This window comes from Ictidomys tridecemlineatus, chromosome 6 (genome assembly GCF_052094955.1).
Source record: "Ictidomys tridecemlineatus isolate mIctTri1 chromosome 6, mIctTri1.hap1, whole genome shotgun sequence".
NCBI lineage: Eukaryota > Metazoa > Chordata > Mammalia > Rodentia > Sciuridae > Ictidomys > Ictidomys tridecemlineatus.
In genome coordinates, this window is record NC_135482.1 from 94211351 (window position 1) to 94283439 (window position 72089).

The 72089-nt window shown below is 41.2% G+C and overlaps 2 protein-coding genes across 13 annotated transcripts; one reads left to right on the forward strand and one right to left on the reverse strand.

Annotated features, from left to right (window-relative positions):
• The first annotated feature begins 11080 nt into the window (after positions 1-11080).
• Gsg1 (germ cell associated 1) lies at positions 11081-18767 on the forward strand. 11 transcript variants are annotated; one of them, XM_078015207.1, is made up of 6 exons: positions 11081-11273; positions 12851-13169; positions 14614-14784; positions 15508-15660; positions 16437-16587; positions 18350-18767. In XM_078015207.1, the coding sequence occupies exons 1-6, from the start codon at positions 11256-11258 to the stop codon at positions 18687-18689; spliced, it is 1152 nt and encodes a 383-aa protein (XP_077871333.1). In that variant the 5' UTR covers positions 11081-11255; the 3' UTR covers positions 18690-18767. The 11 variants fall into 11 exon arrangements, with proteins under 11 accessions (XP_077871333.1, XP_077871337.1, XP_077871336.1 ...); XM_078015211.1 differs by lacking the exon at positions 11081-11273 and adding an exon at positions 11293-11594; XM_078015210.1 differs by lacking the exon at positions 11081-11273 and adding an exon at positions 11606-11922.
• A 726-nt stretch (positions 18768-19493) lies between these two features.
• On the reverse strand, positions 19494-53869 carry Fam234b (family with sequence similarity 234 member B). Of its 2 annotated transcripts, XM_021730757.3 has the most exons (14): positions 53713-53739; positions 52990-53060; positions 41625-42023; positions 39489-39587; positions 37426-37614; positions 36233-36363; positions 32706-32853; positions 32211-32352; positions 30763-30906; positions 29855-29936; positions 26499-26654; positions 24193-24310; positions 22500-22720; positions 19494-21902 (listed from the first exon to the last, which is right to left on the reverse strand). In XM_021730757.3, exons 2-14 carry the CDS (start codon positions 53000-53002, stop codon positions 21897-21899), a joined length of 1848 nt encoding a protein of 615 aa, XP_021586432.1. In that variant the 5' UTR covers positions 53003-53060; positions 53713-53739; the 3' UTR covers positions 19494-21896. The 2 variants fall into 2 exon arrangements, with proteins under 2 accessions (XP_021586432.1, XP_005331977.2); XM_005331920.5 differs by lacking the exon at positions 52990-53060 and having other exon boundaries at positions 53713-53869.
• Between the last annotated feature and the right edge of the window lie 18220 nt (positions 53870-72089).

The window sequence follows — 72089 nt, forward strand, 5'->3', positions numbered from 1 at the left end:
TTGGCTGTTTATGGGATGAGCCCCCAAATAAACTCTTCCTCCCCTAAAATTGTTCTGGCCAAGTCTTTTAGTCACAATAGTAAAAACAGCTGACTGAAACAGACTGTGATGGTGTTTCCAGAGACGATGGGCATGTGGATCAGCAAACTGATAGGGGAAGATCTGCCCTGAATATTGTGGCAACATTTAATAGGCTGGGAGCCCAGAGGGAACAAAAAGTGGAAGAAGAATAAGAAGTCGGGGGAATGGGGAGGAGGAGGAAGAGGAAGCCTGTCTACAGTCCAGCTCAATTCTTGAACAGGGCATTTTGGCTGCTACTATTCCCCATAGACATGAGAATCTAGCTTCTTCAGCCTAGGAACAGGGACTCACACCAGCAATTCTCCAGGGAGCTTCCTGACCTTCAGCCTCAAATTGAGGCTGTATCATTGTTCCCTCTTGTCCTGAGGCTTTCAGATTCCTGGGCTTAGTAGTCACTGGTTTCTCCAACTCTTCAGCTTGCAGACTACTATTGTGGGACTATCCAACCCCCATTCATGTAAAGCCAATCTAATAAACCCCTCTTTATAATTGTGTGTGTGTGTGTGTGTGTGTGCATATGCACACTACTGGTTCTGTTCCTCTAGAAAACCCTGACACATATTTATACAGAAAAGAAATCATGGACTGATGCCTCTAGTTCCAATTAATCCCACAGGATTCCTTTTTGCTTTCCTCTGTTCCAATATTTTTGATGGAATGAGAACTCTATAATGAGAACTTGTTCCCAACAGGATTAACAAACATGTTTCCTCATATGCCCAAATTCTAGATACATTTAGGACAGCTTCACAATTGCTTCATGCATCAGCATAGCTAGCACTGGAATGTCCCTCCAAGGCTCATGTGTTGAAGATTGGGTCCCCAAAGCAACAATGTTCAGAAGTGGGGCTTTTGGAAAATGATTGGCTCATGAGGATGCTAACTTCATCAGTAAATTAATCCATTGATGAATCCATAATCTGAATAGACTGGTAGAAACTGAGGGAGGTGAAATCTAATTGAAGGGAACAGTTCTTGGGGGTGTGCCTTTGGGAACTATATTTGTTCCTGGCCCCTTCCTGTCTTTCAGATTCTTTGCTGCAGCTAGTTGAACAGCTTTTCTCCACCAGGCCCTTCTGCCAGGATGCTCTGCCTCGACTCACTACACAAAGCAATGGAGCAGCAGGCTGACCTTGTGCTGAAATTCTGAAGTTGTTGATAAAAATAAATCTTTCCTCCTTTTAAGTCATTTTACTCAGGTATTTGTCAGAGTGACAAAAAGCTAAATAATACACACATCTACCACAAAATGAATTAGGTATTTACATTAAAAGGAGTTTTGGAGTTGGTTGCAATTCTCCCCTTCAACCTCACTAAACTGAACACTGTGTTCCTGAGTTCCCTGGATTTTTGCTCATCCCCCTTTGGTGTGGTTATAGTATTCATGTGAAATACAATTGAATTCATTTGTTTCAGTTTGTTTACAGTTTTAGGTTTTTCTTTTCCTTCCCATCTTGTTTTAATTTTATTTTCAAATATGTAAAACACCAGCACGCTTCTAAAAGTCAAAACTATACCAAAAAAAAAAAATCTTAGAGAATGTCACTCCCTCTAAAATTATTTCCATTCCCTCCCTGCAGTAAATAATCAACTCCATTATTTTCTGGCTTATCCTTCCTGTGTTTCTTTGGGTAACAATAAGCAGACATGTTTTGTTTCCCCTTATTTCTTTCACAAAAGATGGTATACTATATCCTTTTCTGCCTTGGAATTTTTTTTTTATTTAACATTTCCTGGAAATCATTCCATATCAATTCATAGAAATCCCACCCACCCATCCCCACCCCACCCCCAGCGGCCACCTCCTCTCTCCCCGCCCCGCCTCTCTCTCTGTTGTTGATTAGTGTTTTAGTGTTTTGTTGCTTTGATATTTAGGTAGTTTTAAATGTTATACAATTTTATATACTGTTGTAATGAATGATTTCATGCACACCATTCTAATATTATGGGAGGTATACTTTCAGGATAAATCCCTAAAACTGTGACTTCTGGGTCAAGAGATAAATACACATGCAGTTTTGTTAGTGCCAAATTCTTCTCCACAGGGCTGTGCCATTTTTCATTCTCTCCAAAAGCGTGAGAGCAATTGATTCCCCACAGTCTCATCAGCAGAGCATGTTGCCAAGCTGTTTAATTTTGCCAATCTGACAGATAAGTGATGGTAGTTTAACTCTGCATTACACTTATTGTAATTGAAATCAAATAGCTTTCACATGTTTAAATGTGATGTCTCTTTTTTTTTTCTGATGTCTCTTTTTACAAATTGTCTGTTCCTGAATTTTTCCCATTTTTATAAGAAGTTTTATCTTTATTTCTTTTTAATTTTTTAAAGTTCTTTATATAATAGGAATATTCTTAATTTTTTAAAGTTCTTCATATAATAGGGATATTAGCCTTTTATCTATGATATAGATTATAAATATCTCCTTCAAGCTTGTCATTTTTAATTTTATTTATGGTGATTTTGTTATTCAAATGTTTGGTTGGGTTTGTTTTTGTTTTATGGAATCAAATTCATCAAATCTTTTCTTATCAAGTACTCGGATTTTTAACTATGATTAAAAAGCCTTTCTTTACAATTTATCTTGTAGAGAAATTTACCTATGCTTTCTTGGAGTACTTGTATAATGTCATTTTTAAGTTCGGCTGTCTAATCCATTTGGAGTTTTCTTATATCTGATATAAAAAAAAATGAACTCTTTAAATTTTCCCAAATGGCTATTCAGTTTGACCCAATAATGTTTGTTTAAAAGATCATTATTACCCCAAGGATTACAGGAATCACCTTCATCTTATACTGGAGGTCCATACATGGCTGTGTTTATTTCTTCTATTCCTCTTCTATTCCTTTGGTCTGTCTAGTTATGCTCTAAGGTCACATGGTTTAATCCTATAGGCTTTACAGTATATCAGTGAGGGTTAGTCCTACCTTAGAGCTCTTCCTTTTTGTCGTTTTCCTGGCTAATATAAAGGATTTTTCCAAAAAAAATAAAAATAACTTAAACATCAACTAATCATAGTCTTTAAAACAAATGCTCTTGGGAGGCACAGTGGCTCACACCTATATTCCCAGCAGCTCTGAAGGCTGAGGCAGGAGGATCACAAGTTCAAAGCCAGCCTCAACAACTGAGTAAGGTCCCAAGCAACTTAATGAGACCCTTTCTCAAAATAAAAAAGGGCTGGGAATATGGCTCAGTGGTTAAGTCCTCTGGGTTCAATCTCTAGTTAAAAAAAAATGTTCTTTGGTATTCATATTAGGATTACATTAAATTTATAAATGAATTTATGGAGAACTGACATCTTGATCAAGTTGAGATTTTCCAAGAAGAGGACTCATTATTCCTTTTATTCAAGTTATCAACACTTTAAATCTGATGTTCTCAGACATTTACTTAGGTATCTTAGGTAATTTAATAAAACAATCAATATTTATTAAGCAAGTATTATCCTCTCCACACTGTACTACACACCATAGAAGTGAAGTAGGCTCTGTCCTCAAGCAGCTTAGAATTTAAGAGTAACATACCCAAAGCAAACAAAGAGTTCAAGACCCCACTTAAAGAAGCTCCCATTGTACAGCCAGCCCAGACATGCCCATGGGAGCTCAGAGTAAAGAGACAGTGATAGGGCTAGGATAACAGGATATTGAGACTGGAGTCATATGCCCTGAAGGTTGTGTAGGATTTAGATGTGATGGCAAAGAAAAGGAAGAAACCCAAATGGGGGTTTGGGAAAGGGAGTGCCCAATAAAGGTTCAGAGGTAGACTGAGTGTGAAATGTTTCACAGGGCAGAAGACACCCATTCAGACTCTGATAGAATAGTAGAGACATCAAAAATCCTCTCTTGAAATATCAGAAAGTTATGCATTCATCAAAATTATGCTAATGAATGTCTCCTATGTTCTCACATCCAAGTATATAAAATCCTTTCAAAGGGCAAACTCTGTACATCATTATCTGCACAGCAAATGATCCAGAGTCCTGCTGTTGAATAGAGTAGCTACTAGCCCCACGTGGCCACTGAGTCCTTATGATGAGGATAGTGTGACTTAGGAACTGAATTTCTAATTTTATTTAACTAGAATTTGTTTAAATTTAAATTTTAAAAAGGAAATCATGTATTTTTTTCCATTGAACCCTACTTTATTGTTTAGGGAGGGATCTATCCTACTTGAACCATAGCATTGTGTAAGATTTCATTGTTGTAGTGCAGTATATTTGTCCATTTTATTTTTTTAATGTGGCTATAAGAAAACTAAATGGCATATGTGGTTCACAATGTATTTCTCTTTTGACAGCACTAGTCTAAAGCCCTACAAATCAGTGTGGCCTGATGTTATCAACTGGGAGACTTCCCAACCCTTTGGCATCTACACTTGAACAAGCTCCCCAGGCGATCCTTATGCACAGTGAAAGAAGTACTGATCTAGCAATTTCAGAAGGCTTTCAGAGACCTTTGATATAGGTACCTAGTATCCCTCCACATCATGGTCCTTCTGGGGGTGAGGGGAGGGGGAGTGGGGGCAGCAGGGAGGTTCCTGCCTGCCACTATGACATCATAGAATATACCATAGGTCACACCGCCCCACCCAAGCTAGTAACTCACCTTCAGGACATCCTTCCCATGCTCTCAAACCCACCACACACACCATCTCACCCCTCTGCTGGCAAGAGGGGATCTGATTCATCCTCTCACTCAACACTCATTCTACTCAACTGATTAAGACCCCTCAGAAGAGAAACTGAAACTTCTCTGCCTTTGAACTACAACAGTGAATGAACAGTCCCTCTCAATTGATTCAAAATGTTTGTCTCACCCAGGAGGTAAGTACATTGCTTTCTGAAATTTCAAAAAGATAGAGATATTCTTAATGTTGGACTCATAATACAGTGTATACCAACTTATCAATTTAATTTATTTTTACAAGTTCCCAAGTAGGAGCTTACAAACACATTGTAGGATTATAAAAATTAGAATGAAAATTTGGTAGTCAAACTAATTTCTATTGATAATACTAGTATATTCATACCTTTGTCTCTTGGTTTTCCATTTCCTTTTATTCTTCCTTTGCCTCTTCATCTTCCTTTTACTCTCTGTTCCCAGGGGTTCCTTAGTTCTTAGCTATACCTTTTTTCTTTTCCTTCCATCTATGATTTGTATTGCCAAAATCTGGTCTTGGCTCAGTGGTGGAGCGCTTGCCTCATGTATGAGGCACTGGGTTGGATTCTCAATACCACATATAAATAAATGAATAAAATAAAGGTCCATCAACAACTAAAAAATATATATATTTAAAAAAATCTGGTCCCCAGTGATGGCTTAGTGGTGGTGGCAATAATGGAGATGTGTGTATATCACTCTAGGGAATTGAAAGAGGAGGCATGAATTTCTGTGCTAAATGGCGAGGATCCCCAAGCCAGTTGGGATTTGGAAATGGGGAGGGAAGCATAGCTCCGGTTCTTTCTGGGCTTGAATCTGGAGAGTCATCAACCATTCTTCCAGACCTAGGAAGACCCTCACAACAGATAGATCTTGCCCTGTTTGGGGTTGGAGCCACATGGTGGAAACGACTAGCTTCCCTTCAAACCTGGGATAGCCAGCTTTCAGCTCAAAGTGTTACTAAAAAAGCAAAGGGTGTTCATTCTTTAATATCTGACCTTTCTCATGAAAGAAAAAATGAAGCTTCTGATTAGTCAAGAAACTAAAACACACACACACAGGAAAAAAATGTATCTTACTGGAAATGCTCAGAAAGAAAGGAAAACCTAGTAAGAGTCGCTTCTGGGTCTCTGGGATGGCCAGGAAGAGACACAGTAGTTCTGAAATGCCATCAGAGAGCAGGCTTTGGACAGCTTCCCCAATTCAAAAGCAGCCCAAAGTAAATAGACCATAAATAGGAGCACCCTCAAGTAGATGTGAATATGAAAGCCAGTAAGGGCTTGACTTTATGGTTTTTCAGCATCAGTTTTCTAGGAGAGACGGAGGGAGTAAGGGAGAGTCTGTTTGCTAACATACACCTCAGAAGTATAAAGTATAGTACACTTAACCTGCAGCCTCATTCTGTAGGAGTTCCCACAATCTGGCCCGGCAATCTGTGAATTTTGTTAAAGGTGACTAAGCGGGTGATGAGTCAAGAACACGGTGTTAAGAGGTTCTGAATACTGACTCCACCATTTATAAGCTTTGGGGCCTTGAGCAAGTCAAACGCCCTGAATCTGAGCCCTCGCTTGTAGGAGCTTGTAGTAGGGAGGTGCCACCTCTCTTGGCGACTGGGTGGGAGGATTGAAGAGGCTCTTGAAGAGGCTCGTGAAGAGCCTAGGTGCCAGCTAACTTCCCAGGGCTCCGTTTCCCTCCACCTCTCCCTCTCCAGGGTAGAACTGCGGAGGAGGCCTGGGGGCTAGGGGTGGGCCAAAATCCCCAGTACAGCCCTGGGGCGGGGAGTAGGGACTAGAACTCGGATCCGCTCAGGGGCTGGGGGGTCCCCAATCTCCCCGCTAGGATCTACCTAAGGAGGCCAACCGGGCGGGGACCTGCATTGTTAGGGGCGAGGAAGGTCGGGGGCCGGGAAATGCCCCACGGTGAGGAGCGCTCCTCACTAGTGGCCCACAGGTGCGAGGACTTTATGTCACGAGCCAGGCTCTTCCCTCGCTCCAGGAGCCCGAGCCAGGCAGCCACTAGGCCGCCCCGCCGCCCTTCCCGGCCCCAGGCCTGAGGAGGCCCCGCTCCCCGCCCCTCCCCCCAGCCCTGAAGCCGAAACGGTCGGAAGCCGCTGGGGCGGGGCCGGGACGAACAATTCAAAACACGTCGCCTGGCAACGCGCGCCCGCTGCTAGGCAACCGGGGCGCCGTCGTAAACGCTCGGAGCGGCGCTCGGGCTCGGGCGGGGCGGAGGGAACGGGTTGGGACGCGGGCTGAGCTCGGGACCGCGACAGACTGACGGGGGAGGGAGCGGGGAGAGAACAGGAAAAGGCGGGACGAGGGGGGCGCACGCGGAAATGGAAACGGGGCCGCCCAGCTCGGCCTGTGGGCAGCCGCGCCCTGAGCACCCCTCTGGCTTATCCCCACCCCGCGGTCCCCAAGAGTCCCCAGACGGCCCTGCTGGCGCCGTCACCCGCGCGTGAGCGATTGCCCCACAGGATGTGCAGATGTGGCTGCCCCCTCTGATTCACTCCAGCTGCTAGGGTATGGAAGAAAGGCGGCTTCCTCTCCTGGAAATGACTGCATTAGCAAAAGCCCTCAAACAATTCCATTAAAAAGCGGAAAGGGAAAGGCCAAAGAGAGGGCCTGCAAAGCCTTCCTTTGGTCCTCCCCGCTGAACGGGAGTGGAGGTGTTCCCAGCCCTGGGCACCCCGTTCGGAAGGCTAGGGAGACATTTGTTGTTGGAACACTTGGAGTTCTGGTGGGCCTTTACACTAGGGCACCGTGGAGAATCATTAGTCTGAAGTTGAGAAGCCAGAGCTGAATCCTGTCCTGAACATTTGGAGAGTCCTCAGCAAGGGCATTTTGGTGGCCCTTCTTCCCTTCCCTTCTGGAAAGTATCCCATATGAAGACCTTAATATCATCAGTAAATTAGTCAAATGTAGGGCTGGGGTTGTGGCTCAGCGGTAGAGCGCTCACCTAGCGCGTGCGAGACCCTGGGTTCAATCCTCAGCACCACATAAAAATAAAATAAAGGCATTGTGTCCAACTACAAAAAAATAAATATTGGAAAAAAAGTCAAATGTCCCACACTGAAGTAAAAATTGTAATTAAAGCAGCAAAATCTCAGAACGTTCTAGATGTCTCATCCAGAGGGGTCTAATCAGTAGGGAATCACCCAGTTTGGAAACGGTTTTTTTTTTGTTTGTTTTTTTTTTTTTTTTTTGATCACCGACTTTTGAACACTCTGATCTCTGTGAACTAAAGATAATACTAGTTCATGAGATCATTGCTGTTTTCTGAGCTCTGCTCATAGAAAAGAGGAATGTTCCCACAGGTGGGAGGAAATGTATTGGCAGAGAATCAGTTTGATGAAACTCTTGGTACATCTGTGTAGAAAGGCTTAGGGTGTGTCTGTGGACCTATAGACCTTTTTTAACTTCCCCTTAACTCTTTTGCACGTGAATCAGCTGAATCCTGTCTGCTTTAGCAACAGAAGGATATCTGGACATGCTTCTTCATTCACCCATAGGCTTCCTAATTATTTATAATACCTTGGCATTATAAACCTCATTCATTTATTCCAGAGTGTTAAAACAGTGCTAAGCTCTGCGGAACAACAATGAATAAAACATGACTGCTACTGTATCAAGCAATTTTAAAGTCAAATGAGGGTAACAGACAAAACCATGTGATAAATTACAGGAGAGCCCTGTGCATCAGAACATACAGGAGCCGAGAACAAGGCCATGTCCATCAGAGCCAGTAACAGCAGAATCACTTAAATTCCACTCCAAAATTCCACTTTTGTCTATTGAATAACAAAAAAGAGTCCATGGGGTCAGAAATATGAATCCTGGGAAAGGGACAGAGAAACCACTATCAGGAAAGGCAAACAAGATGATACCAGTAAGGATAATTGGATTAAGGATAAGACTGGATCTCTTAGCCCCAGCTTGGGCATTAGAGAAGGAGTGTAGTATACAACCTGCTCTGGCCCAGCATTTTACCCCTCATTTCATCCACCTGTAATCTACAGCACATTCACAAAACAATGAATTTCTGCCTACAACTTAGGTGTGCCAAGACCATGGCTTCTCTTTATATCTAATTAATGTGGTTTTATGCAGTAGAGAGAACAACAAGAATCTTAACACATGCAAATTAGCCAGACCTTGGTTTTGTGATGTCATAAATGGTGAGATGCGTACATGTCTCTGTGGCAGTCATCCTGAAGTAGTAACAGTCCAACACACTAAAGTTAAATACTGTTTTCAAATGTAGAATCTTTGTGCTGAGTCATGAGCTTCTGAGCCTGGCCTAATTATATTTGTTACATTGACTAGCAATTACTTTTTCTGTTCTAAGAAAGGAAATGGAAGAAAAAAAATATCAACATGCCCAAATTACAATGAAAGGAAGTGAAGAGTATGCTGGGCTCAGAATTGTCTGTCCAGGCAGAGAAACTTCGCATTTTGTTAAAAAGAGGAAATTAGATGCTATGGCCCACAGCTCTTAGGGAGAGGGAGGCCAAGACTGGTCACATCCAAGAGCCAGTGCATCCAAGCATCCACCCAAAAGGCATAGCCTCAGAAGGGGTGGATCCAGGCTTGCTTTGTGGAAACCTAAAATATCATTTTGGAGGCCCTCTTTAAGAAAAATAATACAAAATTACAAGTTTGAATTAGGTAACAAAGTCTTGGAAGCAGCCCAAGTAAGCAGAGGACCACAGAGCTGAAGTTTCATTAGCTTCAGTCTGAATCCGCGCTGGGCCTCCTCAAGTAACACACTTAAGACTCTGACACTCCCATCCCCTTTTCCCTGGAGAAGACAAACTTCAGGCTATTAAGGCATAGGGGGTGCGGTTTATGAGCAAAAGCAATAAAAACTGAAGACATAAGGCTGTGCCAAACAGTGACTCAAGCTGGATATGAGAAGTGTCTGCAAGTATTTGAAAGGGTGTAAGCACAGAAAGAGGAAAAGAATTGTTCACTGTTCTGGGGTGGAGAAAATGAGGATACAATTAAGTAGAGAAAAATGTGCACAAAACTCATCAGGAAATATTGGCTAGTTGTATTTTCTGATACCGTGGAGTTGTATTTCCCATGGAAAGTATTTGAGGATCCATTGAGTCACTGAAAATTAGAACTGACCACAATAAAATGTGCCTTAGGAAATAATCATAAAAAAGAGGTCCTCCAGGGTATGACTGGATGCCCCCCAAAGTTCACCCGGAGCCCTGAATTCCATCAGGCTGACACATGGCATTCTGTAGATTCGTGTACGGGGAGGAGGCCAAATGAAGAATGCAGTCCTATAGGGAGGAACAGTCAACCTCCACCCACGTTTTTCCTGACTGGTGGAGAAAGCTCTGGACAGAAGAGGAAAAAAATGTGAGGGGATAGCGCCACCCAGCGTTGTGAGGAAGCCATGTCTTCAGGAAAGAAGCAGCTGCAAATGTGACCACAAATTCCCTTGTCCCAGAGGCAAGCAAGTTCTGTCACAAGAAGTAAAGGACTGTTTGGGTGATAACATAAAATATGGCTGGACATAAGCACCTTTGTATAAAATTTGCTTGTTACCATCAATCTGGGAAGAGGAGAGAGAATATATTGGGTGATGAAAACAGGATCCAAAGAGACTCATTTGCCTAGAACATGGAAAAATTCCAATGCTTAAGGTTAACTTAAAGTTAATTTGTCTTTGATTCCCTATGAAGACAAATATAGAATGGGAAAAATGTAACTTAGTGGCTAGTCCAGAAGAGATAGGGAAGGAAGGACATTCTATAAAGAGCTTTGTTAAATTGATGCCCAAAATGAGCTGAACAATTGTCATTTTATATTAGTTCCCCAAATATATTAAGATCTTTCTAAATTACTGGACCTTCCCCCAAAAGAACTATGGAATCTCATCCTTACTGCCATTGTGACCTAACACACTCTTCCTTTCTCTGAGGGTTCCATATGGACACAGGTACTTAATGCTTACTAATGACACTACCTTACCTAAAAGAGACCACCCATGGAAGAGGAAACTATTCCATGTCCATATCTCCCCAAAGACATTGCAGATAATAGAGCTCCTTCAAAGGAATAGAAAGCTCCACTCAAGGAAATAGGAACCTGGGTAGTAACGGTGGCCCTATAATATTTTCTGTGGATTTCATAAAATCAAGCCCAGCCCATTCACACCAGTTATCTAGGGGAATAGCAAGTAGATAGAAACTAAATCATTTACTTAAAATAAATAAATAAGTTCCCTCTGCAAACACAGATCTTTTCCTCTTTGTGCTTAATCCCAGGTCCCCACTGGCAAGCTATCTGGCATAATCGCCCAGAACAGCTGGGCTGTGACTACATTGTCAATTATTAAATGCCCATGTTCACTGTAAGTCAGCATTTAATCAAGAAGCACTTGAAAACCTATGGGATAGGAAGGGAGGGGTGGGAAGGCATTTTCATTCTTGGAACACTAAACCAAAAGGCATTGCAACTCAGATGGCATCCTTCCATCCATCCAGACCGGCTGCAAGATGCTGACCATGGCCAAGGTAACCATCTTTATTCTACAGCTGTACCGCATTTGTTCTTTTAAAAGGTGTGATCGTCTCATCCATTTGTTGTCCTTTCTAGCCTGTATTAATGCTGTTTTTCTGTTAATATATGTTGATAGAGGAATTGCTGACATATCCTAGTGATCTAAGCCTGAGTGTTAAGAGAAGCCACTCTATTCCTTGGCCTGGGTTCTGTTGTCAGCATATGGAAAAGATACAGCTTTTCTTATGGCAGAATTTCTCCAGGATAACTTTAAGGAACCCACTGTAAAATGAGATTTGCTCTTTCAAGAGGTATCTGGATCCTAGAGAGAGAAGGTATGTGACAAAGAGTGTGGCAGCATAATATTGAAGAGAATTCTTGAGAAGCATCAAGTGAGATGATCACTCGGTTATCAAGCATCAAAAATCACCTTATCAGATTGCTTTCCAAAAGCTGTTTTATCTCATTTTGTATTTTGGTTTTTATATACATGTTCATAAATAATGTGCGCTTTGTCTGTGGTGTATGCTGCTTCTTGAAGGGGGTTCCTTGCATCTAACCACGGGCACTTGTTCTGGAAGGGGGAAGCCTCTTTGAGCTAATTCAAGCTCTTTATCTTTTCTCAAATTGCCTCTTAACTTGGTGTCACCTTAGTGTCTCAAGGTAGGTACACCTCTATTTCTTATTTCTGAATAACCTAGAGAATAATTTACAAATATGTGTAACTCAAAATGGATTGAGGCTAGAGTTAAAAATCTGATGTGATAGTAGACAAATTTCCAAACCAAATATGACTAAAAATAGCTATTGAAAACAAACCCTGAGGTTACGAATTTACAAATTCTTAGTTCAGTCTTTACACAGAATGATCCATGAAAATATTTTAGCTAGAAGTCCATTTCCTATTTGAGCAATGGGTATAAGGATAATTAGAAAGTATAATTCATAGTTACCAGAACAATGACAAAAGACTTATGTATTTTTTTACTGCCATAAATAATACACACTTTGTCTATGGTGTATACTGTATTAGTCCCTGGAAATTCTAAAGAGCAAGCTATTATCGTTCTTGATCAAAGTTCTCTGTTAAGCTGGGGGTGAAGAGACAAGCAGGTTTTGGGACCTGTCCATTTAACTGTGGTTTTATTTACATCTCTTCAGCTAAGAAGATCTAGGTCTGATTAATTCTGATATGAAAGATCCCCTGAAAAGCTCAAGGTTTACTTTAAGGAGCATCTGTCGGCAACTAAGCGCATGCAGGCTTTCTTCCTGTTCAGTGTGCATCGATGTAACAGCACACGTTGCTGCATAACACAAAGCACAAGAATTGTTGTTAATTTTTTCTTAAAATCCAGCTTCAAACCACTACTCAACAAGGTTGCAAGTTTAATATTGGTCATTTTTTAGATCACCCTCTTCAAAGGCTAAAAATGAGTAGGCAAGCAGGGGTTCCAGCCAGAGGCACGTGGGCCACAGAGACTGGTTCTGCCTATCAGGCTTGAAGGAGAAGGAAGCAGGTTCACATCTCAGAGGAGACTCAGACCGCAGGCTCTCCAGCTCCCCTCCCTTCTCTTGTGTTTGTGTGTTACAGATGGAACTCACGAAGGGCTTCTCTGGCCAACGGACATTCATATCTGCAGCCCTCAGCCTGCTATCACTCAGCCTCTCCACAACATCCCTGCTCAGCAGCTCCTGGTTTGTGGGCACACAGAAGGTGCCTAAGCCCCTGTGCGGAAAAAGTCTGGCAGCCAAATGCTTTGACATGCCAATGTCCCTGGAGGGCAGCTTCCCCAACGCATCAACCCCGGAGGTGGTTCAATACAGCTGGGAGACTGGGGATGACCGGTTCTCCTTCCTTACCTTCCGGAGTGGCATGTGGCTATCCTGTGAGGAAACCATGGAAGAACCAGGTAGCCTCCTCACCTTCAACTTCATTTATTTTATTTTGTATTTTATATTTTATTTTATTTGCAGGGGAGTAAGGAATCTTATGAGGCAAGGAAACCATTTAGGACAGCTTAGAACTGGGCAGCAGTGAAAAGTACTGCACTTGCCTAAACCCAGATGAGCCTCATCCCACCACCCGACCCCTGCTCTGCACCTTCTACATCCTGGGTGCTGTCCCTTTTTCATAGCCCCTTTTAATAAGTCCAAAATTCCTTCTAGATTCTCATCCCCATTCTTTAGTAAGACCTACTGTGTGATTTGTGCTTTTTGTTTTTGTTGTTGTTGTTGTTGTTGTTGTTGTTGATAGTGTTTCATTTTTTGATTGTTTGTTCATTTTGAGTTGGGATCTCACTAAGTTGCCCAGGCTGGCCTTGAAATCCAGTCCTCCTGCCTCAGACTCCCAAATAGCTGGGATTACAGGCACGCACCACCATAACTGGCTCTGTTTGCTGGTTTAACATATCATATTTAAAATAGCATTAACCTTAAGAGTTTCATTTAGTCCTTTCGTGTTAAAATTTCCATTCTAGTGAGCTAGAATTGCTGTATAGAAACAAAACAAGGAGAGAGAAATATTGTAGAAAAAGCCCAAGCTCTACCCAACTGTGATCTTATATGAGTAACTGCATTTCCGTAAGCCTTGATTTTCTCATTTGTGAGATGAAAGGATCACTGTAGATCATCTCCAAAAGCCTCTTCCTTCCCCTCTCCCCACAAGAGCGTATTTCATTCTAAGGGATTACTGTTACAATTTAAAAGACTGGGGGAACCAAGGCTCAGAGAAGGTACTGGATCTTGTAAGGACCCTCTGGAGTAGCTTTAGACAGTTGCTCCAAGGTCTCTTGCCACACTGTCAACATGCCCTAGTCAGCGTATATTCCTCAGCTGAGAGAGAATAAGATCACCTTGTGGCCTCAAAGGTCATTCAGAATCATACTCAATTTGAGATCTGCTATTTCTCCCAAACTGGGCTAAGGAGAAAAGGAAATGGAAGAGGAATAAAAATGTATGTGTTGGCATTTTATCTTTATTATTTTGCCACTTAGCACTGCTTCAACCACAGCCCTGGAAACAATTTAGAGACATTTGATCCAGTGGTATAGTAGCTTCAAAAGGCATTTGTTAACAGCAGAATCATGCACTCTTCCTGAGAGGAAATGGGAATGTTAGTCTGTGTAAGCACTCTCATCTTCATTATCAGAAGGGAGAAGAGAGAAGTTAGCTTGGGTGATTCTTGCCTGTGCCATCCATATTCATCCATGCATTCTTTCCTGCTTTCAAAATGAGACATTAAATGCCTACTATATGCAAGGCACCCTGTTGAGCAGATGGATGTGGGATGTGGGAAAGGCTTTCATCCCAACTGTCCAGGGAAGCACTCCTATGAAGTTGTGTCTTGTGTTTCAGGGGAGAGGTGCCGAAGTTTCATTGAACTCACACCACCAGCCGAGAGAGGTGAGAAAGGACTACTGGAATTTGCCACGTTGCAAGGCCCATGTCACCCCACTCTCCGATTTGGAGGGGAGTGGTTGAAGGAGAAGGCTTTCTTCCCCCACCTTCCCTTGGGGCTTGTGGCAAGTATGTGTTCGATAAGGAATTTAGTTATTGAATTTAGTTATCATTGATTGGGGCCTCTCTGGATCTAAACTACACTGTGATCTTCTGCTTTTTCTCTTCTTCTGAGCCCTACTGAGTGCCATAAATTATTCCTAAAGCTGACTTTCATTCATATGCAATTCATATGCATAAATGCAAAATGGGAACAACAGAGGGACAAGTAAAGTTCATAAACAGGAAACCAGCAGCTCGCTGTGGCCAAGAAACTGCATTGAAAAAGCTCAAGTTTTGTTTTTTTTTCCTTTATTTTCTCCCATCCCTTTTTTAAAAATTTATTTATTTATTTATAATGAAAAGGAAGTAATAGGAGGAGGGAAGAAAGGAGAAAGGAAACAAAGCTGATTATCCCAAACTTATATAAAGAAAAAGACAAAATGATATAGCAAAGTTACATCCCTAGATTTATGGAAATTAGGTGATTCTCCCCCACAAACCTCCCTAAAACTATTACTGTCCATCAAGTTTACTTGATTATATGTTGGGTGCTGCACATAGCGGGAACTAACTGCAGGGTGAGAGCAAAGACCTCAAAATGAAGTAATTGTTTCCAGCTTTGCCTCCTTCTCCCCTTCTCCTACACTGCCGGGCTTCTAACTTCTGGAGGGTGCCCTGTGATGGTTGTTGGTTCAGTTATTTAACCGTCTGGCTGAGGTTCTAACAGAGATGGTTGTTGGTTTCTAACAGAGATCCTCTGGTTATCACTGGGAGCCCAAATCACGTACATTGGCCTTGAGTTCATCAGCTTCCTCCTGCTCCTGATGGACTTGCTGCTCACGGGGAACCCTGGCTGTGGGCTTAAGCTGAGCGCCTTTGCAGCCATTGCCTCTGTTTTGTCAGGTGAGTGACCCCCACGGTGGAAGTGGGCGGCTGTCCTCCATCTGCTTTGAAGCACAAGCGGGAGGGCTTGGGTCTTGGTTCTTAAGCAGAGGGAGGAGGAGCCTAAAGGCAATATAGAGTGGAGATGAAAGATAACTTTATAGGCATCTTTCATTTAAAATGGAAATAACGATAACACATGAAATTATATATTGGATCATTAAGGGTTTTTTCTTTGCTCTCTATTTTTTATTTATTTTTTGGTCCGGTACTGGGGACTAAACCCCCAAGGGCTTTACCACTGAGCTAGCTACACCCACCCCCTTTTATTTTTTTATTTTGAGATGAGGTCTCAAGGCTGGCCTCAAACTGGCTTGGATCAATGTGTACTTTACAAAATGATTTGCTTTTAGGTTCCTTTACTTGAAAGTTTTCTCAATATGTGAAACCTCTGGTTTGGTACTCTCAGATTGTGACAATAGGCATAGCTTTTTCAAGACTGTTATATATACAGATCTACATATAAAATAAAGAACAAAGAGTGGGGTGGGAAGAAGTCAAAGGATGTGGTGGCCGTGGGTGCAGTACTGACTCAGAGGCTTTCTTCCATAGTACTCACCCTGAAATCTGGGGTGATCGTGGCCAAGTTATGCATTCAAAAAGAAGCCCCCATTGCTGCTTATAGTCTTCTGGGAAATGTGATGGCCTAAGAGTAACGGATGCCATAACATAGGCCACACCTGATTCAAAGTGAGAAGGCGGTTCCAAAATCATCTTCCTGTGGATGGCAAAGGCAGCCCTTCTCCAAGGGCTCTGCCTTCCTCTTCCCTCTGTAGGCCTTCTGGGGATGGTGGCCCATATGATGTATTCCCAAGTCTTCCAGGCAACTGTCAACGTGGGTCCAGAAGACTGGAGACCACATTCTTGGAATTATGGCTGGGCCTTCTAGTAAGTGCTGGTCATCTTTTTAGCCCCTCCTTCACTAGAGTTTCTACCCTCAGCTAGATACTCCTTCTATGTCCTCCTGCTTTCTCTTCATGCCTCATCTCACAAGTCTGCCAGCCAAACGTGGGGCTGGTTCATCAGAACCTCTACTCTTTACCTGATTCCCAGGGTGTGCAGAGAACATTCCTCTGGCTGATTTTGTGAGGATATGACCTCCTCCCATTTTCCTGATCACCATTTGTAGCAATCTCTTCTTCCTTTGAAATGTTCGTTTCCCTTGTGAAATGATTTTATGTGACTTATGGAAATGATACTGTACATTTCCTTATAGTTCATGATTCAAAGTCTCAGAAAAACAAAGGATAATTGGCTTTGAAATTTGGATTGAATTCCATCAATTCAAATGATCAAATCAATTTGATTTGATCATTTTTTCAATGGCTCATCAACCAAATTCTCTCCCCTTTCATTCTAAACTCAAGCCAAGAGTAACTTCTTGCACCTTTCTCCATTCTTATCTTTACCAAACTATGTTAGAAATAAAAACTTCTCATCCACAGTTATTCTCTTCAAAAAAAAATTAGTTTGACTCAAGTTTGCACTTCTAAGAAGGCACTGTGGAAATCTACCCATGTCTGGAATGAGAGCCTATCCACTTTTCTTGCGGTGCAATATGTGCCCTTTGATTCAGGAGTCCTTGTTCTTCCAGCCACATCATCGGCTTAGTTCACTTCCTCCACCCAGATTTCTCACCTTTTGTGTCTCTTCAAGTCATTCCTGGCATTTCAGTTGTGGAGTTTAGACTGCAAAACTCTCAGAAGCAACCCAGCCTGAATCTACTTCCCACCAGCTATGGCATGGCTTTAAGCATCACTTGGCCTCATGAAATCCCAACTAACCACGCAAAACTTCCTGTTACCTGAGCTTCCCAGAATCACAGGGAGATTCAGAGATTTAGCTTTCCAAATTTTTAGAAATGAGTTTGATGTAGTTCCCTGGTGGGTTTTTTTTCTTTTTTCCTTCTTGAATCCCTCCAGCATCCATTATAAAATACCTTAAGCCAAGACCACAGTGTTTCATAATGAGCAGACCCCCCTAGTATCACACACAAAATACCTTCAGGTTTGTAGTAAAATTTTCCTACATTATTCCATAACTTTGTGGACCTAAGACTATTAAGTTAAAAAAGTGGAAGAGGGATGATTCCTCCTGAGTGAAGAAAGGAGAAGGGGAGAAAAGGGCATTAGGTCATGTCTATCATGTCTACCATATCCAGTTGAGCTGCAGATCTGTGGTATCTCGGAGAGATAAAAGGGTAACTGCAGCTTTGGAAACAAGAGTTAAAATTACACACACACACACACACACACACACAGGCACACCATCAGGTTTAAGAGCATGGCACTGACAACTAATCAATTCAGTGAAAATAAATCCATTAAATCTCTTGTCTGATTTTAGTACATGAGTCAGTCTCATCAATTACAAAACAGTCTGTACCACCAAGACTACCAAATTGTCCTCTTGCTTATAGTTGTTTACGTGAATCATGATGAAAAGCAGCATACTCAAGCTCCTTAGTTCCCAAGAGACACCAGCCTAGTATGCCAATAGAAAAATCTGACTTTCAACAAAGTCAGATTTTATATATATATATATATATATATATATATATATATATATATATATATATATATATATAAATTTTTTTTCGGTGCTGGGGAAAGTCAGATTCTTACTGTCCCTTTTGTGTGTTTGTCCCTAGCACGGCCTGGGTTTCCTTCACCTGCTGCATGGCATCTGCTGTCACCACTTTCAACACATACACCAGGATGGTCCTGGAGTTCAAATGCAGACATAGTAAGACCTTCAAAGAAAACCCAGGTTGCCTACTCCATCACCACCGGTGCTTCCCTCAGCAGCAGTCATGTACAACCCACCCCGGAGGTCCTCCCACAAGCTACCACCAATACCACAACCAGCCCATCCACTCCATCTCCGAAAGTGCTGACTTCTACTCAGCACTACAAGACCAGAGATTTCAACAAGGGACCAGCCAGGAGCTGAAAGAAGTGGTTGGGTCATCCATAGAAGAGCAGTGCTAGTAGTTAAGTGGGTTTGGAGAGCAGGCTGAGCCCTACCTTACACGTATTTGTTCATTATAAACATCAGCTTAAGCCAAACTGTCTCTTGCGTTATTTTTTTAGAGGCTAAGAATAAGGGTATCTTAAAGTCAAAGTCCAAAGGGACACTACAACTGCCCCTCTCCTCCATAGCTCTGTCCCATGTCCTCCATCCTCCGAACGTCCTGGCTCAGAATTTCTTTCTCTCTTGCCAATTGCTTATGTGCCAGGTTCTGGACTAAGCAATGGTGATAAAAGGGAGAGTCAAATACAGCACCTGATTTTAAGGGTCTTATAAACCAGCTTATCAGTCTGAAAATTAGAGAAAAATAAAGTAAGCAAATTAACAGTAATTTGGAGTTCAATTTCCAATGAAATTTTCCCAGAAGTCAGACTGTAAGATGGAAGCACTACTGAGCATGTTGATTTGAAAGGCAGGTGTCCTCCACACTGCTTATTACAATTTCCTGCATCCACACAGTAGATCCCAATAAAGGTGTTACTAAAACAATTAGGAGGGTAGTGTGATGTGAGAAAGCTCATGCAGTCCACTTCTAGAAACAGCCTACTAAGGCTAATCAGATGGGTATGGTTCCAGAAGAGAATCACATGGGAGCTTCTCTAGTGACTGAGATGGGAGCAGAGGCTCCTCTCTAGATGCCCATCTGCTCCTCCCTTCTGAGAAACTTGCTCTGCTATTCCTCCACAAAGAATGCCATCCATCCACTCTCCCATTCTCTTTTCCATCCTTGATAGCAAGAAGAATGAGAATGGCACACAAGTGTATTCCTGTACATGGTATTTATTTGTTCAGTAACAGTTCACATTTTAAATAGTCTTTCTAGACAACAGACCAGCAGGCTTATCTTTGATGTGGGCAATAAGGATAGAAATTCACATTCATGGGGTTAGTTGGTATCACCAGACCACACATTGGAAGAGGGTGAGGATGTTGTCGAGGACAGAGGGGAGGGTTTACAAAGGGAAGGAGAAGAGGAGACTGAGAGGCAGGGAAGACCCTCGCATTGCAGAAATCATTACTTCTAAATAGTGGTCATATGGGCTTTGCCCGGCAGCCCCACGTTGGGATTGTGGAGAGAAAGGAGCACTTCCTATCTTGGATTTCTGGGTGGATGGCTGTCTTCAAGAAGAAGGAAGTTTAGGGACACATTTGACAAGAGACCAGCAACCCACATTGGTCAGTTTCCAGTCAGTACTGATATCCTTATGTACTAGCTACAAGAGGAAGTAAACGTGGAACTTTCATTGCATTTAGCAAGCAAAGATTCAAACTTGTAAGGAGAAGTTAAGTTAGCTCCAAAAACACCAAGGAGAATTCAGCAACGTTATTCTTTTATCTGTGTCTGAGACTCACACTCTACAAACACAGTCCTCTGCTGAAACAATCCCACCAAAACAAGTCCCCAGTAAACAACTTTGCATTGTTTACTATATTGGCTGGCTTCCCAGAAAGCCTCAACATGGTAGTTATGTCTAGGTGGCTCAGCAAGCCACAGGGACAACACATTTTGGGGTTCAGTCTACTAAAAATTACTTATAGGCATTTACACTCAAGTAGATTTAAATTTTGAATCTGGGATCACCTCCATACCCAGGTATCCTCTTCATTATTCCTTCAAAGAGTCAGTTGGACACACATACTTCCAAAGTATTGAAAACGAATATGCTTTCTGGGACTTAAGGCAGCGGTACCTAGAAACCTATTGAGGCCAAGCTACAGGCCAGACAGTTCACAGGTCACATGATGTGCCTGCTTGGATTTATTGCTGCCAACCTCCAGTTATGTCACAATAACTATCCCTGGGCGACTAACAGGTATCCCTTTAAACCTGGAATCCATACTTTCCTGGAGCTCCTTAATACAAACTAGAAAGATATAAGCCCAGGCAAGGAGAGAACCTGATTTTCAGGGCAGACCTATCCTAAAGTTAAGAAGAAAAACATTTTTTCCATCAGCTATCATGGAATTCTTTGCTATACAGACAATGACAATGGTCTAGAAGTTTAGGAATTTTAAATAGAGGCAACAAATTTACATAGAAGAAAGGGGAAGTAAGCACTGGAGATAATTCTAAAGAACTTAAGCATTTACAAAAGTTATAGTATTTACATAAGAATTTTCTCAAAATACAATGCTTCAAAGGCTGTACAGGAAGGAGAAGTGCAGGGCAGAGGGGTTGCACACCGGACTCAAGTAGCAAAGGAAGTCCAGAACATATCCCTGAATAAAATAGAGAGAGCCAGGGGAGGGAAGAGGAGGAGGATGTTCTAGAGAAGATTCTAAGAAAGCAGAGTGAATATGCAGCAGGACAAGGACACAGGCCTCCCAGGACCTGGCTTCCAGGTCTGAATTAAAGACAGCAGACACATATACCCTCTGACGTTACTGCAGCAACAAGAACCACAAATGGCAGAGCCATTGATACCCCCCATACAACACCACATATAGACCTCGTCAGAGGTGGGTCATTGAAACCATATTTTTCTTGCTCCCATTGTGATAGGAACATTTATTCTTATGGCCACTTTGATGTAGATGGCAAATCTAGGAAAGGCATAGATGAAAACATGACACGGCTAACAGTCCTCCACTACCAATCTGTATCACTGCTCTCTAGAGTTGGGAGGGAAGTAGCCATGGTGAAAGTGGTAAAAATGGAAGGAGAGAAAGATGAATGATCCTCAAAATCGGAGTTGGGCCATCTGGAAGTCTCAAGATGACCAGACCAGATGTATTTCAGGAGGACAGGAAATGGGATCCCTGAATCTTAGGGAATGTCTGGAAAATGACATCACCACAACATTAAAAAATACAAATAGCATAATGTGAAACAAAATATTTCCTAGCCATCATCTTCACTGGATTTCCCAGCAACAGTTTATAAATTAGACATACAAAATAATAATACATCTATAAGATTCACATTTTCAAATTCTCCACACTGACTTCCTAGAGGGGATTAATACAAGGATTGGAAAGGTGGTAAGATACCCCAGCCAAGCGAATCATGCTGTTATCAAAAAGCTCCAACAGGCCTTCCAAAGTGCAAGGATCACAAACGAGTACTAAAATGAGGCCAAAGTTGTCTTCTTTCCAAAGAACTGCTTTTATACTGTCAGAAGGGACCTGTTCTGTTTATCTCTTCTGAAACCGAAGATTTCATCAGACTAGATCTGCAGGAAAAGGTAGAAGCATCAGTGACTTTTTTTCATGGTAAGAATTCTCAAAGAAATGGAAGGTCAGAATATTCCTTCATTTCCTTTTGTTTAGTCCCAATAGTTTATAAGAATCTCTCCTCCCTCCTAAAAAGGCCCAGAGACTTTGTCCTTCTGCATGATAAGCTCTTGAGCTTTGAACTAGAGCATTTTCAGCAAGATAATTCTGTGTAGTGTGTGACTCTGGCCAGCCCTGCATAATGCCCACATCACTGGCTCCTACCCAAAAAATACCAGTAGGATCCATTCCCTTCAGTTACTGGGACCACATTCTTTCAAATGTCTCCTATGAGAGATGACACCATTTCCAGCTGAGAACAATTAACTTGAGAACCATGTCTTCATGGTTGAGGCAGGAGGATCCCAAGTTCAAAGTCAGCCTCAGCAAAAGTGAGGTGCTAAGCAACTCAGTGAGACCCTGTCTCTAAATAAAATACAAGATAGGGCTGGGGATGTGGCTCAGTGGTTGAGTGCCTCTGAGTTCAATCCCCGGCACTCTATGTACCCCCATCAAAAAAATAATAATAACAACTAAGGATCTCAGAAGCTATTCACCTGGTAGGGAGAATCAACAAATTTTATCCTAGAAAGGAATCTTCTCAGCTCCCCACGGCCAATTTTGGGGGTGGTCTCCTTCAGCTGGACCATTTGGCCCTCCATCAATGCCCACCGCAGACTAAGTTTGCTGACCACCAGGGGTGCTGGATGCCCTTCAGAGATTGGCCCTGTTGTCCTGGTGACATAAAAGGCATCTTTCCAGAGGTCGTTGATTCCAACTGAGGAAGGACAAAAATGAGAGCAGTTAACAAGGACAGACAGCTTCTAGTAACAGGAAAGTGGCTTGGCTCAACACCTTCAGTCATTATTTACTCACTACTTCATATGAAAAATTTCCTGAGCACCTAGCAAATGCCAGAAAGTGAGCCAAACAGAAAGTGTGAAGAGGTGAGTGACTGCATGCCAGCGAAGCAGCTTATTCTTCAGTGTTTGAGCCTTTACTTTTCCGACACTATCTCCAAGGAAGCCCCAACTCAGTAAATGAGAGAACACGCCCACTGCTGAGCATTCAGTAAAAAAGTGAACCCCACAGACTAGAAAGCCCAAGAATTTCCAGATTGTCAGAACATGGTCACATCTGTTACTTCCTAGCAAGGGTTGATTTTACATCATCTTGAAATAGTGTTTACAATAAAAATGGCCTTGAGATTCTTGATTGCCATTACATAATGTTCCCTGTATACAATTTTAAACTAATATTGATTTTGCAAGTGGAAGACTCTCCACCTCACCTCCACCCCCATGACCCACAACCAGTAGGCAGGCAGAACTACTGGTTCTGGGTCAGTTCTTCCCAATGCATCCCAATAAATGAGAGCCACAGCACTAATCCAATTCTAGGAATGAGTTTGTAATTACAGAGCAAGTCTACAAGTGGCAAGAGAGTATGAACAAAAAACAAAAAGCAGATATGGCCAGGAGATGTGGTCTCCCCGTCCCCTACCCATCAACAGGAAGAGCAGCTTCCAGCAGGGGTGGGATTGTGAAAGGAGAACAGCAGCCAGCCAGACTAGCAGGTGGCAGCAGCTGAATGCCTTGGGCTTCAGTTTCCTGGATTAGGGGTCTCCAATATATGAGCCCAATTTTATGATAGATATGTAAAGTAGAAGAACATTTCCAAATGTTAACCGTGGTTATGAGCAGCCAGATTCTGGGTAATTTTTCTTCTTTGATTTCTCTCTTGACTCCAATTTCTATGCAATACACATGTTCACTATTCAAAAAACCCACTCCAACTAAATCAATGCCCTGACAAATCATATTCTACTTCTATTATATTCCTCTCAGTCAATTCCAAATCCTATACTCCCAGAGGGTCAAGCAACTAGTCTTCCCCATGAAGATGTCCCGTGAGTCTTGCCAGCACCTAGCACGTTGCTGAGGCTTAGTACATTTTGCCGAGGGGCTGCATCCATCATCCCTGAAGAGCCCCTCTGCAGTGCCCATGTGTTTTCACCTCCATTTCAGCACATTCAGAGGCTCTGGGCTCTTGCCCTGCTGGCCTGGTGTTCCTAGCCAGAGGGAGCCCTCGAGCAGCACCCCTGGCCCAAGGACAGCAAGGAAAATCCTGCTGCTGTTGCCTAAAAAGCTCATATCCTTCCCTTGGTGGGGCAAGGGCATCCTCACATACACCCAGTACACATTCTCCCCCCACCAGTCTACACAGACTCCCAGTGTCACTGGAACTCACCCTCTGAGGCTGTCACTGTGCCCGAGGTGTTGGTCAGGTCCAGGAAGATGGAGGGGAAGGCTGGGTGCAGGAGGTACAGGTGGTGGAGGCTGGGTGGCTCAGCTCCCATGAGGGCATCCTAACAATAAGCCACAGAAAGAAAGAGCAAAGCTGACTACATTCCCGCACATGATGTTCCTCAAGTGAGGGGACAGAGGATAAAGTGGTGGTTTCTCATTGCTCTCAGATGCTAAATCCTAATCCCAAGTACAAGGATGTGTTTGAAAGAAATGCCCGCATACAGGAGACTGGTCACTTCAAAGAGCTCAAAACCCTGGCTCATTACTAACTTCTTCAAACCCCTATCTATAACTAGAAAATTGCTCATATAAGAAAAAGAAAAAGGACTGGAGGAGAAGAGTGCACACCCAAGAAGAATCTTCTGTAGAGAATCTTCCTTTCTTCTACTTATGGAAATCCACCTGACCAGGAGAAGCATGGGCGGGGGCCCACAAAATAGAAGAGGGCTTTTTCCACACACCCAGGTATGAGGGGACAGTGCTCTGTCTCAGTTAACGTGACCATAAAACAGCCAAGTGCCTTCCTCACTGCCTATAGGACAAAACCCAAATTTCTTAGCTTGAAAACTAAAGTCTAGCACTATTTAACCAAAAATCTATCTTTCTGAGACTTCAACTGCAATTATTTACTGCCCACCCCATACTTTAAAGAGTGTCTCATAATTCAATAAAGCCAGGCATGGTGGTGCATGCCTATAATCCCAGCAGCTCAGGAGGCTGAAGCAGGAGGATCGAAGATTCAAAACCAGCCTCAAGAAGTTAGGGAGGCACTAAGAAACTTAGTGAGAACCTATCTCAAAATAAAAAAATAAAAAATGGCTGGGAATATGGCTCAGTGATCAAGTGCCTTTGTACCAGGGTTCAATCCTGGTACTAAAAAAAAAAAAAAAAAAAATGTCTCAAAATGATTCTAAATACATGCTTCCCTTGGCTCTACCTAACGACTGCCAATCTTATTATTTCCCTGCTCAACTAACTACTCTCTGCACCCCAAATCCATACATCAGAATACTTCCCACCCCAGGTACCCAACATAAATGCCACCTTTTCATGAAAAGGTCCCTCTATCACGCCAAATAAATTACTATCTCCCTTCTTTTATATACTCATCTACACTTATTTCTAGCTCCACTGGAGCATTTGTAACATGCCTTTGTCTAGTAGGAAACTAGGAAATCAAAATGTTAGGTGAGCTGGGCATGGCAGTAACACCTGTAACTCCAAACTTGGGAGACTGAGGCAGAAGGATCACAAGTTCAAAGCTAGCCTTAGCAACTTAGTGAGGCCCTAAGAAACTTAGTGAGATCCTATCTCAAAATAAAAATCAAAAGCACTGGAGATGTGGCTCCAGTGGTTATGTGAACTTCCAGTGGTCACATGTTAGGGCATGACAGAGCTAACACTGTAATCTAGATTTTAAGTAAATCTGATCCTCAAAATGAGAAAATATATTAGCATCTTCATTAATGGGCTCAGAAAAGTTAAGTAGCTTATCAAGAGAACACATGGTTGATGAATTCAGGACTCTGTGTCCACTCATCCCTGAACCATCTGCTTCCTGCAGAGGGTCAGGGCTGCTTCCCATTATCCTTAGATGCCCACAGAGAGCGCAGGGCCTGGCACACAGTAAGTGCTAAGTTGAGATGTCAGGGCGGGCTTACTTAAGATGCCTAGGCACCTATTCTAGGTGGCACTCGGCCTCATCAACCCCACTGAAATACTGCAGTATAACAAGTAAGGCTTTATAAAATCTGTCTACTAGGTGTTAGACTTTCTGTCCCAATACTTCTCCAAATGACCTCTCAGCTTTTGCCTACTCAGTGGCTCTCTCCAATTACTCTGCCTCTTTAACATGCCTATCTGCAGCCTCAGTTCACTCACCTCAAAGACCACCCCAACCTGACTCCCATGTGAAACTCACTCTGCCCACTCCAGATCAATCATAATGATGTCTCCTCTTCAGCCACTGTGGCATATATGAGTTTAGACCTGGAATCTTGAAAGGACTTTCTATTCTTTCCCCAGCCTCTCACTGTGGGCATCGAGCAGTTATGGGCCCTGGTCAGTATTCACATTCTTGGCCGAAAGGCAAAGGCAGGAAGCATGGCTCAGGAGAACATGACTTGTTTCTACTTCTAACCCTAGGAAGGTAACCACTTGGATAACACCTTGAGATCCCAGTCAGCCCTACAGATCAGCTGCCATGTGACAAAGTGAAAAGGGACCCCTCCCCCCAGGCTCACTCACAGAATTGGGAGAGGCAGGTGACAGCCCTTCAGCCCAGAAGAGGAAGACGGACTTCTGGTCTGAAGTAACTGCTGAGGTGGTCGGTGCATCTTTCATGTGACATGGAGCACTGTAACTCCAAGCGATGGAGCCAGAGTCACCATCTATCACCATCATCTGCAAGAGAGAAAATAAAAATGAAGACAGCCAGTCCTTGGAAAATCAGCAGGCTGAGAAAGCATACCAAACAGAAACAAGGCAAACCCCACAAATATTCAAACAATACCCATCAGGCCTTCCTCCGTGTTGGTGGGGAACTGGCTCCAGGATCCCTCTCCACCATGAATACCCAAATCAGTGGATGTTCAAGAACCTTACACAGAATAGTGTAGATTCTGCATGTAACCTATGCTCATCCTCCTCTGTACTTCAAATCATCTCTAGGTTACTTTTAATACCCTACACAATGTAAATGCCATGGAAATAGTTGCTATATTATTTGTTTAGGGACTAGTGACAAGAAAAAAAAATAGTCTAAGTGTTCAGTGCACCCACATGTTTTCTTCCAAATATTTTTTAATCCACAGTTGGCTGAATATCCCAATGTAGAACCCAAAGATATGGGGAGAGCCAACTGCATTCAGAGGTTGAGCTTCTGAGAGGTAAGCAAACTGGGCGTTCAGAGAACATCAAATAATGGGATAAGGAGGGACTGGTATCCAAATTTCTGCAGTTCTTGTTCCCTTTTAATAGAGCTTAAGGAACTTTATAGTTCTTTTCAAGAGGACATTATAAATCAGCAAGTCCACCTTATTTTACAGGTGAGGACAGGATTCTCAGAAACAGAGAGTCACTGGGATTGTCCCACGTTTAAGACAGTCTCAGCAAAGCCATTCTACCATAATAGTATTGAAACTAGATGCCAACAGCAGGCCGCATTGCTGTTCTTTCCCTCCCATAACCACAGGAAGCAACTAAGTGAATACCAGGCACTGCCATTACGAGCTTTATGACTTTAACCCTAATGAGTCATGGCATGTGTACTTGAGCCCTAGGATAGTCTCAAATTTAAAGGAGCACAGACTTAACAGGCATAAACAAACCAAGAGGTATTTCCACATCTGCATTTCTCAAAGGCTAATAAGTCAAATTCACAATCCCCAGCAGCACTTATACCTCCTTTAACCCCCCAAACCTCAAACTTCATAGATCTAGAACCTGTCATTTGCCCAAATCCCCAAGAAATTCCCCCACCATCTCCCATCCAGGGTTCTTACTCCCTTTCCTCCTTGTCTCTGCTCTTCAGTAAGTGGAAGACCCAGCCCTTTCAGGACAGTCACTTCCTACTCCTGGAGACCACTGGGCAGCAGAGAGGAGAAACAGACAAGCAGTAGGGATTCCATTTTGTAGTTGTGGGGAGAAAAGAAGCCTAGAAGCACCACACTGAAAACCGTATCCAGTCACATACCTGCAGAATCGTATTGAACTGCCATGACAACCCCCTGAAGGCAGGCAATATTACTTACTGCTCCTGTTTACAGATGCAAACAGTGAGGTGAAATTATGTAATTTGCCCAACATCACCAGTAAGTAGTGGAGCCAGGATTAAAACCCAGGCCTGAAATCTTCTGTATCTCAGTGCATAAACAACCTTCTCCCTTAATCCTCCTGGGAATGTCAATAAAATAAGCCAAACCTATTTGAAATTCTTTCAGAGTACAATCAGACTTCACTTCTCACTGCTGGAAGACTCTCCCTTCTACCTTCACATCTGTCCTCTGCCTGTGACCAAATAACTATGTGGCATCCATACCCCACCCACATCCCGCAGCCTGCCTTCAGGGCCCACTCAAGCTGAGTCACTCTGATCTCTCCCACAGAAATGTGCTCAGGCATCCTTCTCTCTCTCAGCAAACCTTGCTCCACTGCCATGATTCTGCACATGCAACCCCTGACTGACATGCAGCATCTCAACTCCCTGGCCCTCTAGCTCTCCTGCACCCCACCTGCTCCTGGGTGCTGTGGGAATCATGTGCAAACATCCCTAACAGCACTTTCTAGCCTAGGTGGCCTAGGTGCCCCAAGAGAAGCAGCCTTGTCTTCATTTGTTTTACATCTCTAACATCTAACTCAGAACTTGACACACCCTAGAGGGGATGAGTCAGTATTTGTTCAATTATTTTCTCTCAGGGAACATTGTGCAACATATAGATATGTATTTTTCTAAGCCAATTATAAAAAATGAATTTTTAAAATTCTACAATTCTGCCTGTAATATTAAAGAAATGACAATGGTCCAGCCAAACATTAAACCCATACAACATGCAGGCTCCCCAAAAATCAGAAAGATCTATTCTATGTCCCTGGAACATGCCATATCATTTCTGTCTCTGGGCCTCTGGTCTTGGTGTTCCTGACCTAGCCTGCTGTCCCATCCACATAAATTCAATTTTAAAGTCTCTAATCATATTTCCATCTTTTATATAAAGTCTTCCACGAAAAACCCAGCTGCCATAGATACCCTGCCTTCTCTGAAACATACTTGCTCTGAAGTATCACATTCCTTTATTTTTTATTTTTTTAGTTTGTTCTAATTAGTTATACATGACAGTAGAATACATTTTGACACATTGTACACATATTGGAACACAACTTCTCAGTCCTCCTGCTGTACATGGTGCAGAGTCACACCTGTAGTGTAATTATACATGTATATAGGGTAATAATGTCCCTCTCATTCCACCATCCTTCCCACCCTCACACCCATTCCCATCTCTTCACTCCCCTCTGCCCAATCCAAAGTTCCTTCATTCTTTCCTACTACGCCCCCCCCTCCCATTATGGATCAACATCCGCTTATCAGAGAAAACATTCAGCCTTTGGTTTTTGGGGTTTGGCTTATTTCATTTAACATGATATTCTCCGGCTCCATTCATTTACCTACAAATGCCATAATTTCATTCTTCTTTAAAGCTGAGTAATATTCCTGTGTGTGTGTGTGTGTGTGTGTGTGTGTATACACACCACGTTTTCTTTATCTATTCATCTGTTGAAGGGCATCTAGGTTGGTTCCATTCCATTCTTTTAATAGCTGCCTTTACCCTATCAAGAGATTTCAGAAGGTTCCTCCTGCCTAACTGTAAGTTAAGAATCTAGCAGGAACTTGTGTACAGGAATGAAATTAGCCAGAAATACTTTCAGTGCTTTATGTCTTAGCAGTGAATTTTGAGTTCTCATTTTACCCATTCAGTTAGACTTTGGAGTTCTTTCAAAGATGAGACCATTTTTAGATTCTTATTTCTTAAGTCTAGCACTGAGATGGACACAAAGCATATACTTTATATAAGTTTTGATGGATTTGAGTCCCAGCGTTTTACCTTTTTCATCCCAAGTCCATCCTGTATCTGCAGAAGGAAGTCTAATGTTTGATCATCAGTGAAATACCCAGGAGTAGGCTGGCTGCAAATAAGGACAAGGAAGCAATCAATAGTGAATAAGAAAACAAGGAACTCCTTCCCTTCTTTCTCTTGAAAATGCCAGATATCAAGTAAATGTTCTAGGTAAATTTTTAAATTGTTTCATGTGCTTTGAAAGTGAAGCTGAACATGGTCGCCCGTGCCTGTAATCCCAGCTACATTACTGAGGCAGAAGAATCACAAGTTCAAAAGCAGCCTGAACAACTTAGCAAGACCCTATCTCAAAATAAAACAAAATAACTTTTTTTTTAAAAGAGAGACAGAGAGAGAGAATTTTTTAATATTTATTTTTTAGTTTTCGGCAGACACAACATCTTTGTTTGTATGTGGTACTGAGGATTGAACCCGGGCCGCATGCATGCCAGGCGAGTGCACTACCACTTGAGCCACATGCCCAGCCCACAAAATAACTTTTTTTAAAAAAAACAGCTGAACATGGGACACACAGCTATAATTCTAGCTGCTCAGGAAGCTGAGCAAAGAGGTTCTCAAGTTTGAGGCTGGATTCAGGAACTTCAGGAAGATGCTGTATTGAAATTTTAAAAAAAGAAACAAATAAAAAGGACTAGTGGTATAACTCGATGGTAGGGCACCCTTGGATTCAATTCCCAGTACAGAAAGCAAGCAAGTAAGTAAATTAAGTAAGTAAAATAAAAAGAAAAGAGAGACTAGGGTTATAGCTCAGTTGCAGAGCACTTGCCTAGCACGTGTGAGGTACTCAGTTCAATCCTTAGCACCGCATAAAAATAAACAAATAAATAAAGACAGTAGTTCAAACCAGCAAACAGGAGCAGGAGCAGTCTACGAACCTACGTAAGCCTTGAAGGCTCAGTGTCCAGTAAGGTGTAAGGTTTTGTCCCCGAAGCAAGACCAGGCCTTGTCTGGTTGTAACCAGGAGATTGCTGCAGTTGGAATCTGGTGCCTTTACCATCTGGAGTAGTTCAACACCATCACTGGATTAAACAAGACCCCAATAGTTAGCCTCTGGAGTGAATGAGATTCCTGAAACCATTTATTTTAGCTTTTTCTCTCACTCTACGTGTGCTTGCATATAAAGTTGTCCCTGGGCAATCATGGGGGATTGGTGCCAGGACCCCTGCAAATACCAAAATCCACAGTTACTCAAGTCCTTATATAAAATAGTGTAGTACCTACACACAGTTTACATCCTCCTGCAGACTTTAAAATCTCACTAGATTACTGATAAAACCTAGGGTCATGTAAATGCTATGTAAATAGTTGTTATACTCTATTGTTGAGGGAATAAGGACAAGGAAAAAATGAGTGGACATGTTCAATACAGATAAAAAATTTTCCCTGAGATTTCCAATCTTCAGCTGGTTGAATAACAAATGTGGACTCCATGGATACAGACAGACAGCTGTGCTCTTATATCCATTTCCATTTAATCTCACTTTCTTGATCCTTAGAAACCAAGGTTCTCTAGAAAATTCCATGTAAGTCCAAAACAAACTCACAAGAAAAGTGCTATTGTGCCATGTCTCTCACATTGGAAACTCAGGGAGAGGAAAAGAGGCAAGGATAATGGCAGAGAAGACAGATGGAGAGCAGGACAGGAGGCCTGAAATTGTCAGTGAGGTTGGACAGCAACTCCTGGCTTGCACTTCATCAAATTCTTCCTTTCTCTATACCACTGGGCCAGTCTGTTTAATTCCTGTCAAATTCACTGAAACAATATGATACCGCCCCTCAAAAAATGCTAGAAAATGATTTGCAACTTCTGGTAGAAAAGAACAAAACAATTATTACCCCAGCAGAGGACTAGATGGGTACAAATTCACTGAGTATGACAACTACATGCTTTTAGTTAAGAAACAGATAAAAATTTAAAAGTAAGATTTCATGGACGCTATCCTTGCTTCTATTGAAATGATTCTTCAACTAAAAGAAAAATACGGGATAGAGTAGGCCAGATAGTTATGCATGAAGAGTTATGCTTTATGAAGAGTTATTTTAAATAAATCTATCTCCCCATCACTACTCTGACTCAACCAAATATCCTTTCTTGCAACCTATGTGTGAAGTGATCATACATCATGGGCACAGACACATAGATACTAATACATTCTGTGATCAAGAGGAGAAAATTCACCACATCAGAAGATGGTATATTAAGCCTGGCACTGTTTCCCCTAATCTCTGCCCACACATTCACCAGCCCAAACAAATTTAGAGATTCCACAGCATATGAGTTCTCAGGAGACCTCGAACTACCCAAGTTCAAGGTTTGCCCTACCTGTACACGTCAATGAGCTCAGACAAGTTGATGGATCTTCTTTTCTCCCATTCTGGCTCTTCTATCTGCAGAGAAGGTGGTGAGCTGTCTCGATTTTGGGCCTGAACAAAAATGTCCCGCAGGGCGACAGCTTGTATATTTCCTAGCACCACAGGAAGAACCAACACTGAGAACTGAATTTAACAGGACTATCCCAGGGTGGGGATCTGAGCAAGAGACCAGAGCCAATTAAATAGGTCTACGAGACCCTGCTCAACCTGGACCACACATGGAATGGAGGTGTGGAAGTGATTAGGCAAATGCTGGGCAGAGTCTTCTCTCTAGAGAAGGCAGCAAGGGAAAGCAGGGCTCACAATCTATTGAGGGGAGAGTGCCCTGCAGGGGAGGCAATGAAAGAACTGGCTCTGCAATCCCTGAGCTTTCACCACCTCCCAAGGAAGGCCTGGTTACATATACTGGAGGGGAACAGTAGTGAAAATCAGCCTTGCTCCTTACCAAAGCCAAACAGGATGTAGACGGCTCCATTTGCAGTGATGTAAACCTGAGGACCAATCAGATTCCCTACTCCCACAATGTTGTACTTCACAGGTCGGCCTATTGGACTCCCCGTCCGGCCAGACACCAGCAGAAAGCATAGATCTGGCTGAAGAAGTGAAAGAAGGGGTCGAGTCATTAGAAGCCCTTCATTTCCTAATCAAACAGCCTCTCCTGACAGTCATTGCCTCCTGTTCAGCCAAGGGCTCAAAATTCCCAAAGCTAGAAACCACAGGCCAAGGCTGCTTTGGTAATTTCCCTGAAAGTAAGAAATGAGTGAACAGCCCATCCCCTGATTAGTATATGCAAAGGGCACCTTTGCATCAGACAGTTTATCTGAAGCACAAGTGTTGCTGACTGCCCAGTCTTCAGAGACACACAATTCTAGCCTAGAGTTGAATACAGGATTGGCTAACCTCAGGTCTTTACTCTCATACCCTGAAGCCCTCAGTAATATTCAGCCCCAGCTAGAACCACTACAGGCAGAGCTTTTCCATCACAACATCAGATGTCTGACCACTGACAACTTCACTCTCAGAGACAGGCAAACCTTTCCTGTGAAAGGTCAGGTAGTAAATATTTTAGGCTTTGCTAACCACATGGTCTCCATAGCAACAACCCTCCTATTTGGACCTAGCATAAAAACAACCATAGAAAACACATAAATAAATGGGTGTGGCTGTGTTCCAATAAATTTTATTCATGAAAATAAGCAGAGGGCCAAATTTGGCCTGCAGAGCATAACTTATCAACCTTATCTCTTTGTTCTTTGTTTGAGGAGTCACTGGTTGGGAAATACAGAAACTATGCCAATATCTTAACTTCAGTAAACCTTTTGATAAAGTGTTTTATCATGAATTCTTATGGACAAGATAAAGAAATATGGTATTCATGGGGTCAGTACTAATCCAGAGGGATGTTTTTAGAATGTCATAACACTCTGCTATTGCCTCATTCCTTTAAGACATTTTTTATCAAAAGTTTAAATAGAATTCAAGTTTATCACAAAGCTGAGAGGAATAACTAATATGCTATATGACAAACTCCAAAAAAAAGAGTCTTAGGCTAGAAGATGAGTCAAATTCTGTTAGAAAAAATACTGGTCTATTAACTAATGATTACTTAAAAGATATGGGTGCTTCACTGGGAATAAAAACAAAGAGCAAATCTTAGGTTATTGTAATCTTTGACTGTAAAACTAGATATAGAGTCTTCATTTAAAAAGTCAGTTTCCTCAGGATGGTATAATTCATTAAACTAAGAATAAAATACCATTTGCAGATATGGGAACCACATTTAAAAGAGATAAACTGTGAAGTGCAAAGGGAAAGAAATCAAGAAAAAGAGAGGCTGGGACTTCCAGCAACTGGGGGAACAATATAAGAAACTAAGATATTTGAGATGGGGCTATAGCTCAGTTAGTAGAGTGCTTGCCTCACATGTACAAAGCCCTGGGTTCAATCCCCAGCACCACAAAAAAAAAAAAAAAAAAAAAACCTAAGATATTTGGCCTTGAGAGCAGCAAGCTTAGAGAGACCAAGCTAACTGAACTCAGGGATTAGACTCATTCAGAGTAGCTCTACTGAGCTGAAGCTAGAACAATGAATGGAAGCTATGAGAAAGCACATTTCTCACTAATAAGATAATTTCTAGAGCTAACTAACAATGAAATGGACCGCCCACAAATGAGTGCTCTTCCCATCACCTGAGTGTGCAAGAAGAGCACAGGTGCCAGTGTGTCTGGAATCAGACCCATATCACAGCATGGTGTGAGAGCAGTAACTGATTGGCTTCTAAAGTCCCTCCTCCTAACTTTCTAGTCTAGATCCATTTCCTAATCCCAAGCCAGGTCCAGTTCTCTCAAACTCAGTTTACACTAACCTGAGACCTAAGGATACAATCACTAGGGCACTGACCTAACAAGTTTCCATTCTTATGAAAACAGTTCCTTCCGTGTCTGTGGCTTACATGGCTCCCACTTTCTCTGTTGCTGGTAAAGAGGGCAAAGAGATTAGAATAAAAATGAAGCTGCTGCTCTAAATCAATCACTTCTCCAAGAATTTTCTGGAACTATCACTTTTCAAGCATAACATATTCCATATCTGTACACTATTGTGCAAATGAGTAAATTTTGTGAGGCAAGCTGAGCAATACACTAAATAGAGACAAAGTAATAATTTTTAAAAAGGCAGAGTAAGAGCAGATGAAAAGCTGACTCCTCTAATGGAGGGTCCCCTAATGGCTTGAACCACTATCCCTTGGCCACCACAGCTATTAGAGGCAGATGGGGACTAAGAACAAGATCTCTGAATTTGTTCTGCTTATAAACATGCTCAGGGCCTTGTTCTGCGCTGAATTCCATTAGAATGAAACTCCCCAGATTTCTTCCCCTTTGGACCTTTAGAAAATCACTCCCGGCTACAGGTAATAATTAAAATTTTCCCTAGACCACAGTTTCTTTATTCATAATGATTATGTGAATAATTCCTGAATTCTTGGTTCATGTCCACTTGGAGACCAAACTGCCAGTTGAAGAAAACCAACAGAAAGTACTCACAAGGTCCTTTAGTTTAAAATTAAAATAAGCAATCAAATGAGGCAAACTTGTCTGCATCCACATTTTCTCACAAATATTCATTGCCATTTGTTCTTTTGTTCATAAGCATGTCCTTGACAGTCTCATACTAGAAAGTCTGAGAAAGTGTTAGAGAAACTGAAAAAAAAAAAGCTCTAAGAAGTGCTTCAGGAATAAAACTTGAAGTTGAGCTGATTTTTTTCAGTAATTTAGTTTTTCCTGTGATTTGGGAAAAACACTGTTACTTTATCTGTCTACAGAATAACTAGCTCCATAATTGATACATCTATAATTTAGAAGTCACTATTATAGAATTAAACTATCTTGTCACAGCATAGGCTATAATTCTTCTTCATTAGATCACTGATTTTATCATTTGACTTAAGATTTTTTTCTATGTATCTATTTAATAAATTTTCTACCAGTCTCTCCTATTTTGTAGTTGAAATAAAATTTTAAAATGTATATAGTAAATATGGTAAAACTAACAATACCTTTACATGGTAACAATAAGCACTCTCCTAGACACTTTATATATGTTAGTTCTATTTTTCGTAACAATCTTATGAGTGGATACAGCACTGCCATTTTTACAGAAGAATCCAGAACACGGATAGGTTCTTTGGCTTGCCCAAGACCATAAAGCTACAGAGTGGTAGAGGAGGAATTTACACACAGACTGCTGGCTTCAAAGCTCAACTACACCACAGTCCATGGAATCATAATGAACCTGCTGGGAAAAATGGGTTCATAATGCTCATTTGTGCACTTAACCTCACCAAGAGAATTTATTTAAATCTAAGCCCTTATAAAAAGAATGTTTCAAGCAGTATTTATAACATCAACATTAGAAACTGAGACAACTAAAATTGAAGTAAAAAAAAAAAACAAACAAAATTAATAGAGAACATACCTGTGTTTCCCCAATGGCCAGAACCACTAGATCTCTGACATGGTCCTCATCCAAGTCTGGCAGCAACACCACTGGGGCAGCCAAGGTACCGTTGGACAGGTAATTTGGGTTTAAAGTCCAGATGGCTTTTCCTAGGGAAGGACAAATAGGCTGATCACTAGTACAACTTTCTGCCTCTAGAAAAGGCAGATGCCATGTTCCCAGGCCAGAAAAGGGACACTCCCGGGGCTCAACAATAGACAGTGACACCTTACTTTTTCCCTTTGGCTTTTATCTTACTGGGGACAAAGGGGTCAGGAGATGTGATCTGAAATCCACATCCATCTAACAACCTCACATCAAGACTTTTGAGATCAAATGGAGGTACTATAGTCTCTCCAGAAAGGGTGAGCTGGCTCCACTGGGGTGGAGAATGAAACCATTAGAGGGTATTTTAATACCACCCGAAGCCAGCCAAGGGCACCGACCAGAAGACCCACTCTGGTGCCTTTTCCCACAGGGTCACATAAGTAAGCACCAGGGATATGGCAGGAGGTAGTCAAGAGAACTTCAGTTCTAGAGCTAACTGTATTCTTTTGTTTGTTTGTTTGTTTACTGTTTCACTCAGAAGCACCCCTCTAGAAAACCCCAATCTCTAAACCTGGGGAGGATGAGTGTGTAACGCCCAGAGACAGCAAGCATTCTAGCAGTAGCTTATGACTCTGAAAGGAGCCTTCATTACATTTGAACTCTTTTTCTTTCTTTTGTCTTGGGTGTCTAAAAGCAACAAGAAGCTAAAATATCGAATGAACGTGTTTCAATAAGCTTTTATTTCTTCACTGCAATATTTTTAAGTAGTTAACATCTAAGTTTATGCACGGAGCCCCATGTGTATCAAATAGGAAGGGACCACCTCATTTGTCTTTTTACAAAGACAACCGTTGAGCAGGGAGACTATTTACAAACCAGAGGCCTCGGGGCAGTTTCTGTCCAGGTAACTGGGTTTACCCCATCTTACCCCAAACGGGTTGAAACATGGATCTATTTACTCAACCTTCCCAGACTTCTTATCTTATTCCCTTAATAACCACTTCCAGAGCAGCAAATCAAACTTTCCACTCTGTCGGGGTAAAAAAGTCCCTTCTCTACCAGATTGCTCTAACACAAAATCATGGCTCACTGGATCAAAGACTTTGGGGGCAAACGATCTTTACCTGATGTTGCATTGAATGCACTGAGCATCTTGCGTGTCCCTGTCACAAGGCAGATGATTTCAGCCACACTTCCTGGCATGAGATCCAAACATGTGATATCTTGGGCCTCTTCTGGGAGGGGACTGGACCACAGTGTGCTGCCATTCATTCCCGAAAGGCACATGAGATTAGCAGTTGATCTGGAGCTACCTAAAAGCACACAAGGGTGATAAGAAAGGAAAGGAGGCAGGAGAGATAAGAGGTAGAGATGAGCAGAAGGCCTGAACACCAAAAGTGAAGGGAGCTAAGGCAGAAGCTCACAGGCAGAAGCTCACACTAGTGTGTTTAGCTCCCTCCCATATTTCTGACTACATAATACCCTCAGAGTACCTGTCCTCTCTGCTCATAAGACACTGGCCTCCTCTGTGCTGCCTCCCTGCATGTCCACTTTTTCGGCTTTGCCAACATATCCATTTATCTATCTGCTACTTTGGCCACCACTAAATAGTGACATCCTTAAGGACAAGGACTATTTATATATCCTCAGCACCTTGCAAAATGCCTGGTACACATAGCAACCAACTGTTTGCTGAACAAAAGACAGGAGCAAAATCCAGAATATGGAAAGATGGTTCTTGAGAACAACCAAAAAAAAAAAAAAAAACAGGAAGAAAAGAGAAGGTATATGTTCAGAAATGTGAAACTGATCTAGGATACATGAAAAGTAGGAGGAAAAATACTTGAATCCTAATCTCAGTAGCAAATGCTCCCTGAGAGCAGAAAAAAAATGTTTCCATGAAGCAGCTGATCTGGTCTTGGGCAGGAGAGAATAATACATGGGAAGAGTCAAAACCTAGGTCCTAGGATAGCCGGCAGGGAACTAGGGCAGCTCCCCTCACTAGTAAATAAGCCATTATGTAACTTAATGAACAGCAGAATAATGACCCTCTTGCCAGTTGTACTTTCACTTTCAGAACAGGGACAGCTTGCCTCATCTCACACACTTTCCACTTACAGCAACAACTAAGATAAAGAAAGCTAAGTTTTGAGCTTCATTCTACCTATTCCTCAGTATTACTAATCAAACATGTGACCTAAAAACAAATGACAAACTGTGGCTTGCTGTTTCAGATCTAATTGTCAGAAACAGATACACAGGACAAACAGAGGTGACATGTGTCAGTTCTAGATTTCTGAGATCCTCAGATGCTATGGTTAATATCCTGTGCTGTTCTTCCTAGGTAAGGGCCCTACAGACTCCATATCCATTCAATGGCTGGCTTTTTGTTTGTTCGTTTGTTTCTCTGGATGATGATGAGTTACCTGTTCCCGATTGAATCATGGTTTCCTGAAGCACAGACTGGGCTCCTCTTGTTTAGTTCTAACCAACACAGCTCTGGAGAGGGTGCACAGCATGTGCCCCACACCGTCAGCATCCAATACCATTGCATGAATGAATAAACAAGTGAACCAACAAATAAAAACTCAATTCCTCCCTGTCAGTGGCACAGAGTTGGGCACAAGTGCTCGACGTGAGGGTTGAGGGTTTGAACTCCAGAGTCTGACTCTGGGATCTGAATTCCATCTCTGCCATTTACCAGCTGTTGGACTTTGGCTAAGTTCCTTAAGTTCACTATATCTCAGTTTCCTCATTCACAAAAGGGTGAGGCAGGCCAAGGCAGAAGGATCACAAGTTCAAGGTCAGCCTCAGCCTCAGTCCCCCCTAGGTACCCCTCTCCCTATAAAAAAAAGAGACAATGGAAAACTCACTGGGAGGAAACTGAGAGAAACCTAAGTACTAACAGTTTCACTGCAGGTGTCTGGACAAGTCACTTCCTCTCTGCATTAGTTTCTTCACTGACCTGGGTGACAATGAATAGCTCCTTACATCTGTAACTCTCTGATTTCTGGAGCTGAACTTCATTTACATGGGGAACTACTGACTCGGCTTATCATGTATGACAGATCCGTGGTAGCTTTCTCTTCCCTACAGACCCCCTTCTGCAGTGCCCCTTGGAGACAGCTGCTGCTTTTTGGCTGGCTGACAGCAACCCTGAGGCAGCTTGGAAAACCACATCGCTTACCTGCTGCACTCCCATTCCTTGATGTTACAAAGGAGAGAAGCACATCCCGCAGGCCATCTCCATTCACATCAGCCAATTCCAGTGGAGACAGGTCCCCACCTGATGTGCACATAAAAACAAAGAGGTCCTGAGAATGTTGCCACAAACCAGTTCTCTGCTGCCAGCACGTCCACAGAAACCAAGCACACTTCCAGTTCCCAGACTAGATGGTGTAGACATGCCTCTCCTACTCCCCAGCCCCACCCCAAAAAGTCTATCTCAAAGCCCTGGGCATTATGCACAAAACAAACATAAGAACACCCAGAAAGGTGGAGAGATTAGGCAGATGGGCTAGAGACTGCGAGACCCACAGAGTGAAAACGTGATGAGTCCTCTGGGTTTTCCTGGCCTCATATATACCAGACAGGGTGCTGCAGAAGTCATCAGTAACCCAGAAATGCCCAAAGTACAAAGAAGCCCCAAGAAAAGATGATTTCCCTGGCCAAAGGCCCAGGAAAGGTGCAGCCTAGCATGGCAGGAAGGCTCTAATCCAACCAAGCAACACACACAACAAAGGCTGACTGGGGAGCCTACACAAGCTGACACCAGGGTAGCACCCCTCCCCTGCCACCAGGGTCATGGCACAACAGACCAGGTGGGAGCAGCACTGTCACCCCCACCTAGCAGTACCAAGGCCCTCCACATACAAGGAAAGCCAACAGTTCTACCCCACCCAGCATTAGTGAGGCAGCTGTCCCCTTCCTCCCTACCAGAGGGTGTCAGCAGAGGCCAGTGGGGAGCCTGTACTTCATCCCCACCCTGCAGTTGCAAGACAGGAGCCCCCCCTAGCCCCCCACCCAACAGTGTGGAGGCAGAGGAGGCCCGCCAAATTTGGAAAGAACTCATGCTGTAAGTGGAAGCCTAAATTGATACAACCACTTTGGAAGATAATCTAACATAAGCCACTAAGAATGAACATGCACACACCCTATGACCCATCAATTTCACTCCTAGGTTTGTGCCTAGAGAAGTTCTTATACATTGCATCAGGAGACAGGTACAGAAAGGTTCTTAGCAGCATTCGTTATTCAAAAAATAAATAAAGACTGGAAACCACTTAAATGTTCATCAACCGGAAAATGGATTTTAAAAATCATGGAATATTCCTATCATGGAAAACCAGACAGTAGTAAAAATGAATTAACTCCAGCCACATAAATTAATATGGATTAACTAAAAATCTTTTTTTCATAAAATTAAGTTGAACAAAAAAGCAAGTCACAGAAGATGACATAATTACATTTATGTAAAATTCAAAAAGAGGCAGAATTAATGAATATATCATTTAGGGGTACATGTCCATGTGACAAAACTTTAAAGAAAGGTCAAGAAAAAAAAAATCAACACAAAATTCGGGAGAGCAGAACCTTGTGGTGGGCAGAGGGGGACATGATCAGGAGGAACACATGGGAGGCTGCAGAGGTCTCAAAAATGTTCTATTTCTGGAGCTGGGCAGTGGATACACCAAAAACTCGTTACCAGTCTTTATTGTATAAATACCACATATGAAAATTAAATTTGCCTTTAGAGAACAAAAGATGAGAACAGAGAATCCATCAAAAGCTAATTCAAATGGAATCAGAAAAGTGGCAGAGATGAAGCATTTCTAGGTCAAAATGACACGGGAAGGCTGGGAACAGCAGCACCCATTCACAGGAGACAAGACTGCTCAGTGGAGATACAATCCCCAGTCCTGTAAGAGCACCAGGGCCTTGTCTAGCTAGGTCTTGAGCTTTACTTTTCTCTGTAAACAGCCCTTTCTACAGTTTTGCATCCCCCTACCCCTACCCCCACCCCCCCCATCCCCACACACAGGGCTGGCTCCAAGGCAGGAGTCCAGCAAACCAATGCCCTGTCCTCTCTGTATCTAATTATGACCAATACCCAATACAATAAAGGTGTCTGTCTGGAGGTGTAGAAATCCACCTATTGTTTTATTTCAAATCTTAACCTCCTAACCATCTCCACACACAGGGAGAAAAATGCTACATGACACAAATTTTTTAAGATTTTGTTTTTAAGATTTGGAAAAATACTCAATGTAATCCGACATATGATGAAATGTTACAAACTAAAGCTGAAAACCCCACAACTTACCTGCTTGTGAGCCCACGTGGCGGCTCCAAGTGCTGTGCAGGTCTCTGGGGGGACAGGGGATCAGGAAAGCACAGAGGAGCACCAAGATCATTGAGATCACCAAGGTTAGCAGGAAGACAGATGTGCGTATGTAGGACACAAGGGAAGAGGTCGCCTTCTGCTCCAGGCCCCCCAGAGGCTCCGAGGGGTACCCCTCCGTAGTGACTTCCGAAAGATGTGGCTTGGCAGCCCCTGCAACCTCAGCATCTGAGTCAGGCTCTGGTGCTTCTCCCAGAGGACTCTTCCCATTTTTGACCCCTCCATTCTTCTGCTGCAAGTTAAGCACAAGATCATCTTCGCTCTCATCACTATCGGCCTGAGTAAGGGGATCGTACTCCCCTAGGTCTGGGCTCTTCTTCCCTGAAAAGACAGAAGGACAGCGAGTCAAAGAGAACTAGGAAGGAGAAACTTCACCAAATATATACACCTGTAAATACCTGGGGAAAAATACACACACACATGTACACAAGTCTAGATTTACATCAAGTTTAGATTCTGGTGGTGATCTGAAAAATTAGATGCCAGCAAAGGGGTGGTGGCAAGGTAAGGGGGGAAGAAAAGCATAGTACTCTAGAATTATTGCCTTCATCAGGTCAAGAAAATGGAAAAGGATGCAGCAACATGATGAAACTAGAGGACATGATGTTAAGTGAAATAAGTCAGGCACAGGATGACAAATACTACTTGTTTTCACTTACATGTGAAACTAAAAAGTTGATCTAAAAAAAGTAGGGAATACAACAGTGGCCACCTGAGCCTGGGAAGAGTGAGGGGAAGGGAGGGCTGGAGAGAGGATGGCTGATGGGTACAGAGGTTCAGCTGGACAGGAGAGATGACTTCTCATGCTCTATAGCACAACAGGTAGCTGTAGTTGACAACAATTAATTGGACATTTCAAAAAGCATGACACAAATGTAGAGAGGATTTTGATTACCCTGATCTGATCACTACACATTGTATGTAAGTAGTAAAATCTCATGCTATATACCATTAATATGCACAATCACTACATGTCAATTAAAAATTAAATTTTTAAAAGAAAATAAATTTGTAAAAATTGGCAAATTTCAAACACCTTTAGTTCAATAAAAAGTTCTCTAAATTTGTTTGAGTCTTGCTAATAAAAAAAGACCAGACCATGCCCATATGGCCACTTTCCATAAACCCAACATGCATTATTCACTTAGACTTTCTCAGATCTGTGATGTCTTCATCTTTCCTGGTAACAGAACAGAACAGAACGCCTCTTCTCTGTACGCCGCTTCTCACAGCCCAATATTCATGACTTCCCAATTGTCTCTATGGAGACAACTCAGAAAACTGAACATTAAATGTCATCTGGAGATGTGTTACTGGAGCTCACTCCTCAGGACTGCCCTGTGATCTGACAGTGTTTACCTCTACAACTGCCATTCTGAGAAGTGTCCTAGGAGAGGTGGCAATCTGGCAGGAAGGAGAAGTAGAAGACTGATCTGCAAGCTGGTCTGCACAGCAAGCTCCCTGTTTTCATTTAGAATCTGTGTTGACTTGAGGCAGCTGAGAGACAGAAATTACAGGAGGACTTGGCACATATCCCGAGCCTACTCCTGGCCCTCATTACCCACAGCTGAATGATTTCATACCTTTATTTCATGCCATAATCCATAAAAAGTTTCTTTGGGGCAAATAACCTGGAAAGCTGATAGTAATGTAAACTCTACCATTAAATATTTTGTTCAGAAGAAATATAAACGAGAAAACGTAAGTCCGCTAATGTCAGGGAGAAAGAATCCTTGATGCTAATCTCTGCCTCTGGGTCCCTGTGGTCTTGGTGATGTCATTTCATACATTATGTTTCAGTTTGCTCAACGCATGAAATGAAGCGATAAAATACTTTCTCTCTATGACCAGATGTGGAGAGAAAAACCTTCAGTGTAAAGTTTAGTATTTGGTATACATAAAACAATAAATGTTTGACTAAGAAAATGAATACTCTGCAAAGTATTTTTATCGCATTAAATATTTTTTTAAAAGACAATACTGAATATAATGGCATCCTAATAACCAGAAATTTCTCTTTTATTTTCATTTTCAAAGCTATTCATTTTATCCAAAAAGGATTGGATTTGACTTTTACAATTAAAAGAAGATAAACTAATTATTAGAAACCTTATTCAAAATCTTTTAAAACATTTTTTTAAAGTTGTTGATGGACCTTTATTTTACTTATTTGTATATGTGCTGAGAGTCGAACCCAGTGCCTCACGCATGCCAGACAAGCGCTCTACCCCTGAGCCACAACCCCAGCCTCTTATTCAAAATCTTATTCGGCCTTCCAGGACAGGCCAAAGGGTCAGCACAGGTTCAAGATAGATCCCTGTGATATTTACTTCCACTATATAAAGCATCTCATTTTTTTTTAAATGAGTAGTACACGATATTCCTCATCCATCCCAGGTAACTCTATTTATAATATTTTGCAGAGGCATGAGTTGTTACAATAATATTGACTCTAATACTTTTTAAAGTGGTCATTTGTTTTGTTTCTAACTAAAATACACCTGATATGATAAGTGAAATCTGGTGTTATGTGTACACACATACATACATGCCATGGATTATTATTTAACCTTTAAAAGGGAAAGAAAATGCTGATACTTGCAACAACATGGGTGAACCTTGAGGACATTATGCTAAGTGAAAAGAGCCAGGATGAGAAAACAAATGCAGAGACTCCACTTACATGAGGTATCTAGAGTGGTCAAAATTCCAGAAAATAGAATAGTGGTTTTCTGGAAGAAACTAGGGGTTGTTTTTTAGTGGACACAGAGTTTCAGTGTTGCAAGATAGAAAAGTTCTAAAAATTGGATGCACAATAATACAAATATACTTAATATTGAACTTAAAAATGATTAAGATGGTACATTTGATAGAATCTGTATTTTTAACACAGTTAAAAAATTTTTTAAAAAAAAAGTATACCTGACAGGAAAACATACGTAGAATCCCTGAATCTCAGAAGTGAAAGGTATTTTAAAGTTCACATAATCCACCCCCAACCCTATTCCAATCTTAACAACTCCTCACGAATACCCACCAAGCAATAACTCAGTACATGCCTGAACGTAACCAATACTGGGTAATCCACTGGCCTCCAATCTAGAAAACAATTCTTTATACTGATTTAAGACTCTATTTCTGAGGAGCTGCCAATTATCTGTCCTAGTTTTAATTTCTGGGACCCCATTTCCACATATAAGTCCTTTTAAAAACATGCAGATTTATGAAAAATTGTGCAGTGAATGGATAATTATGAATGTAATGCATTCTACTATTGTCATGTATGTAATAAATTAATAAAAAAAGTACAGATGTCAATCAGAAGAGACAGATAATTCAGAATCTAAGAACTCAAGACTTCATAATAAGAAAAATCATGACTTTCTTAGTAATTTAGTAACCTCAAATATATTAAGTTTATGGAAGCTTCAATTTCCCTATTTATAAAATGGAATAATTATTATTCCTACCTCACTTGATTGTTATGAACATTAAATAAGATAATAAATATTTGGATGGGTCTTAGTATCTGGCCGATAGTCATACTCAATAAATTTTAGCTTCTTTTATTTTCATTTTGTTACTATTGCTATTATATCTCCCAACTGCCCTTGCTCAGACCTTTTTACCTCCAGGTTAAACATCTCCACCCCTTTCAATCCATTTTTTGTTTTTGTTTTTGTTTTTCAGTACTGGGAATTGAACCCAGGGCCTAAGACATGCTAGGCAAGGACTCAACCCCTGAGCTACATCCTTGGCCCTTTTAATATTTTCCTTCTGAGGCAGGGTCCCACTAAATTGCAAAGGTTGTCCTCTGGCTAGCTGGGAATACAGGCATGCACCATCATGGCCAGCTCAATGCATTTCTTGAAGAAGCATTGTTTCAGATGTCCTCACCATCCTGGTGACCCTCCTCTGGACACAGTATGATATGTCAGTGCTTTTTAAAATATGGTTTCCAGAACTGGATCCAGCCTAGGGTCCAGCCCTAGAACCACAGAACTGGATCCTGTCAAATAATATACTATAATTCAATTACTACATCTAAATTCTTGGTAGTTTTCTTGGCATCTCATCACACAACTGAAACTCCCAAGCATTTTGAACACACATTGAGGCCATCCTATAATTGTATAATAGGATTTTAGCACCATGTGAAAAGTTTAGCATTGACGTCAACTTAATTCAATCGTTTGTCAGTTTCCACCTCGCAATATAGCCCAAAACAGCACCTTTGCCAAAGTGAAATAATTAATAAAGTATTAGTTTTTTTAATATTTATTTTTTAGTTGCAGGTGGACACATAATTTTTATTTCATTTTTATGTGATGCTGAGAAGCGAACCCAGTGCATCATGTGTACTAGGCGAGCACACAAACATTGAGCCACAACCCCAGCCCCACCAAGTATTAGTTTTAAAATGTTTAAAGAAAATTCATTTTATTTTGTCAGACACTATTATACAGGCTGTCAGGACAAGACTTGAGTACATATGCTACAGAAATGAAGAAAATTCTTAATAAGTCTATAAAAAATAATCTGCAAGCATTCTGTGGAAAAAAGCTGCTATTGAATTGGTGCTTTTGGGATTACATGCTTCTAGTTAATGATGACTTACAAAGGCATTTCTGTCATACTCTTTTCCCTAAAACCAGGGGAAAAAATAGAAATAAAAACAAAAAGAGATAGGAAACAGCCCACATTCTCAAACCACAATTTTTAAACAACTATTGTTAAAAGCAATGAAACTTGTATCTAATTAAGGGAGTGCAACAAAATCAAGTACATACATCTGCAAGATCTTCAGCAAGGAGCACAGTTTACAGAATTAGTGAGGATAATGGTAATCATGATGAGAACTGGAAATCATTTACTGAGTGCCTACCATCCCAAGCCCTGATCCAAGCAAGTTACGTGTATTAATTGACTTAATCCTCACAGCAGCCCTATATGGTAGGTATTATTATCCCATTTTATCATCAAGAAATCTGAAATATAAAGAGGTAAATTGTCTAAGATTACAAAATTAACAAGAAGATAAACAAGGATTCAAATCCAACAACTTGGCTGCTAAGCACACTTGTTCTAACCTACTACTTCCCTTGCTGCACAAGTATCTCACCCAACCTGTAATTTCTTGCATGTAAATACAAAATCTAAAGTCACTGCAATACTTATGAGCCCCATTCAATGTAACTTAGTCAATGGGGAAGTGTGACAATGAGAAAAAATGCAAGTCACATCTTTACAGAAAGCAAACTAGTTTGTCAGTAATACAGGTTAGAGAAGTAACCCTCAGCGTCTCATCAGTTCTGAAGAGGCTGATTTTTTGACAGACTGAACCCAGTCAGGAGACAGAAACCAGAAAGTGTTTCAAAGAAAACAATTCAATATAAAAAAATTATTTAATCATGATAGGAAAGTAAATATAAAGATGGAAAGAGAACTTAAAGGTGCCCTGGGACTGAAGGATAATAACCAAATGACAAATTTCGTATTTCAAAGAGCCAGGATCTGCTTTCACAGATCAGTCAACAAAAGTGAATTTGAAGGACAGGGGCAACAGATTGAAAACTGGCACCACAAAAAGAATCAAATGCTACATCAGCGTTCTCTAAGGTCCTGTGATAAGCCTGCATTCTCCAGTGAGCCAGGATAGAGGCATGCAGAGAGGGAGAGAGCTGGTGAAAAGGGGCCTAGTTAACAAGCCAACATTAAATTCTAGCTTCCAAGTGCCCCAGCACACTCTCCTGGCCCTGCCTAGAAGTAAAGCAACTACCCTGTTTAAATATCAGCAATTAGCAGAGCAATTAGCTTGGCATAGCATTCGCTCTACAGATATTCACTAAAGAGGTTAGACAAAACCCAACAAGCAAAATCAGCTAAAGCACAAATGCTGACCTACTTATACCATAAGGTAGAAGAAATAATGAAGAGGTGCTCTCCCACAGAGCCCAAGGAATTAAAGAAAACTGTCTTCTCTGAAAAAAGGGGCTTGTTTTAGTCAGCTTTTTTGCTGCTGTGACTAAAAGATCTGACCAGTATAATCGTAGAGGAAGAAAAGTTTATTTGACAGCTCATGGTTTCAGAGGTCTTTATACATAGAAAGCGGGCTCCCTTCCTCAGGGCTCAAGGAGAGGCTGAGCATCATGGAGAAAGACAATGGTAGAGGGAAGCAGCTCACATGGTGATTAAGAAGCACAGAGAGACTCCACTTGCCAGACACAAATATATACCCCAAAGCCACACCCCCAATTCCCACCTCCTTCAGTCACACCCCACCACTTCAGTTACCACTCAGTTAATCCCTATCAGGGAATTAATTCGCTGATTGAGTTAAGACCCTCAAGGTCCAATAATTTCTCCTCTAAAATTTTGTATTGTCTCACATGTGAGCTTGTGTGGGACACCTGATATCCAAACCATAACAGGGCTCATAGAAAATTAACGTTTCAGGGGCTGGGGTTGTGGCTCGGCAGTAGAGCTCTCGCCTAGCGTGTGCAAGGCCCTGGGTTCGATTCTCAGCACCACTTAAAAATAAATAAATAAAAATAAAGGCATTGTGTACACTAAAAGAAATAAATATTTTTTAAAGAGAAAAAGGAAATTAACATTTCAGCTGGGCAGTGACGCACGCCTGTAATCCCAGCAGCTACGGAGGCTGAGGCAGGAGGACTGAAAGTTCAAAGCCAGCCTCAGCAAAAAGGGATGTCCAAATAAAATTCAAAAATAGGGCTGGGGATATGGCTCAGTGGTTGAGTGCCCCTGAGTTCAGTCCCTGGTATCAACAAAAAAAAAAAAAAGAAAGAAAGAAAATTAATATTTCTAGGAAGAAATGACAATTTATAAAAAAGAAAAGTAAACAAGTAGCTGTCAGGAAAATAATGAAAGAAAAATCATAATTTTAGAAAAGAAATTCTTATTGGAATCAGCAAAAAGAATAAACATTGCTGGGCTGGAGTTGCGGCTCAGTGATACAGCACTTGCCTTGCAAGTATGAGGACCTGGGTTTAATCCTAGCACCACATAAAAACAAATAAAAGCATTAAGTCTGTACATAACTAAAAAAAAAAAAAGTATTATTAAAAAAAAAAAGAATAAACATTGCTAAGGGGCTGGGATTGTGGCTCAGTGGTAGAGCACTTGCTTAGTACCTATGAGGCACTGAGTTCAACCCCAGCACCACACACACACACACACACACACACACACACACACGCACACACACACACACAAATAAATAAATAAATAAATAAATAAATAAAGGTATTGTGTCCATCTACAACTAAAAAAAATTTTTTTTAAAGAATAAACATTGTTGGGGCTGGGGATGTGGCTTAAGCAGTAGCGCGCTCGCCTGGCATTCGTGCGGTCCGGGTTTGATCCTCAGCACAACATACAAACAAAGATGTTATGTCTGCCAAAAACTAAAAAAATAAATAAATAAATATTTTTAAAAAAATTTCTCTCTCTTTCTCTCTCTCTCTCTCTCAAAAAAAAAAAGAATAAACATTGTTGAAAACATACATAAAGAATTGACCAGAGTTTAGATATAAGGTACCCCCCAAAGCTCATGTACAAGACAATTCAAGAAAGTTTAGTGGTGAAATGATTGGTTTACAGGAGCTTTAACCTAATCAGTGCAATAATCCACTGGCATGGACTAAGTGGGTTGGTAACTATAGGCAGGTGGGGAGTGGCTGGAGGAGGTGGGTCACTGGGGGTGTATCTTTGGGGTTCATACTTTGTCCCTGGTGAGCAGAGCTCTCTCTGCTTCCTGGTACCATGTCCTGGGTTACTTTTCTCCACCATGCCCTTCTGCCGTGATGTTCTGTCTCTCTGGGGACCAAAGCAATGGTGTCAGACTTCTATGGACTAAGACTTTTGAAACTGTGAGCCCCAAATAAACTTTTCCTGTTCTACATTTTTCTTGCAGGCTTATTGGTAACAGAAGCCAAATGCTGACTAAAACAACCAGTGAAAATAAAGCAATGAAATGGAAATAACAAGGCTGGCTGTTCTGAGCACTTACAAACCCTTTTAATGTCTCAGCTCAGTAAACCTTTACAACAACTCTTTGAGATATACTCATTAACATCTTTCATTTTCTAGATAAGGAAATTGAGATTTGGAAGTTTAAGCAACTGGTCCATAGTTAAACAGCAAATAAGTTCAAACCTCGGCAGACCATCGTCACAGTTTCTACTGACTACCTATATATCTCCCATGGAAAAGATCAAGACATCTAAAAAACTAGGAAGAAACTGATAGAGAACAAGGGTAACATAGACATAACCAAAGAAAAAAACAGAATCAAAAACAATATTCAAAGGAGATGTAAATAAATTCCTGCAATAAACCAAGATCTAAAACTCAAGAATAAAGAGCACACAGAGGTCCAAAAAAAACAGATATGAATCATCAATACTAAAACATATCTTTGTAAAGTAACTGGATTTCAAGAGCAAAGAAGGAATGTTATGAGGCCAGGGGAAGAACAATCAAGTCTCTAATGTCAGGAATAAAAATCAAGTTGACTTCTCCACAGTAACATACAAAAGAGTAGAGCAGTATCAAAAAATCCTACAGAAAGAACACGTGGTGTTAAGAAGTCCAAGAACTCTGACCCATGTTATCCCTGCAGGATAAAGGCAACAACAAGAACTCAGCTACCTTTCTTAGTCCTGTGTTTTCTTTAAAAGATCACAGACTACAGCCAGTTATTGACCAACCTTTGGACCATAATATTTACTTTTATACTAATACATTTTTTTCAGACAATGCAAAAACAAACCTAGGCTTAATTATTACAGATCGCAAGGTTTGATTAGTCCTAAACAACTTTTTCTCTGTTTACTCACAGAAAGACAAAAAGAGAGAATGAAGTATAAAGAAGTCCCCCTAATTGCCTTAGGTCATACTCAGGCTGAGGAGTTGGCATCAAATCCATGCTTCAAATCAAAGGTGAGGGAACTGAACACTTACTCTCTTCTTTGTTGCTTTCAGCCACCACCCAGATTTTTAATCAATGTAAGATTTGCAAAGAACACAGGAGAGGGCACTGATTTCATAACATACCAATATAAATGAGCTTTCCAAGGTTATTACTTTTCATCCTAGGGAGACTGAGGATACCAACTACATAGCATTTCCAAATTGGTCCAGAGGAAACATTAATGGAAAGGTTGCAATTATACCCTTCCCAAATGTTTTGTGGACAATAAACTAAAACATATACTATCCCATTACATATACTGTATTATAGTGTACAATATACTTCACACATACTATGGAACATATAACTGCAACTTAGGGTAAACATTTTAAAACATGGATTAGTTTATCTAGAGCACATAATCACTCTAAGTCACACATAATAAAACAAACCATAAAAGTAACATTATGCTCTGATGTTCCCTTCAGTGTTTAACCTTCAAACTTTAAAATGGCCTAAAAAAATATATACTTAAGTTGTTCCAAGAGCCTATGAATGTCACATCATCCTTCTGTTACTAATTAACCTCATGTTATACATGTGAGCCAAACATCTTTCATGCGGAGCTTAGTGAAAGGGTATGAGATGATGAAATGCATTCCCAGCAACTGCTCTTTCATCAACGTATTGTTGAGATCTGTCACTAGCTCACTTCTGCATCAGGACTTCCTTCAGGTGTTACATTCATAAAGGATAGTGACATTATATGATAATGATAATAGCTAATGTGTCGAAAGTTAATACACCTCCTAAGACATTCATCTCTTTAACTATTCCAAATAATCCTATGAGGTAAATATGCAATGGATTGTGTGGCATGTAGTGAATGTTCCATAAAAATATTATTATTACAGATGAGGAAACTCAGAGATTAAGTAACTAAGCAGGTGAAGACTGGATATGATCCTGAGTCCATCTCCTACTTTTAGCCAATATTCTATTCAGCCTTCCTCAGAAAAATAGTAAAGATGTTAACTAAGGTTAACATGAGACAATAATTCAAACAGGACAGCAGTCTCACAACCCCAAAAATAGCTATGAAAAAGCAACATCTAACTAATATAGTCAAAAACTATATTTTGTGTGGAGGGGAGAAAGGGCAAGAGGGAGACCAGGAAAAGTGCAAGTGAAAAAAATCCATATCACATAAAAGAGCATATGGCTACTATATCCGGACTGTATCAGGGTTAAGCTGTATGCCAACTTCAGGCCCAAAGACAGGGTGATAGAAATCCTTTACCTACACTGTCAGCTGAACAAGTTACTACAACTGAATACGCTAGGGAATTATAATGCCATAGCTTTAGGATGTGAGATCACAAAAGAGCTCAAGGGTTTCTAAAGAAAGATTTTCTTGCCAGTATGGTGACATATGCCAGTGATTGGGGAGGCTGAAGCAGGAGGATTGCAAGTTCAAAGCCAGCCTCAGCAACTTAGGAAGGCCTTAAGCAACTCAGTGAGACTCTATCTCTAAATAAAATACAAAAAAAAAAAAAAAAACAACTGGAGAGGGAAAGAAGGATTTTTTTTTTTTTTTTTTTGCATTCTCATCCTCCTAGAATAACAATTATCTATCCTGGGGGAAAAAAAAAAAAACAAGAACTCTTAAAAGGAAAAAGAAAGCTAAATATGTATAACATTTCATTACCCCTTTGAGAGGATATGGTCCTACACTAAGGCTACACTCTTTAAAGTGAAATAATCCTGCAAGTAATTAATTAATTTATTAATTAATTCCAGTATTATGTACACATTTCAAGGTAGATACTATCAATGTTCCTTCCAATGTGCTAATGAGCCCAGGAAGGGAAAAAAGAAGTCTTGGGACAGGAATGAAAATTCATATCAACCCACACTCATCCAAGGTACAAGTCTTGTTTCAAAGCAACCAATGGTAAACTCTTGTAGTTGTAGAACCAAGGCCCTGCAATCACTGACAGCCTAATGCTGGATATACAACAGACACCCAAGTAGACCTGTCCAAGTTGCCAGTGAAAACACTACTTTTCCCTTTACTCTTTGATGTTATCAGCAAGTAAATGTAATGTTTATAATGTATTTGAGGGGAATCATAAATTTTTTAAAGCCTTGATGTTTAAAATTTACCTGGGCAGAATAAATATACTTTTACTAAAAGAACAAATTTCTAATAAGAGTACAGTCCCATCCCAGAAGTTTGAGATGAATAAACAAAACCTTAAGCTGCTGCCCAAAGTCCTGAATCAGCTCTGGAAGTTGTCCCCTCCACCAGTGCTTCCTTAAAGAATATCCCATACGTTATCGGCAACTTACAGGTGCTCATCATTTCCCATGCTTAGCTCACTTAGCTCGACAGCCAAGTAGAGTCAAAAGCTCAGGGTCTACTGTAAAAAAAAAAAAAAAAAAAAAGACTCCAGACTCAAGGACAGGCTCTTCCAATACTGTTTATGCGACCATAGACAATTCGATTAGCCATTTTTCTAATCTCATTTTCCTCTTCTATACACTACGAAGGGAAATACCTGTCTCATCTAGCTCCCGGCTAGGTCACAGCCTGTTTGCGGGTGGAGAGGTTGTTTCACTAAGGGTCACTAACTGTACCGCCGCCCTCTGCACCCGCCTAGGTTAATTCAAGGCAGGAGCTGGAGTCCCCGCGGTACTTCGTCCGCCACGCTCGGGGAAGGATGCTCCCCTCATCAGCCCTCCCTTGGGGACCGCGGCGACATGCGCTGTGACAGTCTCTGCCGCAGCAGCTCCCGCCGGCTCCAGGACACCTGCCCCGAGCGCCTCCAGCGGTCCCTACCTTCGAGTCTCCCAGGCTCGCTCCGCGCCCGCGACCCCCGCCTCTCCAGACGCCCCTCCCGCCCCCTGGTGGTGCAGGGACCCCGGGTGCCGGGGCTGCACCCTCCTGGCCTCCGGACGGCTACAGCATCGCCCGGGTTGACACCAAGCCCCGGCCCACCTCCCCCCCAGAGCCTCGCCTCACTCTCCCCAGGACTGGCGGGGAAGGGTGGTCGCAAGGCTGAGGCTCCTTACCCGGGAGCTTGAGCGCCCTGGACAGCACGGTCGCCATGGCGGAGGCCCGGGTGCGCGTGCGCGCGACCGCGTCCTGCCGGGAAGTGTAGTTCGCAGCGCGCGGCGGCGCGTGGGCTGCGACCTGGGAAGGTGGGACCTGCTGCGGAGCCCACCCTGGAGCAGGGCACGGCCGCGGTGCAAGTCACTTCCCCACTTGGAGTCTCACTTGCCTTGTCGGTCTAATGGGGTTGAAGTAATAACTAGCCCATAGGCTTGCGGACAGACTGGGATGAGATAGCTGATACTTAAGGAGGCGCGGGTTGTGAAATGCGCGTGGGCTTTGGAATCCTACGGACTGAATTTTAATCCTACCTGCCTCACTTGCTAATTGGGCCACCTTGGGAAGCTTCAGCTTCCTTTTTTAAATGGAGACAATACTATCTACTTCCCAAGCTTGCTGTGAAAATATAAAAGTAACCATCTGTTTAGAACACACAGCTCAGTTAATTGTGTCTCTTGTGTTTCTTGGGTAACAAACTGAAGTTTCCTGGAACTCTAACCTTCATTTCTTGCTCCCAGTTCTTTCCAGGTATCTACTCAGCACCGTACCCCACAGATCCTCCCTTGCAAGATCTAGGATGCAGGCGCAAACTTGCTTCTTTTCCCCACAGACACCAAAAGATCAGCACTTTGGTGCAGGAATGCTGAATATATTAAATTATCTTGGAACTCGAACGATCTTATAGACTATCTAGTCATCTCCCTGGACCCCACCTTGTTTTATTGGAGGAAAAAACTGCAAATATGATGTGGCTTCTTAGTGTCAGAACAAAAGTTCCAAGATACCCCTCACTTCAGAGGCTGCCTCACCCCATCCTGCCAGAGTAATCTGAGAAACTAGTAATCTAGAAACTAGTCCTTGACAACAACAACAAAAAAAAAAGCCATTGACTCTGACACAACATCCACTCTGGAACCAAGCCTCCTAAGGTCAAACCCGACTCCATCATTTCCTACCCACTAGACCTACCACTATTTGCTTATCTCTTCCTGTTTCACTTTCCACGTCTGCAAAATGGGGATAAAAGAGTTCCTGTTCCACAGAGTTGCCCTGAGAATTAAATGTATACCTGTAAATACTTAGAACAGTGTCTGGCACCTACTGTTTTATTAGAGTTAACCTTTCTTTTGGTAGTTAATTTATTAATGTTTTAACAATTAAATTTTTTTGTTAAAATATTTTTTAGTTCTGGATGAATTCAATACCTTTATTTTATTTATTTGTTTTTATGTGGTGCTGAGGATCGAACCCGGTGCTTCACACATGCTTGGCAAGCACTCTACCACTGAGCCACAATCCCAGCCCAACAATTAAAATTTTAACGTAGGAGCTGGGGTTGTAGCTCAGTGGTAGAGTTCTCACCCTGCACATGTGAGGCACTGGGTCAGATCCTTAGCACCACATAATATGTGTTAATTCAGCATTATACAATACTCAAAATTTTCACTGTTTGCCACTTCTCTGGAGGTACAATTAAGGCACCATAGTAGGTCATCTAAGAAAAGAAACTATAAGTCACACTCAATCAGCCAGTAGTTGCTTGTCTAATATCAGAGTTGCTAATTAGAGATATGAAAAACAAAGAAAAAATGGACTTTAAGTCTGAGAAGGAGGCAGGAGAAGTCTGTTTTAGTTGCAGAACACAGGAACTTGAGCTGCTAGAACAAGGTACAGGTGGAATGGAATAGACAGGTTACATAGGATAGGAGAAAAAGAGAAAAGAATCTGTCCAGTTTTCTTCATGAAAGGTAAAATCCAGGAGTGTCCCTTCTTATAATCCAGGAGTGTCCCTTCTTAGTAAATAAAATTGTAGTTTAAAGTTTGATTAATAGCATGGAGATTCCTCAAAAGACCACCATATGACCCAGCTATACTATTTCTCAGTATATATCCTGAAGAATTAAAGGCATCTATGCATACCCATGTTTATAGCAGCACAATTCATTATAGTCAAACTATGGAACCAGTCTAGCTGGTTTCAATGGATGAATGGATAAAGAAAATGTGGTATATATACACAAGAGTTTTATTCAACTGTAGAAAAATAAAATGGTGTTCTTTGCAGAAAAATGGATGGAATTTGAGAACATTATATTAAGTGGAGTAAGCCAAACTCAGAGGGTCAAGGGTTATATACTTTCTGGAATATGTGGAAGCTAGAGAGGAAAAAGGAAAACAAAGGGGAGGGTTGGGAATCTCTTGAGAATCAAAGGGACATCAGTAGAGGAAAGGGATGAAGAGGAAGGGAAGAAATGGGGAAGTGCTGAGGAGTGATATTGGCCAAATAATATTGTTATATTGTGTGCATGTAAGAATATGTAACATCAAATCCCACCATTATGTGTAAGTATAATGCACCAATAAAAAAGAATTTGGGGAAAAAATAAAGTTTGATTAAAAACTTTGCTTCAGGACTGGGGTTGTGGCTCAGCTGTAGAGTGCTCGCCTCACGTGTGCGAAGCCCTGGGTTCGATCCTCAGCACCATATAAATAAATAAATAAAGGTATTGACAACTACAACTAAAAAATAAATATTAAAAAAAAAAACTTTGCTTTAAATGGGTGTTGTTACCCAAAATACCGGTATGTATCCAGACAATTATGTATGCACATAAAAAGTGTTTCTGAGTGAATATACATCCCATACGTGTGACCTCCAAGCCCCTCAGATTTATATCCTAGTTTCTATGGCATTTCCACTTTCCTCATAATCATTCAACTTTGTCCAAATGATTTTCAGGGGGAGGCAGATGCTGAGGAGTCCCTCCTTCCGTAGCTCCTCAGGTCACCTCCATTTTGTTTCTCTTCTCCATTCCAGAAAGCTCTCCTAATCTGACACATTTTCCCCCCCCATTTTAGCATAGGAACTACAACTTAGACTAGTGTTTCTCAAATCTAATGCCCTTTTCTTTCACTAAAGAAAAAATTCAAAGCATTCATAAAAAGATTCAGGATTCTTGGGCTGGGGTTGTGGCTCAGTGGTAGAGCACCAGCCTAGCACATGGGAAGAACTGGGTTCCATCCTCAGAACCACATAAAAATAAATAAATAAAATAAAGTATGTATCCATCTACAACTTAAAAAAAAAAAAAACTTTAATGAAATCAGGATTCTTGCATTTTGCATAAAGAATACCTGTGAGTTCCTCTCTAGTTATCAGGTAGAATGTGAATACCTTTGATGCCAACACACCCACTGAGGTCCTTGTGGACAATGCAAATGCCCAGGGGCTCCCTAACTTCTAAACTTGGGTTGCCTCCAGGAAAGGTAAAACAAAAGTGTCTGGGGAAGGATGGCCCTAGATAACCCAACCTGCCAGATAGTTGTTTTGGACCCAGGTTTCAGTAACAATAAGAAGTTGCTTTTCTGCAAATGGCAACGAAAGACAAAAAGGCACTTTCTCTTCTTCCTACATTGATGTTCCACCACTTTTATCAGGTTCCTTAGACTTATGCCAAGTATTGCTCAAAATCTCCAGGAGTCCTCCACTTAATCAAAGAATGATCAGATCTGGTCATCGAATACTTGCCATTTCCTGAACATCATGGCCATTTCTGCTCGTTCTGACCCTCCTGCTAGGTTTAATGACTTTCTCTTGGAGCCAGGTATCTACCAGCAGGCTGCTACTGAAAAGCTAGCCTCTGCCTCAGAGCAAAGTCTGTCCAAAGAAGGGGGCGTGACCCTTGTCCTTGGAAAGACCCACAGAGCACTCCTAGGCACATACCCACCCTGCTGATTGTTTATCTACAAATAACAGGAGATATCTGCTATGCCAGGTGTCCCTGACTCTGTCAGGCTAGGTGGGGACCCATAGTAACCCCCTAGCAGCCACCAATCAGCTTGAGACCAGGAAAATACCTGGGATGCCAGATGACCCTCCCAGTAGTTTATGGTGGTTGATAACATGTTGGGAAACCATGCAGTTCAGCACTACTCCCCTCATGGCTTAAACCAATCAATTCAAAGGAATCTCTCTCTTGTACTAACCAATCACCCCTACCCAACTTGTTCCCGATAGTGAATGTGCTAATCATGTTTTAGAGTTGTTGTTTGATTTTCCCGTGGTGTGTGATGATTTGCTAAGAGATGCTATGATGTATGTGAAGTCCCTGCCTTCCCCAAAGAGTGTATAAAACTGCTGCAAACCCTGGGCTCGGGGCCTTTCAGCATCACCAGTTGCTGTGTGCGTGCGGAGGACCAGGAGGACCCAGCTAGCTCGCAATAAACACCTCTTTGCTGCTTACATCGATCTCAGTCTCTGGTGGTCTTTTGGGGGTCCCGAATTCAAGCATAACACTACTCCTCCATCTTGGCGTTGCTGAAAGCTCAGTCCTTGTCCCCCATGCCAATCCAATAACCAGAACACAGTTTTGAGGAAAAGGAAAATGAAGGTTTATTGCTTTGCTAGCAAAGGAGAAACATAGGGGAGTCCTGAACCAAATGCTGAGATTCTGCCCATCAGCAGGTACAAAGAGGGCTTTTAAAGAGGTGACTCAAAGGCTACATTCCATGCATTCTGTTTGCAATGGTAATTTGCTTGTTAATTTGGGAGATCTTTGTTCTATCCCAGAAGTCTAAATTACTTCGTTCCTGTGGTGGGTGTGTTCAAGGACAGATAAATCTGCCTAAAAGTGGAAGAAAGGTAATCCTTTTTCCCCTGAGATTAGGGAGGAGCAGGGAGAGAGGAAGAGAAAAAAACATGTCCATTTGAAAAATAAATTGCAGTTGCAGAGAAGCAAGGGCTAAAGTAGACTGCTGTTACATTGGTACCAGTGGGACTGCCAGGCCCATGGCCATCTCTGTCTCCTTTCAAAAAGTTTCTTAATGGAGCTCATACCAGTCAATGCCAAGTCATGGTTTCGTGCTGTTAAAATGTCAAAGCTGTGTGCAGTGCAGTGCAAACTAAGGAAGACTGCCTCTCTTCTTTATGTTATGTTTTATTAGAAAATTATCAACCCTGGGGCTGGAGTTGTGGCTCAGCAGTGGAGCGCTCGTCTAGCACACGTGAGGCCTTGGGTTCAATCCTTGAAAAACCAGCCTCTACCTCAGAGCAAAGCCTGTCCAAGGAAGGGACATGACCTTTGTCCTTGAAAAGACCCACAGAGGCACATTCCCACCCTGCTAAGTGGTTTATCTACAAATAACAGGAGAGATCTGCTGCACCAGGTGTCCCTGACTCAGGCTAGGTGGGGACCCAATCCCCTAGCAGCCACCAATCAGCATGAGACAGGGAAATACCTGGGATGCCAGATGACCCCCCCCCCAGTAGTTTATGGTGTTGGGAAACCATGTAGTTCAGCACGAACACCCCTCTTGGCTTAAACCAATCAGTTCAAATGAATCCCCCTCTTGTAGTAACCAATCACCCCTACCCAACCTGTTCTCGCCAGTAAATGTGCTAATCATCTTTTAGAGTTGTTATTTGATTTTCCCGTGGTGTGTGATGATTTGCTAAAGAGATGCTATGATGTATGTGGGGGTCCCTGCCTTCTCCAAAGAATGTATAAAACTGCTGCAAACACTGGGCTCGGGGCTTCTCAGCATCACCAGTTGCTGTGTGTGTGCGCGGAGGACCAGGAGAACCCAGCTAGCTCGCAATGAACACCTCTTTGCTGTTTACATCGATCTTGGTCTCTGGTGGTCTTTTGGGGGTCCCAAATTCAAGCATAACATCCTTAGCACCACATAAAAAAAATTTAAAAAGATATAAATCAATTTTTATAAAAAAGAAAAGAAAAAAATTGTCAACCCTATGCTGTCTATTCCTCATGATCAAATGCAGTGTTTTCATTACACAGAACTTTCCCATTTTTACTTGGTGAGTCAATTAAGGCAAGGTAATTGCTGTAACAAACAACCTCAATGTTTCAGCAATTTGAGAGAATACAAGTTTATTTTCTACTTATGTTACAAAGTACAGAACAGGGAAGGCAACACAGGGGCCCTATTTTTCCTAGATATTCAGAGACCCAGGCTCCTCTGTCTAGTAGTCTTTGTCCTTAGGGCCTTGGAGACCTCCACTGGATCATTTGCATCCCAGTTAAAGTGGGCCTGGAGCTGGTTATAGGTGGACTTCTGCCACATTTATTTAACTAGAACTCAGACACAGAATATATGTGCCAGGAAGGTGGTGAGCCCAGAAAGGAAAGGAAATTAGTTTGAGGAGAATCTAGCCAGACTCTGCTACACTAATTACTTTACATCTTCATAAAATACAGACCTGGGCTCTTGATAGTGGGGGAGAGGTTCCAGGTATAGCTCTATATAGAATTGCCTTTCTCCTCTAGCTTTGTTCCTGAGCTATACTTGTCCTGATTCATGGACTTGCCATTGTGTTTAAGGTAAACCTCTCTCAGCAGGAGACTTGCTTCCTCCATAAATACATTTCTAGGAGTCATGCCTACATATGTGAGCAGAACACAGACATGTCTGAACTCACTGGTGGACCCATCTCCTGCTCAGAGCATGAGCCTCTGCTACCCTGATAAGAGAGATAGACTTAGGAAGCAGCTGTTAGAATGAGATTGGAAAAGCGAAAAGAAAATACTGGGACAAATAATAATGAGATGAGGGAGTGGAGAAAAGCAAAAGAGAAATCCAGCAAACATTTGAGGGTTAAATGCAAATGTCAAGGATCCTGTAAAGTCAGTCTTGGATTTGCATGAGGAAGTTCAGAGAGGGCGTGTGCCAGTGGCATATTCACGTCTCACAGAGAACTGGACCCTGACCAGGAGCAGAATGACTTGCCATGAAGACAAACAGGTTTATGTTCCCAGAGTGTCCTTTAATAAAACACAAAGGCTAATACAGCTCAGATTCATACAGACTTGCAGCCTACAGAACTTTCTAGAATCTAGACTATAAAAATCTTTTCTAGGCCCTGAGATTTAAACAAAGGCTTCTTCTTAACAAGTCTTTGGCTGGAATGTACACTGGAGAACAACAATATAATTAAGGACAGATCCACCCAAGCCAAAGCAGCTCTCCTACCTCTGACTCCTCATAGCTTTACATGTCTACTGAAGGACTCTCAGTGGTAATGCGGGTGTCCATCTACCACTTGAACCCTTATCACCTGGCCAGTCTTGATCAAGGATTCAGCCCCTTTATAAACTTCCAAGAGAAGTCCAATGGGCCAAGCATATTGTCACTTGGGTAGTTTCCTCGATGATTTAGGGAGTCAGGGAGAGTATTCACTACATTTTTCCCTCCTCTGGGAGGTTCTGAGGCTGTTCTGCTCTTAGACTTTCCTTCCCTTCTTTCTTGTCACCAGTGGCCATTAGCTTTGACACAAGGCTGGACTCTCATCTCTCTCCTAGTGGGCAGCATCTTTTCATTGTAATGGTCACTCCATACAATGGAATCCTCACACAATGTTCTCCACACTGTTCCTCTGATAGTGTCCTGTTTAATTCCCTCAACAACCCTATGTGGTAAATATTACTACCTCAATCTTGCAGTGAGGAAATATAAGCTTAACTAGATTAAGCTCCTTGCCCCAAGTTGCAGTTCCTGTGTACTAGAAGGAGATTTTGAATGAAGGGTTTTCTGCCTTTTAGTCACAAGCAAATATACAGTATGTATATTACAGTTTGTCCTTTATCTAGGGCAGGTATCAGTCACCATAGCCTAGACACAGCTTCAGAATCTTTACCTGGCTACCCAGGGAGCTACTGTCCATTTGATTGGGCTTAAAATTAAAAATTATTTATAATCCCTGCCTCACAGCATGGTAAACCAATATTTAATTCATGGTAGGTATTCAGTGAATGTAACTGATATTTAGCCAACATTTGTTCTACTTAGTTGAGAATCTTACCTATCTAATTGATCAGGACTAGGCAGAACTGTGGTTTTCATTCAAAGACCACACTCTTGATTGAATCTTCTTAGTTCTGCCTGTCTATTCCTAAGTAATGCTCTCAAAGTCAATAAATCAGGGCACCACTGTTTATGTAACCAGAATCTAGAATGTTTCATTTTTCTGCCCATCTTAGAGTATTAATTATAATCAGCTGCATGTTACACTGTAATACGAATGTATGTTCATGTGTTAGTCAGGTTTCTGTTACTATGAGAAAATACCTGAGATAATCAACTTAAAAGGAGAAACAGTTTATTTTGGCTCATGGTTTCAGAGATTTCAGGGCACAGTTTGTGGCTCCTTTGTTTTGGGGACTGTGGCAAGGCAACACATTATAGTGGAAGCATTTGGAACAGGAAATTGTTCACTTCATGGCAGGGGAAAAAAATAGGAAGAAGCCAGGGTCCCAATGTTCCCTCCAAGGGGATACCCCCCCAGACTAACTTCCTCTTAATAGACTCCACCTTTTAAAGTTTCTGCCACCTCCCAATAACCCCACAGGCTATGACAAAGCCTTCAACACATGGGCTTTTGGGAAATGCTTAAGATTGAAACTGTAACAGTCTAATATATTAAATTTGAACATATGTCCAGGCAAAGTAGAGCATACCTATAATCCCAGCAACTCCAGAGGATGAGTCAAGAGTATCATAAATTCAAGGCCAGTCTGGACAACTTAGTGAAACCCTCAGAAATTTAGTAAGGCCCTGTCTCAAAACAAAAAATAGAAAAGGTCTAGGGATGTAGCTCACTGGTAAGGTACCCTTGGGTCCAATCCTCAGTACCAAAAAAAAAAAAAAAATAAATATCCTTCTGCCATATTAAAACTCCAATATTAAATGTTTAATTCTTAAAAAGTAAAAGTGAAATTTTGTATCTTTTTAGACCTATTTGTAAAGCATAACATATGACACTAGATATTAATGGATAAATGTGTTAGATATTATCACATTCCAAGAAAAGAATAAAATTATTTTAGAAAAAAAATTATAAAGGAAAAAGTCTTTATAAATAACAAAACTATTTTTTTCCAAGCTCTCATTCCTTGATTAATGTAATCAAGACCTTCACAATTCCTTTCATCACTCCTCTTTGTGCCAATGCTGTGGTCCAAGTGCCCAGGCTGTACCTCAGGAATCCCAGTCCCTCCACATGTGAATCTCTAGGCAGCGCATAAAGGCTCCATGTGGCCTCATGGCTATCATTTCTCTCTGTCCTTCCTTTTCTGATAATTACTTCTAGGATCTCATCCTTGCATCTTCATAAAGATTGTAACACAGAATAGGGAATGTCGACACTTGCTATCAAGTGACCCACTCCTGGAGTCCACTGGCTACAGTCTTCTCATAGGGCCATCCCCGGCCAATTTGTTCCACAGAGTGGATATAAAATAGTAAACACAGACAGCAAGTTTCTTACTTTCAGAGCCCTCACAATCTAGTGGGGAAGATGGACATAAAGCAAGCAATAACTAATATATCATTACAAATCATTTTTGCAAATGCTATGAGGGAAAAAAAAACTAGTAACTCTGAGAACTGTAAGGAGAACATAGATGAGATGGGGAACCAAGAAAATGGCTCTGTAAGACACTGATATTAAAAAAGGGTGGAAGTTGGCCATGTAAAAGGTGAAGAGCAGCCTATGTGAAGGCTCAAGTCAGAAAAGAGCTAGGATCTGTGAAGGAAACCAGCGACCTGGAGGACAGTTGCAAAGAGCAGATGGTGAGAAACAAGAGGTAGGCAGGAGACTGGGAAGCCTTGACATTGAAGGATTTTAATCAGATCAGTGAATGATGCAGTTGATTTCTAAGCAGAGAATATATTGGAGGAAAACAAAAATACAGATAAGGAGACCAGTTACAAGAATGAGGTCATGATGTATTAAATAACTCAGGCTTTAACTCTCAGATACAGCATATGTACAAATTCTGTTTACCTGCTTTCCTTTTACGAGAAGAAAAATATCAATCATGTGTGTGTGTGTGTGTGTGTGTGTGTAGCTTATAGATTATTTTTCTCCTATGACAGAAACTACCCAAACTTATAGAACTCAAATTCTTCTCCAGTGAGCCTAATTATAAGTAAGGCAGTTAGCATACCCAGCCTGACACGTTACTGTCACCCCAGCTGGTAGTCTCCCTATAGCCTCTATCAGCTTGCATCCAGAGAACTAAACCAAATCATACGGACACTGAGGCTCCCTGGCTCTCCCCTCCCCACAGGCATGTGGAGTGATCACCTCAGATGACAGCCAACACATAATGTATGGAAATAAACTCTTTTCCTCTGTATTGATCCATCCTTGAGGAGAAGATAAACAGCCTTCATATGAGCTATGATTTACTATGTAAATTCTCCCTAACACACAATCATATTAAACACTATTTTTCTCAATCCTACACAATTAAATATAAGACCAGGCACCCGTGATCAAAAGGAGGCAGATTAAAAGCAGCTGAACAAGGCTTTATTGAGATTCACTCCCAGGCCAGACCCTCCAGGCCAACAGAGCAGGCCCAAGGGAATTGCACACAAGCTCAGCCAGATTGAAATTTTATTGAGTTTAGGGCAGAAAGGGAGGGCTTGAGATAGGAAAGGGAGGATTTTAGAGTCCCTTGTCCTCCTGGGGTTGGTTGGGGGATCTTGCTGAGATCCATGTCCTTCCAGGATTGGTCAGGAGACCCTACTGATTGACAGGTGGTTATGAGGCACCATCACTATTTGTCTGTTGGCACCTGATTGGTTGTTCCTTTGCACTTGCAGGTTGCCTGGTGATTTGTTTCCTTAGCACCTCAAACCAGCCTAACATTAACATTTAGCTTTCCTTATTTAAAGCACATTGTTATAATGTAATTTTATGAACCGCTAAAAAATCCATTTAAGTGTTTTTCATTATAATCTTACAAACCATGCAGAGATTGTGATCCAGATAAATCTACTCTACCTTTGCTATGAAAGATATTTTAATTCTTTTTTCTTTTATTATTTCTTTTTCCTTCCAAGAGGTTATCCTTAAAGAACTAAAAGTTCTGGGAAATTTTTCAAGGAATCACATATGTAAAGCTACGTTTTACTTGTCCAGTTTATAAAAATCTCATTCATTTCCTTTTCTTCTTTCTTGCCATAAATGTTCTCCTTTTATATCTTAGTCTTCAAGACCAGGGCATTTATTCTTTCACCTGAGTGGTCATTTTTCTTCCCTTCTCCAATTTTTTACAATTCTAAATTGGCTATTTGTAATGTATATATCTAAGTGGTACAAAGTGATGTTATGATGTATGAATAGAATATGAAATAATTAAATCAAGCTAAGTAATATGTCACCACCTCAAATATTTCCCTTTTTTGTGGGAAGAATATTTAATACTTACTCTCTTAACAATTTTACAACAATATATGTATAATACGCTATTATTAGCTGAACAATAGCACTTAAAAGGAAAAACCTTTTCCTCCTGAGAGGCAATCTTCTCCCCAGTTTTCCTAGGTTTTATAGCCAAAATTTTACCCTCTGCATCTATGAATTCTATTGTGTTATAGTCTACATATCAATAAGGTTTATCTTTCTGCATCTGACCTGTTTCATTTAGCATATGTTCCCCAATTCTATCCATGCTGCTGCAAATGACAGAACTTCCTTCTTTTAAAAGGCTGAATAGTGAGCTGAGATGATAGTTCAGTGGTAACGCACTGGCCTCCCACATGTGAGGTACTGGGTTTGATTCTCAGTTCCACATAAAAATAAATAAATACCAAAAAATAAAAGATGCCATGTCCACATATAACTAAAAAAAAAAAAAAAAATTTAAAGCTGAATAGGGCTGGGGATGTGGCTCAAACAGTACCGCACTCACCTTGCATGTGCAGGGCGCTGGGTTCGATCCTCAACACCACATAAAAACAAAAAATAAAGATATTGTCCACCTAAAACTAAAAAATAAATTTAAAAATGTTTAAATAGTTATATATTATATAACTGATTAAAATTGATTAATAATAAATAAATAAATGTTTCTTAAAAAATTAAAAGACTGAATACTAACGAAAGACATAAATGACCTCTACAACAAAAACTACAGAATGCTAAAGAAAGAAATTAAAGAACACTTTAGAAGATAGAAAGATCTACCTTGTTCTTGGCTAGGCAGAATTAATATTATTAAAATTATCATACCACCAAAAGCACTATACAGATTTAATGGAATTCCAATCAAAATCCTAATGACATGCCTCATAGAAATAGAAAAAGCAGTCATGCAATTCATCTGGAAAAATAAGAGACCCAGAATATCTAAAGCAGGAAGAGTGAAGCAGGTAGCATCACTATACCAGACCTTAAACTATACTACAGAGCAATAGTAACAAAAACAGCATGGTATTGGTGCCAAAATAGACTGGTAGACCAATGGTACAGAATAGAGGACACAGAGACTAACCCACATAATTATAGTTATCTTATATTAGACAAGGCGTCAAAAACATACATTGGAGAAAATTAGCCTCTTCAACAAATGATGCTGGGAAAACTGGGATTCCATATGCAACAAAATGAAATTAAACCTGTATCTCTCAATATGTACAATATTCAACTCATAGTGGATCAAGGACCTAGGAATTAAACCACAGACACTGCATCTGTTAGAAGAAAAAATAGGCCTAAATCTCCATCAAGTCAGATTAGGCCCAAACTTCCTTAATAAGACTCCTATAGCACAAGAGTTAAAATGAATAATCAATAAATGGGATGGATTCAAACTAAAAGCTTCTTCTCAGCAAAAGAAACAATCAGTGAGGTGAATAGAAGGCCTACATTTTGGGAACAAATTTTTACACTTGCACATCTGATAGAGCACTAATCTCTAGGGTACATAAAGAACTCAAAAAGCTAAACACCAAAAAAAAAACAAATATCCCAATCAATAAATAGGCCAAGTAACTAAACAGACACCTCTCAGAAGATGAATACAGGGGTTAGGGATGTGGCTCAAGCAGTAGCACACTCGACTGGCATGTGTGTGGCCCGGGTTCGATCCTCAGCACCACATACAAACAAAGAAGTTGCATCTGCCAAAAACTAAAAAATAAATAAAAAATTGAAAAAAAAGATGAATACAATTAGTCAACAAATATATGAAAAAAATGTTCAACATCTCTAGCAATTAGAGAAATGCAAATCAAAACTACTCTTTAAGATTTCACCTCGGGCTGGGGATGTGGCTCAAGTGGTAGCGTGCTTGCCTGGCATGCAAGCAGCCTGGGTTCGATCCTCAGCACCACATACAAACCAAGATCTTGTGTCCGCCAAAAACTAAAAAATAAAACATTAAAAAACTCTCTCTCTCTCTCTCTCTCTCTCTCTCTCTCTTTAAAAAAAAAAAAAAGATTTCACCTCACTCCAGTCAGAATGGCAGCTATTAAGAATACAAACAACAATAAGTGTTGGTAAGGATGTGGGGAAAAAGGCACACTCATACATTGCTGGAGGGACTGCAAATTGGTATAGCCAATATGGAAAGCAGTATGGAGATTCCTTGGAAAACTGGGAATGGAACCACCATTTGACCCAGCTATCCCACTCCTCAGGCTATACCCAAAGGACTTAAAAACAGCATACTACAGAGTCACTGCCACATCAATGTTTATAGCAGCATAATTCACAATAGCTAAACTGTGGAACCTACCTAGATACCCTTCAGTTAGATGAATGGATAAAGAAAATGTGGTGTATACACACAATGGAATATTACTCAGCAACGAAGAGAATAAAATCATGGAATTTGCAGGAAAATGGATAGAGTTGGAGAATATAATGCTAAATGAAATTAACCAATCCCAAAAAACTGAATGTTTTATCTTATATAAGGAGGCCGATTCATAGTGGGGTTGGGAGGGGGAACATGAGAGGTTAGAAGAACTCTAGATAGGGCAAAGATGAGGGAGGGGAAGGGAGAAGGCATGTGGGTAAAAAAAAGATGGTGGAATACGATGGATAGCATCACCCTAAGTACATATATGAAGACACAAATGGTGTGAATATATCTCTGTACACAACCAGAGATATGAAAATGTGTGTACTATGTGTGTAATATGAGTTATAATGCATTCTGCCATCATATATAACAAATTAGAATAAAAAATAAATTCAAAAAAATTGGAAAAGGCTGAATTAAAATCAATCAATCAATCAATCAATAAATGTGCCTTAAAAAATAAAAGGCTAAATAGTATTCCTCTGTGTATATAGATCACATTTTAAAAATCTGTTCATCTATCAGGAGACACTTAATTGAGTCAGTAGCTTGGCCTATGTGAATAGTGTTGCAGTGAACACAGGAATGGAGATACCTCTGACATATATTGATTTCAAATTTTTAGGTAGATATACAGAAGTGGAATTGCAGAATCATATGCTAAATCTTTTTTTTTTTTTTCATGAAACTCCATACACTTTTCCAAAACGTCTACAGTAATTTACATTCCTACCAATGGGGTACAAAAGTTCTCTTTCTCCAATCCTTCCCAATTCTTACCTTTCATGTTTTTGACTGTTGCAGAAAGCTCAGTCCTTGTCCTCAATGCCAATCTGATAACAAGGAACAGTTTTGAGAAAAAGGAAAAAGAAGGTTTATCTCTTTGCTAGCAAAGGAGAAACACAAGAAATCCCATTCCAAAGGCTGTGATTCCACCCATCAGCAGGAACAGAGGTTTTTTAAAGAGGTGATTCAGGAGAAAATGAGATTAGGGAGGAGAGATCAGGAAAGAGAAGATCTGGGAGAAAAAGATCAGAAAGGAGAAGTTTAGGGAAAAGAAGAACAGGGAAGAGAAGATTAGGGAAAAGAAGGTTGGGAAAAAGAAAAAAAAAACATGTAAGTTTCAAAGTGACAAGGGAAGGAGTCAAAGAAGTGAACCCCTGTTACATGACCACAGTCATTCTGACATCATGGTTTTCATTTGCATGGTTTTAATTTGTATAGCAATATTGAACATTGTTTTTCATATAGCCTGTTGATCATTTGTATGACTTTTTAAAGAAATTGTAAAAAAAAAAAAAAAGAAAAAGAAAAAGAAAAGAAATGGTTATTCAGGTCCCTTGTTCATTTTTTAGTTGGGGTTTTTTTCATTTTCTTGCTATTGAGTTGTTTGAGTTCCTTACATCAGAGTAGGTAGCAAGGGAGGTGGGGAAAGGAATTCAGGCTCTGCTCCTGGGCAGCACACTACTGGCCAGTGTACCTCCCAGGGATCACGTTTTTTGCACTCAGACAGCTCCCTGTTAATCTGGAGAAAACGGTAGTATCTTTGTTGGAAAAATGTTCAACATAATGAAGGGGAGCTGGCCAGTTGTATGCTGCCCAGCTGCAGAGCCTGAAAAGTTTTCCTTTAAAAGGAAGGGTGGCAGGGGCTGGGGATGTGGCTCAAGCGGTAGCGAGCTCGCCTAGCATGCGTGCGGCCCGGGTTCGATCCTCAGCAGCGCCACATACCAACAATAAATGTTAAAAAAAAAAAAAAGGAAGGGTGGCAAAGTGAGAGCAAAGGCAGGAAATTTACATATGCTGATTAGCCCTTGCTTCTCTGCAATAGACAATCTCTATTCCGTTTTCTTGCTGTCCCCAAGGCCAGCAGGAGGCAACTCCTCAATCTTTAATCTCAGCATAAGGGAGTTGCTCTCAAATTTAGAGGGGCCCTCAACTTCTGTCTGTTTCAAGGTTCTTTATGACTCCATATGAATGGCAGGATCATCTTCTGTACATTTTATTTAATGTACAGAAATTCTGATATGATCACACTGCATCTGTTGATCCTTTGGGGAAGGACATTTTAACAATATGATTTTACCAATCCATGAACATGGAGTATCTTCCATTTACTTTTGTTTCCTCCAATTGCTTTCATTGACTTTTTATATTTTTTTATTGTACAAGTCTTTCACCTCCTTAGCTAAATTTATTGCTGAGTGGGGTTTTTTTTCTTATTTATTTGTTTTTGTAGTTACTGTAGATGAGACTGTTCTTTTGATATCTTTTTCAGATAGTTCATTGTTAGGGTTTTTAAACTGATTTTTGTGCATTGATTTTGTATGCTGTATCTACTTAACTCCAGTCTTAAACACCAAAATTGAACTATACAGAGATGTGATCTTGGTTAAAAATATTCCCTAGCATAGATTATCTCATTTGATTTCTTTCTCTGACTTCATCTTAAATACTCTATTTTTCTTCTTCTCCTAGGAAATTTTTTATGAAGCAACACTGTTCTTACTTAAGGTGATGTTTTGTAATAATTTTTTTTATTCCCCCCCCATCACATTGAAGCCAGATATTGATAAACCCAGCCTAATTCCATTTTAAGATTGGCAGCTATCTCATCACGAAGTCATGAAAAGTTAATTTCTGTTTTACTATAAATTTCTGCAATTTCTAAACTTGTTTGGAATTCCTGCCCGTGCCTTGAACTCACCCATGCCTGGCTTTCCCTGACCATATAAGAACCCTCTCTAAAACCTTTGTGGTGCCTCATAAATCCTGCCCCCCTCACCAGATAACAACCCTTTCCAAAACCTCAGCAGCGCCTCATAAATTCTAATATTGGGATCTGAATTTACTTCCTAAAACCTTGATATATCATGCCATGTAGACCGTTAACCTACTATATGCCTTTGTATTATGCTTGTCAAAATCCTGTTAGCTGTAAGTTCTCAAGACACCTACTTTTGCAACTTTTTGTGCTATAAAACCTCTTTCCTGGAGGGCTGGAGTGCTGATCTCTAGCCCATGTTAGGAGAGACAGCCGCTAATCAGTTCTCTTTGTGTACACAAATACAAGCTTGCTTTAATTTGATTTAAAATTGTAGTTGGTGATCTTTTCTTTGTGTTGGGGTTCAACAATTTAAAGAAAGGTAATTAGTGTAGCTAGGTAGATCAGGTCTGATATCAAATCTAATAAAGAAAACGGAGTCCAATCTGATCCCAGGGAAATCAGAACTAAACTAGGAGATTGAAATGTTAATGTTCCCCAAGGCCTTGAACCTTCTGAAAGAACTGTTAATGAAGCAGCTCCCAGCAAATAGAGAAGTTTTAATCAAATCACCCTAGGGATCGGGATCACTCTCCTACCCCTCTATCAGACCACCTTTTTAACACCTTTTGGCCTTCCCACTTGCAAACCCCCCCCACCCCCCCACCCCCGCCCCATCACATGCAAGATAGAGGGAAATAAGCAAGATAAAGGATAGGGATGTAGGGGCTGGGACTATAGTTTAGTGGCAAAGTGCTTGCCTTGAATGTGTGAGGCACTGGGTCAATCCTCAGCACCACAAAAAAATAAATAAAGATACTGTATGTTCATCTACAACTAAATAAATATTTTTTTTAAAAAAGGACAGGAATGTAAGTAGTACAAAAGAAGACCTTAAATATAAAATGGAGGGCTGGGGATGTGGCTCAAGTGGTAGTGCGCTCGCTTGGCATGCGTGTGGCCCAGGTTCGATCCTCAGCACCACATACAAACAAAGATGATGTGTCCACCAAAAACTTAAAAATAAATGTTGAGGAAATTCTCTCTCTCTTAAAAAAAGAAAAAAAAAATATATATATATATAAAATGGATAAATCTTCCATCCCATGGACTCCACCTTTTGGATCCCCTTCTTCCTGGGGCAGGGAGTGGGGGTCTTCTCTGTTATCCTTTAAGAAAGCCTTTCACGTTCCACTCTCCACTTGCCTTGCGGTGCTTCTCTGGTGCTATAGTTCAGCATTGGGGAAGCAAGGACTCCTCACAGTAAATGGCACTTTTTCTCAGCCTTCAGATGTCCATGTCAAGGCATTTTCACCAGAGTATTTTGTCAGTTTTTTCACAATGAACTCAGAAGAAGGAAGGAGAACATGCTCAGCCTAGCTGCTTCCCCTTTTGGACTTGCACCCATTCACATTTTAAATTATTTATTCAACAAACATGTGAGTGATCATTCCTGAAAAGGCCTATCTATTACAGGGATTTAAGACCAGACAAAACAAAAAAACCTTGTTCTCACGATTGATGTGTTTATGGAAGCTGTGGGTCTGGGCAATGGAGAAGGTAGATAAATAAACAGAGAAATAAAATATATGCTGCATCAGATGATTATATGTTTTATGGAGAAAAATAGAATAGAGAAGTGAAAATAAAGTGTGGAAGCTGCGGGCAGTAGGGGACATAGTGTTCCATTTTAAATAGGATGGTCAGGGAAGACCTCAGACATTTAAGCAGAGACCTTAGGGAGGTTGCATGAATTAACCTGTTAGAGAACCACTAAGATTCCTGGTGTTAGGGGAATGTTAGCTGGGCCCTTGGATGTAAGGATCTGGAGGTCTGGGAGATGCAAATTTTGAAATCACTAGCCTGTAGCCCATATCTGAAGTCAGAAAACTCATGAGTCTGGTGGTGAGCATGGGCAGAATGAAAATAAAGTATTTGTGACCATCATAGGAAAATAACA

Excerpts from the sequence above, each read along its gene's own strand:
- Fam234b (XM_005331920.5), bottom strand. The coding sequence starts at position 53,749 with ATGGCGACCGTGCTGTCCAGGGCGCTCAAGCTCCCGG. Across the intron at positions 32,854-36,232 it reads TGGCCATTGGGGAAACACAG|CCAGATCTATGCTTTCTGCT; the intron begins GTATGTTCTCTA and ends TCACTTCTTCAG. Across the intron at positions 30,907-32,210 it reads GAGCTCATTGACGTGTACAG|TGATGGTGTTGAACTACTCC; the intron begins GTAGGGCAAACC and ends TGTTTAATCCAG.
- Gsg1 (XM_078015205.1), top strand. The coding sequence starts at position 12,514 with ATGCAGGCTTTCTTCCTGTTCAGTGTGCATCGATGTAACAGCACACGT. Across the intron at positions 13,170-14,613 it reads GGAAACCATGGAAGAACCAG|GGGAGAGGTGCCGAAGTTTC; the intron begins GTAGCCTCCTCA and ends CTTGTGTTTCAG. Across the intron at positions 14,785-15,507 it reads TCCCTTGGGGCTTGTGGCAA|AGATCCTCTGGTTATCACTG; the intron begins GTATGTGTTCGA and ends GGTTTCTAACAG.